The following is a 55105-nucleotide window of genomic DNA, read 5'->3' on the forward strand; positions in this document are numbered from 1 at the left end:
TTTCCTACATTGAAAAAACGTCTGAGAAGACAGCCGTCTTCCTGTTTTTCTCCTTTCCCCTTTATTTAATGGCACAATGAAAATAGGAGAAAAGTAAGGAAAAAACAGTATTTTTCTGTTGTGGAAAATTGCTTAACATCTTTACTTCAAGTCTTTACAATAACTTGAATTTTTTTGTGATATTTTAAAAATGCCTGTGACTTTTAAAAGTATTTAATCTCTTGACCGCACATAGTTTTAGTTTGTAAGGAGATACAAACTTTAAAAACATGGTAGTAGGGTGTGTTTTCAGCTCCAGAGGTTTGACAGACTGCTCCATGTCAAACTTTTACTGTCAATTTACAATATAGAGTAAGTGTTGATTTAACTGCTTATAGATGTAAGCACTTGCAAGGATGAAGCCGTCTGTCCCAAGATTCTGCATACACCTTTGAAAGCAAGTGTTTTGCCTACAGTTAATAGTTTTCCTGAAGGTATTATATCACTCCCTTGAATAAAAATCCTGGCATATGCCTTGTTTTATCTAAATTATCTATATCTATTATCTATATTTAGCTGCCAATCACAAGAAAGGAACATGGAAAAGCCCTGTTCTGGCAAACTTCTCTGCGGTTTAATATGTGCATAAGGTTGTAACTAGACTCAAAACATTCCCTGTCATAAAGATACAGTGAATGACAGCAACAACCAAGGGAGGGGGAAACAGGGAAGCTGACTCATAAAATTACAATCATGCACAGAGAACTGGAGGATGCACTGGACTATGTGTACTTAAGTCTAATGGCTTGCGATCCAAGAAGGTTATTTAGAAACATGAGTGATGGGTGGCTGTGTAAAATGTTATGAAAAATAAAGATTAGCATAATTATGGGAAGGAACTGAAAAAATAATAAATGATATTGTACAGAGGAGGGAGAGAGAAATACTTGCAAGAAAGGGTCAGAGGGTGAGAAGGCAGAGAAGGACAGAAAAAATTATAACTAATAGATGAAATCACGCACTGCTGATAACAGACCTGTCCATCCGTGATAGAAGAATCCGTCCTCCAAGTGCGTTGGAATAGTGGCTTGTGTGATGAACACGAAGGTGGCACGCAACTCCCTGAGGCCTTGCGTGCTAGTAGTGGTTGGCAGCAGAGATCCAAAGGGAGAAATTTCCTGCTATACTCCAGCTCCGCGCAAGATGGCAGTACTGCACTGGCAGCCACTGACAGGTATTTTTAATTAGGCTTCATCGGAGGAAATAGTGATTGATGGGTCTCTCACTGGTAAATTTGAGAGAATGTAATTTTCCTTCAAAGCAGGTTACCAAAGATGTCATCCACCCCCACCCACTGAGCCCTTGGCAGCCAAGCAAACCATTTTGGTCTGCCCAAATTTATTTTCTTGAGCAGAAAGAGTGCACTAGACCTCTGTATTGCAGAAGTCTGGTTTCTGTGGAAAGGTTGACATAATGGGGCAGCAGATTTCAATAATATAAGAGTAGAGAAGGGGGGGGGGGGGCGCGGGAAGGAACTGTGGCTGACTGCTAGGGAAATGGGGCTAGTTTCTGAAGAAAGGATTAGGATTTGAGAAGTAGCAGAGAGAATGAAGGCTAATTTCACATAGGGCATAAAAAGATACTGTGGTTTATGCATGTGGAGGGGAGGCGGGTTTGAGCTACACCAGACTGCAGACACTGGGGAGGAGCCCATCTGCAACAGGGGCTGCAGCTCTTGCCTCTCCTTGCTGACACCTGCTTGCTGCTCCAGACACCAGCTGAACAGTATGGTTTCACTGATACTGTGTGAATATTCATGGCACCGCACTGGAGGACATTGCCAGTCTTGTTCCAGTTCCCACGCCCCCAGCCACATTGATGGTCTTCATTTGAGTGGCTGTCACAGGAAATCAGGGACACCTCCGAAGAACCACAATCAAATCCAGAATCTCCTGCTTGGCTGGCTGACACCTGTCTTACCCCTCCATCAGTGTTTTATGTGTTTCAACCAGATAATGAAAAACAAGAGCTTGGAGAAGTGGTGCTGCCAAGTCTACTTCAGTGAAGTGCCTTATTCGTGATGTGCTGGCAGATCATCGGCTGGGAACCATTGTCCTGTGGAGTACAGCCGTGTAAAACCTAGGCTTAGGCACAGGCTCTTGTTCCAGTACTCCAGGCTATGGCCTGTTGAACACCAATCTGTCAGGTCATGATAAGGAATCTAGTGACAAAAATCAGACAACATCACATATTGCATGGTGCTGTTGGGTTGCTGGCGTTTCTGAAGGCAGGCAGTGTTCCATTAGTCAAGAAAGCTATAGGGATTGCTGCCATTGCAGAAGACCCACACACAGTCATAAAGACATTTTGTAGTAATGCAAAACTGGCAGCCATTAGCTAAGCAGTCATGTCTCCTTCATTCTTGTTATATTTTTAAAAAGATTTAAATTATAAGATGTATTTTCTCCACAAGTAGTTGATCAAAAAATAATTAAATCTTAGGTATTTTGGTTGTGGTACTTAACAAAAAAAAATAAGTAACCTAAAAATGGAAATAACTGTAACTTTTGCAAATGCTGATGTTTATTGGATAAGTTAAATGTGATTTTTACATGACAAGAAAGAAAAAGGAACATAGAAGAACAACCAGAAGACATGTTTGAAAGAAAGTAAGCATTCTTTCTCTTATCTTTATATATAGTGCACTTGGGTGAATCAGTTTGAATGTTACCATAATGATTTGAAACACTTCAGTTTCATAATCCAGATTAAGAAGGAAGCGAATCATGTTAGAGATAAGTATTTGGAAAGGAGGTTACATCTGTATCAGTCTGCTTGATTGATTCCATTGAACTGGAAAGATTGTCTACAAAATTAAATTCCAAAATCTATCAATATTTTCCAAAATGGAACAGCAAAGGCTTATTTAATACCTTGTATCTTTAAAGCTGCTGGATCAAACTAGTTAAATAGTTTGAAAGAGATAAAAATCAATGCCCTAAATTCATAGTCTTTAGCTAACTGATTTCCCTGTCTTACCATAGCTCATTTATTTGAGTACTAGAAGTGTACTGACTGTAAACATGAATGACTGTATGACTTCTAAAATTCTGTTCTTGTGACAATCACTATATTTCTTTTGGTAACGAGCGTTCAGCAAAAAGTTCAGGTTTCTACTATCTTATGTTAATGACAAAATTATTACATCCTTGAAGACTTTTGTTTTTTGTTTTCCTCTTACTACTCAACTTCTGAAAAAAAGGAAGTGCATGAATATATGTAGACATGTGAGCTTTGAAAATCCAAGCACATACACAGAGCAAGTATAAACCTTTAGCTTTGATTCAGCATTTTTTGTTTGCAATAAGGGAAGTCCCAATGTTATCTAATCCTCTTAGTTAACTAAAGCATTTATCAGCTTACTAAAGTTGCTCTTAAACTAGAAGCTTCCTTTTCATTCTGAGAATGTTTTTTGTAGTCATTTATTGTTCTTACCAGAAGGAGACTTCTCAGACTGATTTGTGACTGTTTTGTCTGGTCTTGTGACTATTTTGTAGCTTTATTTCTATGTACACTACCTAGCTGTATAAGTAAATTTTCCCCTTACAAATGTCACGTTTATTACTGAACAATTTAAAGCTTATTAAAATACGAGCTTAATTAATTGTAGTGGTTACCTTCACGTCTGGCACCAGTTCCCACGACCTGTGTGCCTCTTTTCTGAACCATAAGGACAAAACTGGATGGGTAATTTCAATTCCTACCCATCAAATATTTGTTTTTTAAAAAATCGAAGTCCAAATTCCATTGTTAATTTAGGTGGTGAAATCTGCAACTGGAGAGGAACCTACTGGATAACAACGTGTGGAATAGACTTGTTTCACCTTGTGACATCAAAGTGAAGAAGTTACTAAAGAGATATGCTCCTGCTTAATAATTCCCAGGGATAATGATTGCTCAGCTCATATTTGCTCATTTTCGTTCTCCATTTGGAAAAGGATTCTTGCATCACAAATGCTGTAAATGCTAAGCAGGTGATACCCACTCCCATGATCTGATTCTCTTCCTTTCTAGTGGGATTTGATTTAGTGTTTACTAGAAAGCATTTTCTTTGTTGTAAGAAACTGAAGAATGGAGAAGTGTTTAACATTTCATCTTTTGTTTATACTGTCCTTCTCATATTACCACATTTTGTTAGTCTAACAGAGCCCTTCAGTATCTGGTCATGCTTGACACCATTAGAGAGGTTCCCTAACACTTCTGGATTATCATTAATGGAGTTCATAGAGGATGCTGTCCTCTCCTCCATGGTACATGCAGAGGTCACAGGTGCTGTTGCTGGTATCACAGTGGGCTCTGGTTACCCTCTGCAGCAGTCTCTGTGGATGTTAGAAGGATTTCCAGAGAACCAGATGTGCTCTGTGGCATGGTCTGGTAGATACAGGTTGGCTACACCCTTTAGCCCTTCTGGTAATGAAGGCAGCTTCATAAAGCCAAATGTTAACTTTAGTCACAAATTTTCTGTTTGAACTGCAGTCTTTAGATCCACAAAAAGATATTACACATGTAACACTGCATATTAAATACCAAATGTGACCAGTACTCAAACTATATATGCTAGGTACGCTACAATACACTTTAACTACTACAACTAATCCCTGTAGTGCCAGGGAATGGTTGTTATCATGTAGCCCTGTGATTCTAGTCCTAGTAGCAGGCCATGAGCTTTGTACTGAGTTTGCAAGGCCTCAGGACTGAGGATTTTCAGGCCTGCTCTATCCAAACTTTTCTTGACCTGCCTGCAGCTTGGTGTTATTTGGATTGTCTCTGGTACCAATTTCACTAAGTGATCAGTATTCTATGGCTCATTTCATAGAATCATAGACTGGTTTGGATTGGAAGGGACCTTAAAGATCATCTATTTCCAACCCCCCTGCCATGGGCAGGGACACCTTCCACTAGACCAGGTTGCTCAGAGCCCCATCCAACTTGTCCTTGAATATTACCAGGGAGGGGGCAGCCACAACCTCTCTGGGAAACCTGTTCCAGTGTCTCACCACCCTTTTCGTAAAAAATTTCTTCCTTATATCTAATCTAAATATACCCTCTTTTTAGTTTAAAACCATTACCCCTTGTCCTATCACTACACTCCCTGATAAAGAGTCCCTCCCCACCTTTCCTGTAGGCCCTCTTTAAGTATTGGAAGGCCTCTGTAAGGTCTCCCCAGAGCCTTCTCTTCTCTAGGTTGAGCAACGCCAACTCTCTCAGTCTGTCATCACAGGAGGGGTGCTCCAGCCCCTGATCATCTTTGTGACCCTCCTCTGGACCTGATCCAACAGGTCCATATCATTCTTGTATTAGGAGCCTCTGAGCTGAACACAGTACTCCAGGTGAGATCTCACAAGAGCAGAACAGAGGGACAGAATTTATTTTTGTCATCTTTGCATGGTACCACCATGATGCTATGACTAACATAATTATGTACTATAGACAAATGCAGGCTTGGTACGACAGCAAAAAATTCTTAGTTTTATATATAAGCTCTGTTTCTCCTTTGGCCATAAACAACACTTTACCTGTCATTAAGCTTAGTCTAGGCTGTATTCTTCCTTCAGCATACTGAGGGTAAATACACCTTTTTATACAGCTTCATTGAGGTACTTGTTTGAAAACAGTGGAGATGTGCAGCAAAATCCAATGTAGCTATCCAGAGCTGCTTTCCCATGCTCCAGAAGCCTCAGGTAGGATGCAATTGTATTGTGCATAAGCTGCTTTTAGTTCCCAATACGGAAAATGTCTCCATATTTCATTTCCACATAGAAAATGGAATTAGTTTCAGTGAATCATGCATTACAGAAACTCAGACTTGTCTCTAATGTCAGATTCAGCAATAAAATTCAACTAAAACTATACATCAATAACAGAGTAGGGCATGTATTAAGGTTGGGGTAGACATCAATCTTTAAGTCAGTAGGCCAACAAGAGGAACAAAGGTGAAAAGATGAATTTCTGTACAGAAAATAATATGTAATTTTCAACTACAACTAGTAGTTTTGCAGGTGTAAATTCAGTAGTCAACTTGCAGGTAAGTGCATAAATGTTGTTTAGAGCATATGGCAGAATACAGTGGAACACTGCAGCTATTACACTCCAAATGTAGCTCTGTGTCCTTTGTTTTGAAAGGTATCTAGCTGTTCTATTTTCGGCTGGGATAGAGTTAATTTTCTTCCCAGTAGCTGGTACAGTGCTGTGTTTTGGATTCAGTGTGAGAATAATGTTGGTAACACACTGATGCTTTAGTTGTTGCTAAGTAGCATTTGTCCTAAGTATAAGTATTCTTCAATTTCCCATGCTCTGCCAGCGAGCAGGTGCACAAGAAGCTGGGAGGCAGCGTGGCCAGGACAGGTGACCCGAACTAGCCAGAGGGATATTCCATACCATAGGACGTCATGCTCAGTACATAAACTGGGGGGAGTTGGCGGGTGGGGGAATTGTTTCTGGGGTTTCTGTCAGTGGGTGGTGAGCAATTGCATTGTGCATCATTTGTCTTTTCTTGGGTTTTATTTTCCTCTCCCTCTTTTTATTATATTCCTTTTAATCACAATTATTATTATTATTATATTTTGTTATTATTATATTTTATTTTATTCTAGTTATTAAACTGTTCTTATCTCAACCCAGGAGTTTTACACTTTTCGATTCTCCTCCCCCTCCCACTGGGAGGGGGAAGGAGTGACCGAGGGGCTGCGTGGTGCTTAGTTGCTGGCTGGGGTTAAATCACAACATCAGCACACAGAGAGTAGGAGTAACAGTTGTTGGTGCTATGATTCTGACTGAAAGGAACAAATCTGCATGTTGGGGGTATCAGGCAGACCTTACAGCCAAAGAGAGGTGAGGCTGATGCAGCTGCATGCCCATAGGTCCAACCAGTATCAGCTGAGCATGTATTCCTAGTAGGCACATGCACACAGTACTCATGCATACACCACATTATATACACACGGCCAGCCAGCCAGCCAGATGACACAGACAGATGCACAGAGCACTCACACACACAGCATCAACAGCTTCGTTCTGTTCCTCCCTCTGGCGGAAGCAGGAGGACAGCAGTCCGCTGGTGGGAATATATATACATTCATACAATGTGGATTCCTCCCACAGCTGTGCTCAGATGTTCAGTCTGCCCACTAGCTGCCCCTGGATCCCAGTCTCCTAATCTGGCATCTAGACACATTAGCTCACAAGGCCTGCAGCCCCTCTCCAGTTGCTGGTACTGACACCTCCCTCATACGCGTAAACCCCACTTCCCCTCTCCGAAACCTCCACCTAGAGCTGGCCAGAACTCCCCTGCTCCCCCAGTACCAACCCATCGTGGTGTCTCCCTCAGACATACACACCCCCACACACACCCCCAGTGGGGCTCTTCCCTAGAAACTCCCCACACCCCATGGTCTCTCCAGCAGCTGTCTGGGACTCCCTCAGTCCCTCTGATAGGGTCCCAGCTCCTCCTGTAATCTTCCCTTCAGAGACGCCCACCCCTGCCTCCCAGGCCATCCCACATACTTGCCGACTCATCTGGCTGGATCTTTGCTTGCACTCACACACCCTCTTGCTCCAGGCGTTGCACCCAGGAACATGGACCTTTGATTCCAGGGACTGGCACTTGCTGTCATCCAGGTCTCCCCAGCTGCCATCACACCGGCAGAGGGGCCATCTGGCCCATGGTCCCAGTCCAGCTGCTGCCACCACAGACATACGGGCCCCTACAGCTGAGGTCTTGCTTCAGTTGCTGATACTGATGTCCACCCACTCCAGTCTCTGGTTGCTGCACCATGGACACATGGGTCCTCCGACCCATGGTATGAGTCCAGTTGCTCGCATGCAGACCCCTGTATACACACACACGCACCCTGAATAAAGAGTCATTCACCCATGAAAAGGGTCAGAAAGCAATTTTACAACAGACTGCACTAACTGGGCACAGGGCATGGCCAGACAAGTGCATCGACCAGCAACTATTTATATGTAACTCGTCCTTCTTATCCACTTACCCCTCTATTGTCTCACAGTCGTTCCTCCCCAGATCACTTAGACCTATCTCTTTGGAACCTTCGGTTCGTCCCCTAAGCATCTCACAATAAGGCCTGTGCAATGCCAAAATGCTCTTCTCCTGCATCCCATAACGTGTCCCACAGCACAGCACCAGGCAGCAGCTCCCTCAGTCCGAAAGGTGCTGTGGTGTTGGCTCATCCTGGTGTGCTTCATACCTGGAGCTTAGGCTCTCCTGGGAGATCGTCCTCTGAGTCTTTTATTTGGGTTCCCACCTGCCTTGGAATCTTTGTGCTCCTCTGTGCCTGTGGAGATGGGTCTCTGATGGGCCGATATCTCCTGTGATGGGCCTGGGAGCAGCAGGGACAGGGTGTTACTTGAGGTCCCCCACCTGCCATTGCCTCTCTGTGGGGGTGCAGAGGAGCTTTTATCGCATAACCTAACATTCTACATCCTCCTTTCTGAGGGGTTCGTGTTCTATGACTTCAGAAGATTTGGACCCAAGTCAGTGAATGAAACCAATCTTTGTCAAGCACCTTGACAGCAATGTGCTGTCTCAACAGAAAACCCAATGGCTTCCAGTGGCTTCTCAGCCTCCTGCTGGCTTATGGCCCATAAAAACGTTAACTACATATTGCAGAGGGCAGTACCTGATACTTAGGGCATAGATGGCATAGAGGTTTGGGTGCCCTTCCCCTCCTGCAGTACACATCTCTGTCAAGTGCATGCTGCTATGAGTTACAGTTTTAAATTTGCTTTATACTCCACCCTGAAAATGTACTCGCTAGTGAACTGTGTTCACAATGGCTGATTCTTTGGTAGATTAATGTCCTGAGTAATATTCTTGTTTTGGGGTTGCTTGCTTTTGGGAAGGTTATGGCAGAGATCTTGTTAGGGTTATGCTTCGTAACATGAGAAACATTATCACAGCAAAGGAAGCGTATACCACTGTATATTCTCAAACTCTATCATCAGGTTATTCAATCGGAGTTTTACCCCTCAGCAGGATCTTTAAGTGGCAGGGAACAAAGCTATTTACATAAAGTTGGATTGCTGTTGTTGAATCGTTGTCTCTGGAGGAGCAGCATGTAGCTGCCGGACTTTACAGCCATCCCGGATGCTGTGATATCAGATTTACAGTCCTTTCACACCGGTCTTTGTCCACCTAAGTTGATTTCATCACGCAAGCCGTCCGTTTGGGAAGCGAAGGATACGATTTCACCATGAAACAGTGTTTCCTGTTTAAAAAGAAAGAAAGAAAAAAGAAAATAAACGAGCAAGCAGCCACGCTGAGCCGCCTGCCGTGCCGCGCCCTCCTGAGAAGGAAAGTCACGGAGAGCGGCGGCTGCGGCCGCTTTCTGTTTCGTTTCCTGAGAGCCGGTGGCTTTCAGGAATGGAAAAGTCACCCGGGAGGGCTTCCTGGCCCGCTCGGGCTGCGGCGCCGGGAAACGCCGGGCTGGGAGCACGGCGGCGGGGCTTTTCGGGCGGCGTGGGAGGGCTTCCCGGAGCGGCCTCCACCGGTGAACCGGCAGCGGGGGCGTGGGGGGAAGGGCCGGGTCGGGCTGGGGTCTAACGCACCGGGTCCGACCGGGGCGGCCGCCGCTCCGCAGGGCCACCGCCGGGAGCAGCCGCCGGGAGCAGGAGGCGGCCCGCAGCGCCCCGAGGTCCGTCAGGTAGGGGGGGCCGGGCTGGGGATCGGCCGGGGAGGTGTCTGCCCCACCACCCTCCCGCGTCCGCTGTAGGCGAGGGCGGGAGCGGGTGTTCGTCCGCCCCCCCCCGGCATCTCCTGCGCCCGGGGAGGGGGAGGCGGCTGCCCCGCAGCTCAGCCCGGGGGGGTGCCGGCGGCCGGTGCCCCGCCCGGTGCTGCGCGGCCCTTGTCCTGCGGTGACGCGCCCGTGGCGCTGGCAGCTGCCGCTGCCCTCCCGGGTGCTTTCTCCCCGAAGGCTGCTGTGGTCGTTCGCCAACGACAGGCAGGACTGAGACATTTGTCTGGAAAATCTGTTGCACAACAGAGGTAAAACAAACAAACAAACACCAACCGCACTGTATAACTATGCTGTAAAACGTGTGTGTGTATCTATAAAAAACAACAAAACCCTCCTCCAAAAACAAAACCAGAAAACCCCTGTCCTGGTCTGTTATTTACTACTAAATACTTACCTGGAAAAAGCAACCCTGTGACCTCAAGGCAAGCAGTGAAAAAGAGGGAACTAAATTCATGACATTGAAAACTAGCTACATCAATGGCTTTTGTGGTCTCACAGTCAGTATTTTACAAATGTGTTTCATTTTCTTTTTGTTGCATCTTTTTTTTTCCTGAGAAAATACCGTTAAACCTGTTTTTAAGTGTGGAAGAAATCAGTGGAAATTAACCTTCATTGGTCTCACCTGTTGCGGAAATCCACCCTCTCAACCTCCCATGGTAATTTCAGGTTATTAGAACCTCAATGTTACATTCAGCTATTTCATATACCACTATCTCAATGTTCCTCCCACACGTCAAGTAAAAAGGTTAACACTTACCAGTTACGTGTTTTTGCTTCCATGACAGCTACTGTGAGTGGGCTAAGTGGAAAGAAGAAAATACCTTCTGAAGTTCTAGTCGTTTCACAGTATTTTAACTCTTCTGAGAATCTCAACCCTTTTTTGACATAAGCAAGGACAACATAAGTGGACGAACTTACACTGAAACATATATTTAAAGTTGTATTTTGTGCTGTTGACCAGGTTATCCCACTACGGTCCACAAGTGAATGTGAGTACATCCTCTGGCTTCTAATACTTGTTTTTTTTTTTTCTGTATTCTTGAATGACTTACACAATCCAGGAAAAGATGGTGCTCTTTATTTTTTGATAAGCTGATGCATAGACTTAACAACTCTTCTTGCACTACACAGTAGCAAGGCAAGGGGCCTTCATTGTGCCCAAATCTTGGGGAGAGAATATCTGTTCTTACCAGAGAAGGGTAGGCAATGCTCTTCCCATTATTCCCGCTTATGACATTTGCAGACACGAGTATGTTGTGTAGAAATTTCCAGTCATTGTTATCAGCCGTTTGGCACAGTTTGAGATTAAAACTGTAGGGACTCTGAGTTTGTGTAGGGATGACTTCTTGCTACTCGTGTTCCAAGGACTGTTGATCACATAGAGTTATGATCAGATGACATGTTTCTTAAAATGCCTGTGGCATTTTATGTACTAATTTTCCCAACATTTCTGTCTCTGGTTACAGTGAACCACTGTTAGCAATAGAGAATTTTCCCTAGTGGGGAATTTTCCAATAATGGGGAAGTTTCCTGAAGATGTAGGTGGAGTTACATCAACATTTAAGTTCTGTCATAAGAAGTCTTTGAGCAAATAGTTCTGTTTTTCCTGTCTTCTCCATTTGGTTGTGAGGGAAACATACAGCAGCAATACTGAAGAGCATTTTGCACAGTGAATATAATTTTGCTTTTATAAAACTGTGTTTGCTGTAGATGTCAGAAGCCAGCAGGAGGAGAGAAGGGGCATTGTGGTAGGTTCTGTAAGAAAAAATAGTGAGAAGATTGCAGCTTTGGTAAAGATCTTTGATTGGCATCTGGGTCTCAAGCTACTTCAACTGATCCAGACAGGGGATGCTTCTGCTCAGTGTGAAACAGGAGAAGGGTCTGTAATGGTTGTTGCAGCGTTTTTTTTCATGCGCATCTGGATTTGACCTGGACCTACTTTTTTCTCTCCAAAAGTGAAAAATTGAGTACAGCAGCAGACTTTTTCAGTCTTGAGAAATTTTGTAAGTAGTCATACTTCTTTGCGTTTGTTTTCCTCTACGGTGGGAGAAAGCACACAAATTAAATTTCAGCAATTGCAGAATAGAAGCATGGGTCTTGGAACCGTAAAAGCTTACTTGTTGTCATCTGTCTAGTCAGAACACCACTCCTGACAAAAAAATGGGTATGGGTTGCATGCATGGGTATGGATACCTTTCTGTGACTGTAGTGCACGTGCTATTTGTTCTGAGCAGTCTCTCAGCTACAGCCTTTACTTCAAAAAAGTAGAAGGTATTTTGGGGTTGAGTGCACTACAACTTTGGTTATTCTGGCATGGGGAGCACAGAGGGGTGCACAGCTATATCCATCAGTCTCAGTGGCTTTCTCTTCTAAAGGCTTCCCTTGAGAGTAAGTGTGATCAGAGCACACTTGTGAGATCGATATGCTGCTATCTTGTTTGAGAAGCTTTACTCTGGACCTTAGCTGGTGCCCTGGACTACTTGTTAGTCAGGCAGCAGCATCATGATGGAGGCACTCTCATGCATAGAAAACTCTTAGGTACCCACAGAATTAGGCAGCAGTTTGCTAGTGCTTTTAAGAACATCACTTGTGGCTAAGGAATGAATTGGGTACCTAACCACATTAAGAAGCTCAGGATTTATTTATCAATGAAACAGATCCTCAGAGTGAAAGATCTTATTTGTATTTTCCTGCCCCTGTTGGCAGAACATCGTTTTGTAATTGCTCATGCCTGCCTAACAATGTATAGATTGACTCCCTTTCTCAGCTCCATCTCTGTTGCCTTCTGCAAACCTGCCATTGGAATCAGGCAGCAGCAATCTGTGGAAAAAAGTAGCTTTAATCAAATTCTAGTGAGGAGTCTAATTCCCTTAAGCCACAACACTGTAAAAGCACATGTGTCTTATGATTCAGGACAATATTGTTACTTTATTACCAACTTAAAGTTGACAACCAGAGAAAGAAAGACAAAACATCTTACCAAAAATGCTAGAGAGTCGCAGTCCAGATAGAGTTTCATCAGTTAGGAAGTGTGACGGGTATTACAGTTGCTTACTTTCTTATGCAAATGCTGAAACTACCACTAGAAACCAGTTAAAGGCATTCTTTCCTTATTTTTGTGTCTGTTTGGGTATCCAAAATAAATGAGAACTTCATTTAGATAAAATTCTACAGTTCTCTGTACTCACAGAAGACTTTCATTACAGTGAGTTTGAATTTTTCTTGCCAGTAATTTGAAAAATGATGGCAGTGTTTGATACTAGTATTGCTCTGACTTAAAATACACACTTGGCAAGTGCAGTGGGTGTGTGAAGGTTAAGTGTATGAATTGATGTTAATCAGTGTTTTATAGTATTAAAGTGTTGTGTAGGAATATAAAAGCTATGTCAATAAAGAGGGGAAAACTTCTGACAGAAAATTGAAATAATTTACACGTTCAGAGGTACAGCAGCAGAAATTCAAGAAAATAGATTTTGGTTGTAGGCTGACTGGTTTTGTCACTGTTTTACAAAGACACTATTGTGTAAATATTAAGTCATTAATTATTGCATGAATTCTGTTCACAATATACATAACTTCCTAAGCCTCTTGACAAATACTGTGAAGCCAGGTATTATAAAACCTGGGTACGTTCACAGTATGTTAAGGCAAACGGGTGGGAAAGAACTAAGTTCTATTTCTTCCACTGAATGCATATAGAAAACTCCATTCTCTTCCTAGCAGAAGCAACACTCTGTGCTACAGTTTAGGAGAACAATGGGGTATTTGTGAGTATTTATTTACTAATTGACAGATAGTGATAAGCATATATTTTGCCATAACCAAGGACAAATGTTTAAAGCAAATAAAATTAGATGTTCTTCCTGGACCCATGCAGGAAGCTTTCTGCCTGATCATCTACTGTAGCTAAAGGGCAATTTTGTCATGTTATTGGCTAGAGTGGAACTCAGTGCCTTCTGTCCAGTTCATGTGGAGTGACTAGGAAGTGTATTTTACAGTGCAAGTTAGAAAATGAGCAGATAATTATATTTGTCTATTATTCTATCATTTTAGGTTCTGTCTACATCATGGAAAAGCCTTTGCTTTTGTATGTATTTTTATTCTACTGGCATTTCCTAAACGGTAAGAAGCTGAGTCATGAGAAACAGTAGAACTGTTTAAGTATGTTTCCTTTCCATGTATAAGCATAGAAATGTTAATTCATCAGTTTTCCTTCAGGTGCTAGCATTTGGGTTTTTTCCTTAATATTTTAAGTAAAAAGGTCCTAGCATGCTTTTACAGTCAACTAGATATGTGTGCTTTGATATGGGGCCAGTTTGAAATCCCTGTTGATATTTCAGCATAGACACCATTTCAGACAAGGTACCATTTGCATTACACAAAAAGTTTTATTGGCACTGTCAAACCTGGGAATTGTTCTGTATTCTTTAACATTGTGTGTAAAAACAATTGACATTTTCTAAACAGAACATTCCCATCCAAGGCACTAACAATTGCCTGTTACTGTGGCAGTATTCTGAAAGCAACAGCTGAGGGACTGTGCATGCACATTCACCTATTTTTAGTACAGCATCACACTGCATGTGTCCACAAAGCAGGTGTCTGCAGGTATAAATAGCGCAGTTTGTCCCAAACTTGGGCATATGCATGCAAAAACGTTTAACTTTTCTGAAGAGGGCAGATACTTTCGCTCCTTAAAATGTCCTACATATATGGTAAGACATGACTTTGAAGATTAGGCTTATAATTGGAAAATAAAGTTTTCTTCCAAATTTTGTTTTTCAGCTTTATTCACAGTTGAAGCTCCTCAGTCACTCTACACTGTGGAACTTGGGAACAATGTGACCATGGAATGCACATTTCCAGTGAATGGGAAATTAAAGTTCAGAGATTTAAGTGTCAGCTGGGAAAAGAAAGACAAGTTAAAGAAGCAGGTTTATGTACTTCTCAAAGGAGAGGAAGACTTTGAAAGTCAGCATAGTGACTTTAGGGGCAGAATAAAATTGTTGAAAGAGAATCTGAACTTGGGACAGTCTCTCCTTCAGATCACTGATGTGAAGCTCAGAGATGCAGGATTTTACCGCTGTCTTATTGGCTATGGGGGAGCCGACTACAAGACAATCAATCTGAAAGTTAAGGGTGAGTGCGCTATCTGATGCTGTTAAAAGATTTCAGAGGAGTCCCTGAAGTAAGGCATGTCTGGGTTAGCATTTAAAGAAACCTCTCCAAAGACAGGAGCCGCCTCATGGCCTTGTGCAGGTGTATAATACTGTGTTTCTGTTTAGGTTGAATCCATGTTCTGTCCTTTATTTCCCATAACGACATGTGAGGAAAGGTGCTGCAAAACCATTTAGACCAGAAAGCTAATGCAATTTTCTAAACAGCGTCAAAATTGTAATAAATCCTGTACCTTTTCCTGTCAAGATCGTTATTTATAAAATCCAAGCTGATGTACAGAAACTTGACCCAGGGGCTAGAGATAAAGAAAAGGTGTCTTGCTAATATATACTGTTCTTCTGGCTTCCTACTAGTAGTCATTTTCTTGCATGTGTTTAGCTCCTTATAGAACTATAACTCATGGAGTGGTGAGCACAGGAGATAATGAATGGAAGTTGACATGTCAGTCAGAAGGATATCCACAAGCTGAAGTGATATGGCAAAACAGAGAACATGAAGATTTGACTGATAAGGCAAACACAAGTTATGAAACTGGAAGTGACCAGCTGTATCGTGTGACAAGTACCCTTACAATCAAAAGTAGAATTGATGAGATTTTTTACTGTGTATTCTGGAATAAAGAGCTGCAAGAAAACACATCTGCTGTTTTACACATAGCAGGTAACATTTCTAAATTTCATTTATGGTTATACACTTCAAGGTACTATGTCATTTTGTCCCAGTTGAATCAGCCATGATTTGTTTCTCTTTGCTACCTAATTTTGAAAAGGCTAAAAAGAAATACCTGTGTTGTTAAGTTTTGCTATTAGTGTACACTTGCACCATAACTAACATGTTCATCATGAATGTGTGGATGGAATTCAAGGACAGGAATTTTTCATGACCTACAGTTATGTGAAAATTGACTTTGAGTGTTAAAAAAAGTTCCATTATTTATAAAGCATATAGCTCAGAGCCTAGAAATAAAATCCTTCCATATAAATTAAACACACCTTCCAAGAATGTTCTGTTTTGCTGATGATAACTGTCAAATGAATTTGAACAATATGGTCTTTTCCTGCCACTACAGCCTTTGCTTTGAGTATATTTAAATTTAACAAACTGTAGACAGATATTTTTTTTTTCTCATAAAGTTGGGATTGAATGAAGATGCATGAATGGAGAAGACGAATACAGTTTCTCATTAGACCTTTTAACTGGGCACCACCATTGCTGCTTTTGCTTTTGGCTACTTTTTTAATTTCTGCATTGTACCCTGATATCTTTGCACAAGCTTTTAACCAGAGTGGAGACCTGATCCAACTCAAAAATAGTATTTCTGTTTATCAGACTGTTACTTGGTCAGGTCATTTCCCTGGTCCTGTTCACCACGCAGTTTTAAAAACGCCTGTGCTGGCGCACTTTTTGGGACTGACAAGGGGTGGAAACAGACAGCTGAGAGTGAGAAAGCCAAGTCATCCTTTCAATGAGTGATGAGCAGGCAAGTTTAGTTTCAACAACAAACACCTCTGGGATTCAAGTGGGCCACGTATCCTTTGCATTCAGAGCTTTACCAGAGGAAAGGGACTCTGTCTCTTTCTCAGTCACCTTTTTCCTGTAGACCTGATGGGAAACTAAGCTACATGTAACACTTTGGTGACAAGCAGGATTAGTGATAGGAATCAAAGGCACTATCACATGGACTGCAGGAAGCAAAAATAAATATGAATATGTTCTATCTTTTCTTTCCTTTATTGGGATGAAATATAGTGAAATGCACTATCAGGACCTGACCTTAGACACAGTCTGAAATGCTGTTATCATGTCTGAACTGCTCATAGCAAAAATAGTATGGTGAAAATGAAAGGAAAAGGGAGAAGCTTATGCAATTATGTAATGACTTTGCCCCACTTGTTTTTCTCCAAGATTCAGCTGATGGTGTTCTGTGGACTGAGAGCAGACGCTTTGTTGGAGCAATTCTCATTGTGACTGCTTTTTTTGGATCACTGATGCTATTTATGCTCTGCATAAGAAAAGGTATTCCAATTATTTAGTTTAGTGTATCTCAGTTATTATCAATCTGTTAATTCATCCTCACAGAGGTGAAATGGGATAATAAAAGTCTGCCTTAGACCTCCTGTAACCATTAGATTCTTACAGGTAGTGATGTAGAGCAGTAAGAGTAGTGTTCAGTCTATACAAACATCAAAGCACAGCTTATGCACCTCCTGGAAATGGAATTTCTGTGTTCTCCCTTTTGACTGGGGACCAGAATGCTGAGAGCAGACAGGGCACTGGAGGTTTTTTAGGGTTTTTTCTTCTTGCATTCTCTGAAAAATTTCACTGAATTGTGCGCACATTTTTTTTAAGTGATCTAATTGTTATGAATTCTACATGTATCTCTATTCTGATTAAAGTGTCATAAAAATGGTGGTCTACATATGAAGTGATATGTCCAAGGTTATGAGTCTGAAAGTTGTTTTTTTTTTTCACAAGAGGGAATATTCCCTTCATTTCCTTGTTAAATTTTGAGCTTTTTCAGTTCACTTCACTGACTTGAATTGGACATTTTCAGCATCACAGAATACGGGAAAGCTAAAGCATTGGTGGTAATTTGTTTTCACTTGCTAGCTAACCAAAGAAAAAATTTGGAGAAATAATTTTTAGGGTATCTGAGCATGAAAGTAATATAGTTTGCCCCCAAATTAAAGAAAAAATATTTGAAACATGTTGCTTAACCTGAAATAAGTACTGTTGCATTTTTTGATTTCTTTGATTGTTTGTGGGTTTTTTTCCTTGGAGAGAACATAGATGTGTTTGAGGAATTTATATTCAGGGGTACTTTTTACTCTTCATTTTAACAGATACAATAAAGTCATGTGTATCTCAGAACATCCATAGAACTCATCTGAAAATGTCAAAAGGACATTTAGCTGATGCGTAGCTACTTCTTTTTTTCCAAATAACTTTTGAATTTTTTTTTTGTCAAGTTATCTGTGGAGAAAAAGGACAAGAGGCATTGAAGCTGGTACAGTACTCTTAGCATTATAATATCATACTGCACCACTCTGTAAATTATTACCAGAAATGCTTCAAAAACTTGAATGAGATAGTTGATTAAATGTTTCTCTCAAAATTCTTGAATTTTATAGGAGATGTAAATGTGCGTAGCTAGCACGAAACTCATCTGGAATTAATGCAAAGGCTACTTGTACTGTCTTTTCAAGTGCTATCTCAAAAGCTTCTAGACTAAGAGAGGTTACTTTCTGAAATGGTATAGCAGAACTGTTGGTTTTCCTGTCTGCCAGCTCTCTCTTCCACAGTGAAAACCAGAAACAGCCCTAATTTCTGTCTGGAAATTACACAAAACCATCTATAACCACGGAGCATTCATGTTCAAGTTCCATAAAATAAATGCAAGATAGAACTAAATGTGGATATTCAGTGTTTTGGTCACAGACTCTTCTCCTGCATCAGTGCTATGGAAGCGTGTCCTGGGAGAAGTGTTCGTAAGCTTAACAGGCTATCATGTCATGCTAACAGGCTGCAGAAGGCCTGTAGATAACCCTGCATGTATAAGAACATATTTGTCCTAAGAACATGATAGGAATAGGAGCAGAACATGAAAGTGGAAGAAGGGACAGCAAAATCCTTGACTTCTCAGAAGATTCCCATCTGGGGATTTCAGCGAAGGTCAGAAGTTTCCTAGGTTGCTTTTGTAATATTCATTGTTTGTGTGTATACATGATAATACATATACGTGTCATGATGTATGTGATTATCATGATTATGTTATATATTTGTGTGTGTGCGTGTCATAAACTACAAGTAGTAGTAATAGGTTTTTCGTTTAAAACTCAAGCTGTTCTACACAACTGGAAAGTGATTCTTTCAGCACAGAATCTCCCTGAAATATGGGCTTTTTTCCCCTCAAAAAGCACTGAGAAGGTGATCCCCTTCTTGTTCCCTAATGCCCACCCAAATTCTGGGTGAAAATATGCAATGGAAAACCATTTGAACAAGTATTTTCCAGTGATGTTAGTGTATAGTATCAATGGAGTTCTGGCTTAGGAACAAGGAAAGGAAAGTGTAAAGGAAATTGTCAGGCTGGGGACACTGAAGAATATATTTTAAAGTCTTTGAAAAAATGGAGTATTTCCAGAACCAGTGATTACACTGTACTAGGTATGCCCTTCCCACTGGTGTGCTTATGTCCCCATTAGATCTAAAGTAAGTATTTTGATTTCTATTTGATTTTTTTGTCTCTTTTTCTTTCAGCTAGAGCAAATAAGGACAACAGAACACCTGTGGCTAGTTCATCAATAGCAAGTATGTACACATGGCATAAATCTAGCTCAGTGTGATTCTTGTGGAAATAATTGCCTGGGAATTTACATTCTAACAATGACAACCTAATGCAGATTTTCATTAAACTTTAATTTTGCTTTCTACTTTTCATTTATGTAACAACTACAAATTACAATTGAAGAGTGACTTTTCATTACTATATCAACTTCTTGAAAGGAAAACGTGAAAGAAAAGCATACTTGTTCCAGGAGCAAATGTAGTCCTGATATGCGCAAGAAAAGGACAGAGTGGTGTGTTGTGTTTTGGAAAGTCTGTCATAGGATGGGACATGCTCCCTGGAACAGATAACTCAGGATGGCAGCACATCCCGGTGTGCAGACTCTATGCTGCAATTTGAGCCATGTTGGCATGATCCTGTGTTTTCTCTAGTATTATAGTGTTCATTTGAGGGTCTTTGTCACAGCACTGAGGACATAGGGAGGACATAGGGTTTGGCCCTGTTGAATGTAACACAGGAAGAAGCTTTAACTTCCGTAACAGTTTGTTTTTCCTCCTGTTGAGATACTAATGCTCTTTGCCATGAGCTAAGCTCAGTGAATGACCAGTACCACCATGACAGTGAAAAATGCGAGAAGGAGTAAAGAGAGTTAATATTTACTATGGGAGAGAAGACACTCAAATCCTTTAGCCTCCTCTCACGATGGCTCATGCCTGGGTTTTTTTTTAATTTGTTGTATGGTTTTATTTGGAGACCACTTCAAATTAAACTGCAGTGTGAAAGTTAGTTCATACTGGCAGTTGGGGGTTTTCCTGAGAAAACCTACTGAGAATACTCGCCCCAAAGGACACAACATTTAGTATTAATCTCTTATCTCGATGTGCATTTAAGTCACATGGTTCCAGGATGGCTTGTGATACCAACTTTTAACAAAGATTTGTCACTCTATGAAAAATCTAAGCTATGCTGACTGTTATCTGTATGTATGCCATTTGTTTAAAGAGCTATCAAAAGATAAGGATACACATGACTGCAGAGATGCTTCTTTTGAAGATAAAGAGCTGAAATGTAAGTATAAATGATAAAAGGAAAAATAGAAGCAAATTGCACACAGCATAAATCATCCATGGTCATCAGAGCCTTGATTCATGGCTGGTTTATTTAGTCCCTTGTTTCAACAGACAGAGCCCTCAAGAGAAGCACCGCCTCCCATTCTGTCTTACAAACTCACCATCATAACGCATTGTGTACTGGGAGTTATATCAAATAATTAATCTGGTTTTAAAAATAAAAAGAAAAACCACGAGAAGGAAAATGTGATATAGAGATGTATAACAACCCAAATCAGTTTTTTCTCTAGTTCATATTTTTGTTACAGAAACAGTTGTGCCAGCACAGCTGAAGGAGTGGTGATGGCAGTGGGGTGGGAGACCTTAACCCATCACAGCCACTTAAACAAGTCTCAAGCTGTGAGATTCTGTCTCAGCAAAGCAAGAAAATAAATGACTAAATCTCTGAAATCTCTGAAACATACTGTGGTATGGAACAGAAGCGTGAAGTTATTGCAGTTTTTCTTTCATGTCCTTGCTGACTTCTAAAGCACTTATATTAATGAGATCCAAAATCCCTCCCTGCTACACTTTACTATAGTAAACATAAACAAATGTAAGCCTGCTGGTCCTGAAGGTATAGATCTCCAAGTCAAAGAGCTAGGGCCTGGGTCTATGCTGCTAGGAATAGTGACAGATAGCACACTGAATGTATTTGAAAGAATTTTAAAGATTTCAAAAAATGGCGGACCTAATCCACAGCAATTTCACTGTATTTTCTGGAGAGCACTTCCCACCAGTGTGTTTGAAGTACAACTGTATTTCCTTCCATGATCATCTTCATTTTCTATTTGACCTTTTAATTAATTTCATTTTAGATCTTTATTTTGACAATGAAGGAAACTTTTTTGATACCTCTAAACTCTAGGAAAGAGTCCCAAAGCCATGAAGTGTTCTGTGACTTCATCAATTTGTAATTTGATAATTTTTTCATATAATTCTTCCTTTTACAGATATGCAAATTGAGAAGACCTAGAGAAAGCAGGGGAAGCTTTTTTCCTCTGTGGTGAAGGTTTGACAGCTCAACATTCTGTGTTCTGTCTATTAAGGGGGATATTAATTTTTTGCTTTTATTCTGTGATGGCAACCTTCTATATCATTGTAACTCAGGAAATGAAGTTAACAATTATTATAGGATAAAAAGTCCTTGGATTCAGGCTTCTGTATATGTGACTAGGTAGGGAGGTATTTATTTAAATATCCAAGTTTCTGCTTTCTCAAGTTTATGCACTTTCAAAGACATATTTAATTAAAAATATCTTTAAGGTAAGCACTTTAGGTCTATGACCATCATGAATTTCATAGCTAGTTCTTGAATAGGCTGTCTTATGAGATTCCCCCCCCCTCCCCCCCAACTGAGCTCTCTGTTCCCTGCAAAGATTTTGTTTTCCAGCTTTTGAAGAATTTTTTCAATACTTTGATCCTCATAAAAGATAAGGATGCAACAAGACAGGATGCCATACAGACGTGTCCTTACTGTAGATCTTAAAATACCAGATACTCACAGCTAAGACTGAAATAGATGCTGTAGCCCTCTTGGCAACTATGGTTTGGAAATTATTAGATAATAATGAGTTTCTTGATCTATTCTTCTGGAAAGTGTTTTGGGGATTTAATTTCCTTGTGATATAGCTGGCACTACTTGGTTACTGCTCATTACTGTTCTGATTTACAATTTGGGGATAATGCAACTCTTTGGATATTCAGGAAGAACAGCTCTTGATTTGGACTGCCTTTTTGTTCATCTTGGGAATAGAAGAAAGAGAACTTCTACAACATGAAATACATGCTCATGTGACTACTTAAGAAATGCTGAGGGAACATGCTCCTGGATCCCATTTCTTAAGCTATTGCTTTGTTATATTTTGCTAGGTGCACAGATTTTTTTGGGGTCCTACACAGATGAAAATTATTTATTACAATGCTATTCACAATTATTTTTTTTAATAAAATGTTTCAGTTTTCTTGTGTTTTATCCTGCTCTCTTTGACTTATCAATAAGTAGTGTTAGCACTACTTGGGTTTTTTCTGGGAAAATCAGGTATCTAAGATTAGGGTGTAGAATAGTGTCTACACCCATGTCATCCCTCTGATGGCTCCCACAAAGAAGAGACAGTGGAGAGCTGGAATCTCACTGGCCTCAGGTTTTATTTTTGAGTTTAAAATAAATGAGTCTGTTGTGCACTCCTAAGAATGTAAATGCAGCCCTCTGCCCAGGGCTTCACTAGCTAATGTAAAGTTGTGTTTTAACATTTCTCAGCAAGCTGCCCTATATATTAGGATAGAGAAATTAATCTCATAACCATAATGGAGTTGGTAGACCTCAGTTAAGTAAAATAGTTACTATAAAGTGATTTCCTTAATTCATTGCAGAGCTTGCATATTCTGATACTGATTCTTGCGATTTGATTCTTCAAGGATGCTTTGTGAACTTGAACATCCCCTCCTGCTTCCCAGCATGCTTTTTGAGGCCACAGTCTGGGTGTCACTGAAGCGATGGCCAATTTTTAATTATTCCCAGAGTGCAAGAATGGTTTTGGAAATATTAGGGCCATTTGTAGAAGCACTGACTCTCCTCAACACACAAATGTAGTTTCATATCACCACATAAATAATTCCCCTTCCAGACAACCTCTTCATTTCCTGCTTCCTCTTTGAGACTGCAACGGCTGTTTGCATATTAAAGTAAAAGTGAAAAGTCTACTCCTTTTAGTTATTATCAGCCTCTGCAAGGCAGTGCTATTAGTGCATGCTTAGTGTCATGGAACTGAAGTTGACATCTTTATCAAGCTCCACCAGACAGCAGGAACTGTAACTTTTATCTTTTCCCAGCAGGAGAAAAGGTAAGTTACTGTTGACAATGATGTATATCATATGAGTAAGATAATGAAATAAGGGGATATAAATACATTTTTCAATACTGTAGCTGAACCCTAACATCCAAAATGCCAGTGCCTGAATTCCTGAGTGGTTGATAAGAAGCTTGAAATTTTGCTACTTTATTAGAAAAGCAGGGTATGTGGTAGATAACAGATGATGTGAAAAGACCTGTCCTCTCTAAATAAGGTCTATTTCATGTTTTTCTGACATCCAAAACAGAACTTGCCTAATCTAATTTTAGTAATTTTACAAATTAGGCTTTTAGTATCTCAGCTTCATTTTTATAAATACATGGAGACAGGCCCACATGCTCATCCTCCAATGCCATGAGTTGTTTCAGCACAATTACTTTCTACTCAGGACAGAGGGACAATACATATGTAACTGAAAATATGACGCATTTAGGTCATGAGAACTAGGTAAGAGGAAATCCTTCTTATCCTAACATAAAAAATGTAGTTAAACACCGTATTTGTAGTAATATTTTTTCTTCAGTTAACAATTTTTGTATGCTACTTCAGTGGTTTGGAAAGAGAATTTCAGCAGAAAGCTAGAGCAGACTCAGCTTCAGTAAGCTGCATTTTGCTTACTAATGGCCAGGCATTGTTAGATGCCCAAAAGTGCTCAGAAAAGCCCAGTTCATGTGCACAATCTAAATTGGCTTACTGGTATTTGAGTTCAGGACTCACTCATTGGAAAAATGTGGTAATGAACCAGTCTGGTGGCCTATTTTGTGATGTGGTATTTAATTTTGTAGAATGTGAATGCCATTACTAATAACAATTACATTAAAGAATAACTAATAATAAAAATAGAATAATTGCTGTTGACCTGCAGGGCTTTTCATGGAGCAGCATGCAGAATGTGTGTCCCTTTTCCCTTTTGGCCAAAAAAGTAACTTCAGTGTCCTTGAGTGACATGTATCCATGGTGCATCATCCAAGCATGGGCTGACCAGCAAAATGGCAGAGATGCAACCAGTGGAATTTCTGCTTTTGCCAATGTTAACAGTGGAACTTCTGGTTTTGCAGCATCTTCTCCCTGATTCCCTGTCTCCCTCTCCATATGTCTCTGGTCTTGCAATCTAGGTGACTTTCCCAGCCAAGTCCTTGCCAGGTACTGCTGGGTTCATGCGATGTCCAAAGCAGGTAGCTGCCTCTTGGGCAATCGCACTGAGCTTTCTGTGTCCCTGTCCCAAAATAGGATCACATGAAGAAAACCTATTGTAGCCAGAGCTGGCTCAGAATGAGTATAAGATGGTGATGGTGACTGTGAAGTAACTTTGGGGTACCTTTTCTGTCAGGTGGGAAGAAAACAAGGAACACTTTTGCTTTCTTTTCAGAAGTCTCAATACTTGCAGGGAAATTAGACACCTAGACACAGGGGATGTAGAGATTCCTCAACAAACAGGCGAGGAAGTTGTGAATGGGGTAGGCAAGCACAGGGCTAATCAGAAGAAAAGGAACATAGCGATCAACAAAACAAGGCTTCCCTGAGGACTCTATGCAGGTAGAAAGTCTCCCTTGGTAGGACACTGGTATTATGCAAAGGCATTTTCTGGGAATCACCATGACTCCAGCTGGGACATCCATCTTTTACAATGCCTCTGGCAGAAGGTTATCTCCTGCCTTTCCCACCTCAAAATGCCTATGGGCTCTATACAACTTGCACATCGTATTTTTCTGCCTTTTTCTTTGTTTTACCATTAATAAATCCTTTAAAAAATGTTATTGCTTGCAAGGTGTGTTTACATAAATACTTCTCCCGAAATAGGCTATTTGTCTTAGTATGGAAGGCTACAAGGCAAGGCTTTGAGAGTTGGTGGCAGGTGGAGGGCAAAGGTGAAGGTAAGAGAAGCAGTAGGCATAAGCATCAGTCAGGAGGAAGTGTCTTTGGAAGTTTCAATTCCCCCACTTTCACATCCTTATGGAAAGAGCACAGATCTCAGTTTGCTGCTACCTTTTTGTTTTACTGAAAGTGTTAGGACATCAGACAAACTTGATTTTAATTGCAAATCATGGATCAAGCTCAATTCTGGCCCTGTGGACTTTTGTATTTCTTTCAAGTGTCCAGTCATCCAAACCACTGACTTCTGACAGCTGCCAAAGAGGTCATCGGAGTTTTTCTGGAAAAAGGTTGGGCTACTCAGGAATTACTTTATGTGATAGGGCTACACAGGATAAGTTTACTGAGAAAGGAAAAAAAAAAAAAGTAGTAGCATAACAGTGGTTTTGTTGAGGTGGATTGCTCTGCACCAAGCAGGAGACACGATTTCATGGTCTGAGTCAGACTGGAACTGTGAGACAGGTAATCATCATACATTGTCCCAAACCAGCTGGGATTCATGGGACTAAAGCCATAATCATTATTTATGTGGAGCTAGAGCACAATTCTCCCAAGTGATGAGGAACTAACTGGAGATAAAAGAGTATGTATGTCCCATATGTAGCACCAATGCATCTGGGAAACCTGGGAAGAGGTGATTGCATCCTCTTTTATGTCTCCCACTCATGGTGTGGTCATAAATTAAAAGATAGAGTGATGACCTGCAGCATGGAAATAAACAGTACCTAGTAACAGTAAAATACACAGACATCCGCTGATAAGGTTAAGACAAAATAGACTGTGTTTGAAAGGAGCTCTGGCAGTCACCTAGCCCAACCTTCCACTCAAAGCAGTGCCACCTTAAATCTAATTGCCCAGGCTTTGTCTTGTCAAGTGTGGTAAATTTGCAAGGATGGAGATTCACAACCTTGATGGGCAACAGTGTTTGACTATAACAATTACATTAAAGAATAACTAATAATAAAAATAGAATAATTGCTGTTGATCTGCAGGGCTTTTCATGGAGCAGCATGCAGAATGTGTGTCCCTTTTCCCTTTTGGCCAAAAAAGTAACTTCAATGTCCTTGAGTGACATGTATCCATGGTGCATCATCCAAGCATGGGCTGACCAGCAAAATGGCAGAGATGCAACCAGTGGATTTGTGATAATTGTGATTTTTTTTTTAAATAATATGTATATAAATGAAAATTAACATGAAATGTGTGTTGCAAATGTTAGGTAATCTCACGAGGAATTCTTGTAAAAATATTCTAATGAAAAATTAAGAAAACGTAACTTGATAGTTTCATGAATGCAGAACAGTCTTAGTAAATGCAAGTTCAGATGCCAAGGCTGTATACTGCTTTAAATGGCTATAAATCCAGCAAAAAATGATGGGTGTAATTAAAAGCAGAATTTGAGTACATAAATTTTACAGAATGCTTTGAATAAACTTGTTTGGATGCACATTCTCAGCAATGCAGAGCACTGAACTCAGAGTATGTTCATCATGAAACATCAAAATGAAACTGGAACTGCTTACAAATTCCTAAGAAACTTGGTGGCTTCCTTTTAACACAGTCAGTCACTCTGTGACATAAAGCCTGAATAAGGTCAGCCTACAAGCTGTGCTATCGGTGTATGTTTTAAACTGATCATGAGAGTTGGATAGTTTCTGCTACCATGCAAATAGGATAGAGCTACTTTTTAAAACTTTGAAAATCTTAGCTGTTATATGAACCTGATTCTTCCAATGACTGCATAAAGATCTGATGTGAGTATAACACTGCTAAAATGCAAATTGATATTTACTGTATTTCTGACTGATGGGTTGCAGATTTTTTCCTATATTCTCAAGATTCGCTTAAGCTTATTTTCAAATTATTTGTAGGGAGTGGACTCTGATTCTGAACCAGAAATGGGCTAAGTCCCAGATTCTAAAACACATGTCCATATAACCTCAAACCCTGGGGAATAAAGTTTTAGAACCTGTCTTGCAACTCATTCTTCTGTCATAGGTGAAGGCAAAAGAGTGGTGCTAGCGAGCCTCTTCAGCTTATGCATTGGGATGTTGCTGTTTGTAAAGCTTTCCTTCTGAATTTCAGGCAAGAGTTATATGGAGAAAAAAAATCTCTATATATTTGTATCTATATGTTCCTGCTTACTTTCTTTCAGTTGTTATTAAACCCCTACCTGCAAATGATAGGTTGTTTTGATTGTACAGCAAGTCAGGGGACTTTCTGCATTTGCAGGAGGAGCACAGGCTAGGAAGAGGAGAATTTCTTGTGCTTCTCTGAAAAGTATATCTTTCTGTAGAAGCTGGAGATATGAAAGAAAATTCGCAGCACCTCATGCCAAAGTGCTAAGAACTGAAAGGCGTGTGTTCTCTACACAGCTGCATTTTAAATGTAATGACATTTTCTGTAACAAAATTTCAACCAAATCTTATCATCTATGAGAAAAGAGCATTTATTTGAAGTTGTATTAGAATTATTGTATTTGTCATTGAACAAAAAAAGTGACAGTGAAAAAGATACAACAGGTGACAATTACATGATGCAGGGATAGTGAAAATTCACACCAAGGGTAAGCAAAGAAGGAAGTGAGAAAGGACATCTCTTCACCTGAAAGCCGAAGTGACATGGAGAGCAGACCAAAACAATGCAAATAGGCTGTCACAGGTGATGTGAACATCAGATATAAAGCGATAAACCCAACAGTAGATTGCATAATGAGGTGGACAACAAGGGACTGCAATAAGCGTGCAACAGCAGAGAAGGGACAGCAGGTGAGAGTGTGTGGATGAGGTGGGTTGTAGAGAAAGGGGACAGAAAACTACATCCACGGAACATACTGAGACGGACTTTGAACAAATGTTAATATGCATTGCTAGTTCTTTTTATGAAATCCCTGAAATGGAAACAAAGTACCTTCTCTCTGATGGTGAGATATAGAACAGATGTAGTTTGTATGAGGATCTAATGCTGCTTTTTCTGTTGTTTATTTTCTCACCCAGGATTTTTAAACTTTTTTTTTTTAAACTTTTTTTTTTTTAAACTGGATCCATCACTGAAAGGAAAATCAGTTCAATCATTTAATGAGGAGGTTGAAAAGGTTCTGTCTTTTTGTACACATGAGAGCGTGGGAAGGAAGCTTTTGCAACCGCAAGATGAACAGAAGACAAAGGACTTTCAGTAACAGAGAAAGTTAAAGAAAGCAAACAGTGACTGGAGCCCCTCAATCTTTTGTAGTGTACATGTGTATGAGAAGATAGTCTGTTTTCCAACAAAGTGAGCATAAAACTCAGTTTCATACAGGAAGATCTGAGTTACCCCAAAACAAACTAGCTTAGGGTGAGAAGCAGTACAGTCACATTAGCTTGGTATTGCTCTGATGCTTTCTTTCATTTGGCCAAATGGAGCTAAGTAGGATGCCATGTTAACACAGCTTGATTGCTTCTGTTTTTCAGATGAGTTTCTCTTTCTGTGATATTTCCAGAGGGCACTGATTTGTGCTTTGTGCAGGCACTGCCTTTGCAGTACAAAAATACAAAAGCTGTAGGGGGAAAGGGAATAGGAAAAGAGTGATCTGAGCTGATCTCTGTGATGTTATAGAGTATGTCAGCAGCAGCACAAAAATGCTGAATGTAGGAATGAACAAATCAATTGCAGGTTTGCTGTTTCAAATCTGTAACAAAGTCTGTCAGCTCAGGATTTCTCACCAGTCTTTCAGATCACCTGCAATACCTTGTCTGGTGATGTTGCCACCCTCCTTCCAAATTCCAGCTGTGGAGTACAATGTCCCTGCTTTCTTCCAGGAACTTTGTAAGAACACCTGTGTTATACCTGCTAAAACTGAGCATGATCACATCATAAGTGCTGTCAAGATGCTAATGTGGTCTGCAGGGAAATAAAATACAAACAAGGGTCTGCCTACAATACCTACTTAACTTTAAAAGGACCAAGTACCCTCTCCTCAGTCCTTTAACCCTTTTTTTTGGATTTTGTGATTACTTGGACTTCTATGTATGTTTGACTTCTGCTTTAAACCTGGAGAAGAGCTGTTATGTTTGGAAGCTTGTTTAGGTTTTCCAACAGTTCTGATTATTCTAGCGGAAGATATGCTCTTGGTCTACAAAACTCTCCTTGCTTACTGCTACTAAGCATCATTATGTAAATGCTAAATGTGTTTACTGTTCTTAATCATCCATTCACTGGAATACAAATATTTTAAGAACTGAAATGATGTTTCCAGGAAAGGGTTATCCATGATTTGTTAGACTATAAGGTCCCCAAATCAGTGACTGTGCCTCTGTTTATGTTCATTTAGTGGACAACATAAAGAAGATTCATCTGGCACAGCATTCTTTGTTATCCTTGTGTTGGCAGCAATCAGTCATAGAATCATAGAATCATAGAATGGTTTGAGTTGAAAGGAACCTCACCTAGTCCAACCTCTCTGCCATGGCCAGGTACAATCATAGCAAGGCTACTAACCAAAGGTGGTGCCAGAGGGTCTTGTATTAAGGTCCTATACTAAGATGCTCCTTTTATTTAAGAAGAGCACTACAATCTTTCAGCTACATGTATGGAAGGAATAGAATTGAACTCACAGTTCACATTATCCAGATATGGGTTTCAATCTTTATTTCCAAGGAGTAGATTGCAAAATAATCTGTGTTTTCAATGTCCCTTTTCTTACAAATGTTCTTGCAAACTCTGCAATATTGTCAACATTGTAGGAGTTCTAACTAACTGAGGTCAAATCAGTCCTAACACTTCTGATCAGATTGGTGCCAACCTCCTTTGCCAACTCACTGTGGTTCACAACTCGAGTGTTCCCCAAAAAGAAGATCCAGTAGCCATAACAATAAATGCACGTCAAAGAGATCTACACAAAGCTCAGCTACTTGAAAGAAGTATCTCAGCTTTTGCTCAGGAGCTCCATGGTTTAAGCATATAGTGGAGTTTGATGTTCCCCTTTTGCCACCACTTTTACCTTCTGAGAGCAGCCTTATATAGCTCTGTAGGACAAGCATCTCTTCACTTCTGTCTGTAGAATTGAATGAAGTCTATACTTCATGTTGAAAATTGAATATGTTGAAAACAATATTGTGGCTTGGAGCGTACAGCTTATGCAGTTTGAAATGGGAATGCTGAGTCTAAATTTTCTGAGGGAAAAGAAATATCTTTCTCACTCCTTACCAGGAGAATTTTGAGATTTTATTTTATAGTACAATCCATTGGCCAAAAGTTACATTTTGCGGGGGGAGATGAGTGTTATAATCCCTGTGGGTATGTGAGCTGGGGCCAGGACTAAAGTCATAGACATGATCAACTGAATCAAAGGAGAAAAACTATACATAGTGTTGTTTAGACCATTTGGGGGAATTTTAGCAATTTATTATCATTGTCTTCTGGGTTTCACTCAGCATTCACTAAGAAAACTTACCAGAACATGTTCCTTTTGGGCCAAAGAAAGTTAAGTACATGCTTCAACTTAGTACTTAAAGTAAAATAAAAAAGAGAAGATTATATTCCTCCCTTATTCCATTCATATTGTCATGCCTTTGTTTTCATTGTTCCCATTCAAATTTTTAGTCTTGGGCCCTACATCCTCATCGAAACTATTACAAGTCATAAAAAGCCATGATAGTTTTTAGATGTCTGATGCTATGGTTTTCATCACCTCAACCCTCAAAGGTTTATTCAGCTTCATTTCCATAATCACACAGCACTGTGTGAAAACTTGCTTTTTCTTCTGCAGATTGGTCTGGGAAATTCATTTACTGACAGGATCTGAATTGCTGTTGAAATGTCATGCGACTTTCTCATGTTCTCAGATGTGAATTTCAATTTCTGACTTTGCTGCCAGAACCACTAAGTGCTGATATTCACGGTGCAGTGTTCCTTTGTTACATCCCTATGAAATGGTAACAGACAGATGATGAATACACTTTAAAAATGGCCTTTTGCTTAAAGGAAAAAAAAGATACTGCTATGCATGAACTTGTGAGGGTAGTTGTGTACAAGGACTATTGCATAGCAGATCATGGCATATGTTTTACAAAAGGTAGGGAGAAAATGAGGGCTATCCTGTAACAGCATGAATGGTTTGTACTGCAAGCTCAGAAGAAATCACATTCCAGATGCTGGCGTAGACCTTCTTCATGGAAGTGTGTCAGGATGCCTGGCAGAGCCACATGATTAAGTTGTTTGGTTACATTGCACTGAGGTTGCACAACAGGTTGATGTCCACTAGTAAGATCACAGAAATAAAGAAGGATGGCTTCTAATACAGATCATTGCTGATAGATCCTTGATCCTTCTAATATGGATCCCACAAGCATTCCATGACTCTGCTTTCAATATCGCAAGCAAAAATGTTTCCCTGTTTAGGTTTTTCTATTTATTTATGATATGTGTCATGCTCTTCTCATACTAATCCATCTGGTCAGGCAAGATTTACTCTTATTTATGATTGTTGCCTGCTGGGATTTTGATGGTGTATTGTTTTATTTTAGTTCTATCCTTTTATTCTCAGTAATATGTATATTTTAAAAAGTCCCATCCCATGTCATGCAAGATACATGCTCTGCTTTCTCAATGTACTCCGAGCTATAAAAAGAGAGTAGATCACCTCAAATGTCCCAAATGAGGCTAATCCAGGGATCTAACAGTGATGTGAAATACTGTTCCATTCTTCATTCAGTTCTTCCCTCTATGTCCTCCTGCTTCTAGGTAGGTTGTGTGAAGATGTGAACACAGCAGGAGATTGAGAATGGTAAATTTCTTTATAGTATTAACTCTGAAACACTGGTGGCTACATAATGAGTGAAATTTAACCCAGCTGTCAGGGCAGTAGAGGATCTTTTTTCTGCCTTCAAGGAATGGAGGTACTGATGCTGATGGTTTTTATTAGCTCCTTTCTCATACAGCTAAAATATTTATGCTTTATCACACATTAATTAGCGGCAGCTCAGTCCTCTGATAAAGATAACTAGCTTTTATTTGCATGTAATAAGTCTGCTTACTGTAGTTTGCATATCCACCGTTATGGTGACATAAATGTCACCTTTAGCTGTGACATCAAAAGATTAAGATTTAAATTTCCAGGAAAAGTCCTCTAATTTTGGCTGCTAACCTTGCTAAAGCTTGAGCCTGACTTTGTGAGGTACTGAGAGGTGAAAGGTGGAAGCAATCAGAGAAACGCAGCATCTGAGAAAATCAGAGCCAGAATGTTTTAAGTTAAGCCACAAATGAATGGGGAAGTAAAATTAAAAACCCTCTCCAGTAGGTCTAGCTCTGGGGAATTCTAAAATTGCTCCTTCTCTTCTTTACTTCCTTATGCTTATTTCTGGATCTCCTTTTCTAATTTTTCAGATTATACTATATGTTATCATGCTTTATTCAAAGTAATTATTCCTTCTTTTCTCTTTAGTTTTATAAATGTTGTCCCTGGTTTTTGTTTTTTGCTTTGTTTGTTACAGTTCTGTTGATCTGTATACAAAACTACAGATAATAGTTTGCTTGTTACTGGAACAGGAAGATACTCTAAAACCGGACTTTCTCCTTTTGCATTATTTCAGGGCTGTTGGTTTACTGTCGGTAATACAACATACTTTGTACACGTCAGGCGCTGCCACGTGCAAAGTGAAAGAATTAGCAGCATTAAGTCTTCATATCTAATCCATTCTGAAGGAAACTTTAGTTTACCCACGCCAAGATTTTCAGTACTTAACACTGTGTTCCAGGTATCTGCTGGTCTTGAGGTTAAAGAACTCAGTAAATATCCTCAAAAAAGTATGCAAAGCAGAGTTGAAACAAAATCAGGGTTAGCGATCTTGTAAACTAGATAAGGTGTTAGTGCAGGCAGTTAAAAAAGTCTGCTTTGGCATGTTTGTGAAGTTCTCTCACATGTGAGAAGCTGCTGCGATTGACTTTTATTATTCCAGGGTAAAGTTTCAGTGTGAAGTTGTTGTAAAAGCACATCCCTGTCAGACTATTTAAGATTGCCTGCAAGCTACAGATCCTGAAAGCCTCACGGGTGAAGTTGTGGAAATGTTTTATTTCCCTTCATTGCCTCACATCAGTGGTTCATATTCCGTGTGTGTGCACAGGTTGTTGAATCAGGATTTTCTTTGTTTCTAGTGGTAGCCTAGTGTTTTGGGGAGTTTTTGGCTGATTTTTAGCTGCGGGTTTTGAAGGTTAGCATGGCTCTAATCTACTTCAGCAGAAGGTGGTTGTTGCAAGTTCTGATGCAATCCTACTTTTGTTTCAGATCCACCTGAGAAAATGTTCCAGATCCTCACAATGCTGTTGCTGGAATTGCAGCTCTCTGTGGTTTCAGGTGGGAGAGAAACTACATTTCAATTCCACCAGCAGAACCAATGCAGCAGATACCACTACGCTCTCAGTACATGGGCTTCAGCACCTCCAGCAATACTTTCATGAATAGCCAGTGATGTCTGGAGCCTCTGCTTTGCAATGTCTTACAGAAGGCACCGTGTACTAACTGCACACGGGACAGATGCCTGCCGCTTTCCACAATCGAGCTTCTTTAAACCATAGGGTATTGACGGCTGAGGTGTCCCGCATTAGCAGGCGTGGCTATGAGAGGGGAGATGGCCAAAGCAACCTAAGCCCATTGTAAAGCAGAACAACCTCAGTGTGAGGCAGAGTCAAGTAAAACCACATGTATTCCCCTGTCCATGCCTGTAGCAGGAGCAGCCTGCCTAAAGCCCAGGAGCGGCCTGGCACTTTTTCATACTATTTTTTCCCTCATTATGGTTGTATTAAAGTGAATAAACAAACATTACTAAGGGGAACTGAAGCCTTCCCTGTAAGTATTTCACAAACACATGAAATAAAAGAAATGCATAAGCATTTGCATGAACTTCTCTTTTGAGTGTCACTATCAATACTTCCAAGTGCTTCTGAATTAAATCTATCAATATATGGTACATCCAATATAGAAAGCAGTAACAAGGTATATTGAATGATGTGTCATGAATAAGTCTCATCTATCAAGTACACTTTAAAATGGTGATCTATTCATAACTATGAATTTCAGATTTGGTGAATGGCTAAGAAGATTACTTTGATATACTTTCTGTAATACTGTTACATGTATCTGAGAAGATGCATGAGATCAAATGATACTCACACGGTCCCAGGCTTGTGGAGGACTGTAATTGCTACATGGCAGTTCTTTCAGTTACACTTATCCAGTGCTTATCCAGTGTAATCTTTACAAAGAGAAAAGTGATTTTCTCTTTGTAAAGGATAATGAAATTAGACTTACTATTTCCACAATTAACTGTTGCTTTTATGAGAATCTTAGGACATATAAGATACAATCATAGTTTCACAGAAGTGCTCCCTGTGTTATCACTGACCCAGCCTTAAGTTATTCCTAAAATGTGAAAATAAATCCTTGCTCATTTTGTCCTTGTTTTTCAGACTCTTAATCAATACAGAATATAGATAATTTGCTATAAATACTACTGACATGGTAAAAACATTAGTGTGAGTAGGAACAAAAAATCCTTAAAACTTTTAGTGAAATCAGTAACCATACGCCTGACTACATGACACCTTTTTGCCCAAATTTAAAGAAAACCAAAACATATTTTAATACAACAAATGAAACTGTTTTCTTTCCCTGCCATAGCTTTATTTACAGTTGAAGTTCCTCAACAGCTATACATTGTGGAGTATGGGAGCAACGTGACCATGGAATGCAGATTCCCTGTGAATGGTTCGTTAAACCTAGGACTCCTGACTGTTGTTTGGGAGCAAAAAAGGCAGAGCCAGTCAAAATCAAAAGAGGTGTACACACTCCGCAATGGGAAAGCATTCCCTCCATCCCAACACCACGATTACATAGGAAGAGCAGCACTTCTGCACAGTGAACTGAAATTGGGACGAGCTATCCTTCAGATCACTAGCGTGAAGATCACAGATGCAGGATCTTACCTTTGTCTCATTGACTACCAAGGCGTGGACTACAAGTACATTACTTTGGAAGTAAAAGGTTAGTGGCTGAATTGAATGTAAGTATGTATTCATTGAGATATCTCTACTACATTCCTACAGGCTTGTAGAAATTGATTAATTTGGAGGAATTTGTTGCTAATTCTCTCACCAAGACCCTGTGCTCAGCTCCCAGGTGAACCAAAGCAGTAGTCTTAGTGCTCGCTGGTCTTCAGTTCAACAGCCAGCTGAGCTTCTCCTGGAGCAGCCTGTGCCAGAGAGGGAGAGCAACTGTGCCCCTCTGTCCTTCATCCCTTCTCCTTCTTCACACACCCTCTTCTCCAGTGTCCCCACACCCCACCTCTCATTTGAAACCCTGCCCTGTTGGGCCACCTCTAGCCATTCCCAAAAGTTTCTCAGAAGTTCTTTAATTTACTTACGAGCACTGCTGCAACTACCCAAGTGACTGGGAATTCCCTGAGAGACTGCAGGTCCCAGAGCAAGGGGCCAAATGGACATTAGCAATAAAGGTGTATGTTACTGGATAGCATGATAGACCAGTCTTTGAAAGGCTTCTGGTGTTTCCCACTAACTGCAGTATGTCCATGTGATACAAGGCAGCATTCATTTCCCACACAGCCATTTAAACAATGAGCTTTGTAAAATGCAAAAATGGATACAGCCATTTTTAAGACCCACATTGGTTCCTCTGAACTATCCTCACAGAAATTCTAAGTTAATTTTGTTCTAATATGATGAAAATATCACACTTGTTTATAAGTTGTGGTAAAATAAACATTAAAAATGGCCTTTGTCTTGAAGTAGCATATTCAAAAAGTGAAAACAGAGTCCAATGAGACTTCACTTGTTTCCTCTGTATTGATGAATTATAAATTCAGTGTCAGCTGCTGCCTTGTATAAAGTAGTGGAGTAGGTGTGACAAGGATTGAACAATGAATATTGAATTGTTCTACAAAACATCCTTCATAATTTCAAATAAGCATACCTCAGATACAGCCATAGGCAAAGTATGGCATTAAAAGGAAGGAGGAAGAGTCAAGTGGGAAAATTGCTATTGTTGCGTAAAGTAATTTTCGTCAACTTCTTCTTATGCAGCACCCTACAAGAAAATAAACACTCAAGTAATGAGAAAACCAGGTGAAGACAAGTTTGTTTTCATGTGCCAGGCAGAAGGCTTTCCTCTGGCAGAGGTTTCCTGGCAAAATGCGAAGAACTTCAATCTCAGTGGATCTGTAAATACCACCTATACGCTGACCGCAGATGGCCTCTACAATGTCACCAGCATCCTGACATTCAAACCAAATGTGAGTGACAACTACAGCTGTGTGTTCTGGAATAAAGAACTAAATGGAGAAACTTCAGCTCACCTTTCCACTTTAGGTTTGTATCACCTTGAATTTGTACAAGACAGGGAGTATTTGTACATACATCGTGTCCTCCGATCCACCACTGGACTTTGGTTCTAGAAAACAGTGTAATATTGGAAAAGAAACAAGTCAGTATTATTTACACCTTTGAAGCCTCAGCTAGCTTGCACTCCAACAAGCCAGTCTGTTGTTTTTCTTTATATTTTAATTGTAGGGTAGCTCCCATTATTTGGCTGCCAGTACAGAGGAAATCCTTTAATTTGCACGGGTGTCATCCCTGATCTAGACTCCTAATTAATTTTTCTTCAAATGGGATACAGAAAAATTGCAGTAGTGCTCACTCAAATGCCATACAAATGAGAGATTTAACTAATTTTTTGTAAAGCTTCATCTAGTAATATTGCAGAATACAGTATTCCTAAAATGAGTGTAAAACACTACATTGATAAATTTTAAGGATCTTTTGTTCAGTCAGAGCAAGACAGTGGAGAATCAGAACTGCCAAATTCATAAACGATGTCTGTTTTGTAAGTTATAAATTTACTTTCTTTTCATGTTTTTGACAGCTTTAATGAGCACACAGTACAGCGGACAAAAATCCCTGATCTTATTTATCATTCCCATGTGTGTGATGGTAGCTGTCCTTCCCTCTGCACTAATAATCTTTCAAAAGAGAAAATCATTCAAGAATGGGCAACCCAAAAAAGGTACATTTTACTTCAGAGAGTGAATCTTTTCCCTTATTCTTTATTTTTCCTGTGAACAACCTTTTGGAAATTTTAGTAACTCTAGGGATGCTTGTGTGACTTTGGTCATGTTTTATTTCTAGATGCACTCTGTTCTAAAATGAGATCTTGGATCATTTGAGTTGAGTTTTATTTTCCTCACCTTGTTACTTACATGGGACAACGTATATAGGAAGATACATTTTTTTAATCTGACCAGATACTATTCTGTAAAGAATACAAACAAGCTTTGGCTTGGGTAAGAAGGGCTGTAAAAACATGGTTTGAATGGTATTTTTCTTCATGGCTACAAAGACACTGTAGCTACAGCATATGACACAGAACTTTTACTTTCCATCTCCATTAAGGCTGTATAACTAAAGTGGTATGTTGTACTGGACTATTACGAATAGTGTTTATTCTCTTGTTTACAAGTGCAATAGTGGAAAGATAATAAAACAAACAAGCTATTATTCTAGTATTTTCTTGCACATGAATAGTCTCTAGTAAACTCAAACAAATATACTGTCATGAAATGAAATTCTTGCTATTAAGGACTTCAGAATTTAGTTCAAAATTTGTAAAAGAAAAGAAGTGTAGAGAAGTTTATGTATTTGGCAGGAGTTAATAAACTTAAACGTGCTTAAAGCTCAGTTTGATCTAAAAGTTTGTTGAATTTAAAATCTATTTTATATGTTGAATATTTAATCTAAATCTGCATATATTTACTTTAACAGACAGGAAAAGAAAACTGAACCCTAACCTGAAAGAGGAGAACAGTAAGTCATAGGGTTTTCTATATTTATGCTTATACCTTTTTCTTTCTTACAGCTAAAATCTTTATTGATGGCAACTCAAATAATATTACATCAAAATAGAGGCTAGTTTTGAATTTAAATTCAACTTTTCTTCAATTTTCAAAAAATGCAGTACCTAACATTATGAATTTCTCACAGGTGATGTAAAAATTTATAAATGTTTGTTCCCTTTCACTGAACTCCAGATAGCTTGCGTACATAGCTTGGTATACACCTCTGTATACTAACTGCAGTTCTAGTAGCCTCATCTGAGTAAGATACACATAGAAAGCTGTTTGTTTTGGATGGCATCAAGATTTTTGTGGTAATAGTGTGTTATACTTTTGGCTCAGGCCACAGGTTTTAACAATGATACCTCATTTATCCGGAATATTAGATCATCCACTGAGCCACGTATCATCTTACAAGTATGTGACTTTCCTAGACATCCAGGAATTTTTCATGTTGCAGAAGTAAGATAATGCCTAAAAAAGTGTCAGGATGCATATAACTGTCCTGTACTAAAAAAGAAAAAAAGAAACCATCATAGAAAACTATAAGCAATATGATAAGAAAGCTCTTAAAACACCTACTTACATAAATCAGTTTTGTTACCTATAAATAAAAGTCTGATAGGTTAATGTATTGTCAGGAGAGAGGCTGTGGCAGGTATTAGGTACGGTGGCATTGGGTTCAGCTGTAATTGCTGGAGTCCAAGCAGACCGTAACAGCCTATTGAGGCAAGCCCCAAGGCTGCCTAATGTGCTCCAGAAATATGCATGATTCTCCCCCAAGGAGCAAAGCTGGAGTAAAACTGTGATGCAGCTGACTGAGCAGCCTGAAGAAAAAATACATAGCAGTTTCTGGACATGTGGGCAACTTTGGGCTGTTTCAAGGACAGGATTTACTTGAGAAGCCACCCATGTTTCTCATTGCTAAAAAAAAATACATCAAGAAGTCACCAGCTTAAAAAATAACCTCTGTAGGTGAAATGAAAACTAGGGATTGGATGGAGAGGGCATGAATTCACTGATTCCCATATCACCTCAGATTGTAGTGCTTGCATCTTATCAGTAGCTATACAATCCACTGCCATCGGTATATATTACAGTCAAAATAACACTTTCAGAAAAACACTTTCACCCTTCAGAAATCAGCGTTGCTGTAGTCAAAGGCCCTTTCTTATTTCTCATGTGATGGTGTGAAACTTCAGTGGAATTATGCCATGTGCAAATGAACAAAAGCTCAAGGCAAGGAGCAATCTGGAGGACAGTGTTGGTACATGTCCGGACATAATTCCAGTGCATATTGTCTGAGCATGGCGTGGCTTCCTGTGGCTTTTTTTATTACTGTTGTAGAATTTTTTCACTTTGTAGGCCCTAGCCTCCTCTGTGCACTTACTGAAATGAAGAAATTAAAGGAGAGGTAGCTGCTTTTTGTGGTTTTGTTTTACTTCTTCATTTAATGACCGAAATCTTTGTGCAACATGCAGTAAGTCATATGACAAACATTTATATTTCTCAGCATAATATATTTTTAAGAAACACTGGAAAGAACCTTTTTTCCATGATGAGTAGGTACTTGAAGCACAAAAGCCACAGATACTTTACCAGAGAGCCTTGGAAATGACCCACATGGCCCTGGTTACAGGAACAAGGATTGTTCACATTACCATTTTAATTTACAGCTCAAGCTGTATCAGCACTGAAGTTGTAGCACATTTGAACTCATCACTGAAGTACCAGTTCTGCAAACTTTTATTCAGATACACAGGTTTTACTGACAAGCATTCCCATGGATGCTGTCTAACCAGATTTCAGGGTTTTTATTTCATTTATATGGCTGAGAGTCAGTGATAGCTTTGATGTAATAGCAAATTCAGAATTTGGATCACAGATAAGAGAGAGAGAGAGAGAATACTTCTCTCTGGAAACATTGCAACAGGATGCCTGTTGTAATTAATGACAGCTTTAAGGAGCCATGGTAACTTCAGAATGGCCCAGAAAAGCTTACATGCAATGAAGTCAGGCCTTTCACTCTTTACCACTCAGTTGTTAAAATCAGGCTATTTATTTGCCCAAATTATTGCAGATTTTAAAAATAATACTATTCCATTTTCTTTCTTTAAGGAGATGATTTTAACTCTCAAACCGAGGCTTTATACTTGTCAACTGTCACGGCTTCAAGAGACAATGGGAGTGTGGGTCTGTGAAAACTCTTCATATCACATGCCTTAATTTGCACTTTTTGTATCTGTTTTTGGGGACTTCAAAGGAAAGTTATAGCACTTTAGTTTTGGGATAAACAGTAAACTTATGGGGATTTATTGGCACTGCAGCAACGGAAAGCTATGCCTCTTCAGATACCATATCTTGAAGTTACTGAGAACTATGCTATCATGAAATGTGGTTTACCATTGTGAAGAGGTTATCTGAGTGCCTTTGATACACTTTATTTTTGGACTTACTGTTGTTCAAGGAATTTTTGTTTAAGAATGCCTTTATTAACTGTTCCAGTCTCAGGAATGTTGCTTGAATTCAAACATCTTGTGGGAATTTGAATAAAAGATGTATATGCTATCTTATGTCTAAACAGTCATCTTTCAGGTGGAGACATCATTATCTGCCTGTATCTCATTTCCAAATTTTGCAACAAATTAAACTGGAAATTACCACAAGTACCCATCAGCATGGCAATATATGGAAGATATTTCATATCACAAAAGCAGTAAGAGGTTGAAGTTAAATCAAAGAACAGACTGACCCCCCCCCCCAAAAAAAAAAAAAAAATCCCAACACCAACAATAAATCAACATTATGTCACAGAAGAGAATTTTAATGCACAGTCTATGTAAAACCCCTTAAGTAAGTCAGGTAAAAAATCGTGAACAGTGATGCTATAGTACATGACAGTAAGAAGTTTTACATTTGAACTGATTACTCAACAGAATTTTCTTTAGGAGGAATTTGGAAGCAAAAGTGAAAATGAAGCTCAGCTAGGTTTCTGCACTGATTATTTTGAAACAGTGATTGTAACTTTTCTCAGAGGATGAGTCTTTTCTATGCCAGGCACTTACCTGTTTTACTTTGTATTACTGGAATGCCTAAAAATTCCTCATTCAACTCCAAATATGCTGTGTACTGGGAGTAGCTTCTACAGCGCCAGTTTTGAAAAAATGCCCAACAGGAAACAACTTTACATCTTAGGTAGTCATCAGATAGTGAAGTAAGGGCACTGGGTAGGATTTGGCATACTATTTTCAAAGAGCACGGTTCTTGTGAGCTGCATTTTCTCCTAAGATAGATGTTAACAAGATTGAAGAAAGGTCTTCACATGGAAACTACTTTTCTAATTATCTTGCTCTTGGAAGAGTTCTATCTGTTTCACAAAAAATACTGTTATCAGTAATGTTAAGGTTTTCTTCATAGCACTTGCTCTGGATTTGACTGGGAGCTGCTTCTCCAGTGTCATGTTGCAGCTATTTACCCCAGCATGGAGTGGACCTATAGTGCTGCTATGAGACCAGAAAGACAGCATTCACACCTCTTCTGTTTCACTAGGATAGCTGATTTTAAATAGCAGGGCTGCCGTTGATTTTACTTGTGGAAGAGAAAAACAAGTCTATCTCTGTCATCACCTCTACTTTAATATCTATGTATTGTACCTTTAAATACTCATTTGTAGCCACTGGATTCAGCTAAGACAAATCCACACTAGGCTTGTTATGTCCTTGCTGACATGGCAAATCAGGTAGATGTCAGAGAATCAGAGGCAGCTTCTTGAAGCATTGCTTAGCTTCAGATGCAATAGCAGCTTGGGGACTGCCCTGGCTTGCACCATCTAGCAATACTTAAGGGTCAGTGCATAGGTCAAGCAATTTCTCCCCATGTCACATCTGTACTCTGCTGAGAACTACAAGCCCCTTCTGTCAGCCACAGTGAAAAATCTACCCCACTGAATTCCTGGAAGGTCTTAATTTTGCATTTTTCCATTTATTTTTTCCTCATAATCATAAAATGTAAGTAATTCAAACTTAGTTTATGTGGGTGAACATAAATAGTACATGACAGTCTCTGAAATTAGATTATGGTGATTATCTTTGTTCCTTACTGAAATGAAAGTCATCCTGACATTATCTTATGCTGTTGAGTAAATGTTGCCTTGGCGTGGGCAGGAAGAAAAGGTGTGGGCAGCGCTTCCTGCCCATTTTACAGGCATAGCAAACACTGCCCTGCTTTCCCTCCTAATGGTCTGTACACTGAAATGTTTCACCTGCCATCCCTAGGCAGAGGCAGCTCAGTTTCACATAACAATCCTATGCCCTATTCACTCCATTTCATATGAAAGGAGCAATAGTACTATTTACTGTAATAACCATAAGAATATCCAGAAATGTATCTTGGTTTACAAGTTCCTATTTTTACCAGCTCTCTCTGGATACTTATGAACTGCAATAAAAATAAATCAGGATGATTGTCACATCTTAGTATGTGAAAGTTAGCTTATCAGCAGCTTGACCAGTCTATATGTGTCTATGAATTCATGCATGAGTTGGTTTTTACTGTAAACCATTAAGCATATGATATGTGTGTGATGCGATGAGTCTGTTCTTTCTGCTTCAGCTACTGTTTCACATGCTGTTATCTTGAAACAGCTGAAGTAAGAGTTTTCAGATACAGGTAAACTGCCTGCAAAATGTTTGAAGGGTTTGTTTTTTCTTTTTATAGTTTTGAAGTTTGCAGTGAGTCAAGAGCTGATATTTTTAGACGACAAAATATTAAATACTTTTAGATGAAACATAAAGATAAGTTTGTAGGGATTGACTTTAAAACTTACTTACACTCTCAACTGACATTTTAGAGTGGCATAATGGATATCTTGCATAGGAACCTTCAGTTATCTTTTCTGATATGTACCTCCTCTGTTCATTTCCATACGTTTGTCCCAGCTAGGAGGATGTCATAAGCAATAGCATGTTAGTGTACTGTATAAAGGTATGGATTCAGTTAAAGTTAGTGGAATGTTTCTAAGAAAAGATGTGCAAAGAATCTACCCACTGGGTTACAGTAATCAAAAACATAGTTCACTGAATTTTAATTATGACCATTTTTCACAAGCATGTTTAAATAAATTATTTAATTCTTCTCATCTGGCTAAGGAACTCTACTTTTGCCATCCTCTGACCTGCTTTACAGTCACATGAAGTGACATATTTGCCATTTTAGCACAGGAGCTACAGGCAAATTGGGTGATTAGTTTTCCTGCTCATTCCTCACCTCTGCTATTTACCACAGATTTTAAGGGCCTGCAGTAGGTTCATCTGGACTTTTCTACCATAGCAACATCTTTAGTATCTGTGAGTTGCAGCTTTCTCTGTGATTAGGAGCACAGATGAGAATAAGATTAGCTCTGTTTTGTACCACGTTCACCTTCATATCAGCAACAGCCTAAACCCACTCCATTTACTTGATTTACATCAGCATAGACACGGATGAAAGAAACTTTTAACATCAAGAATGCTAATACCTTTGGAAAAAGACTGAAGTGGGGATTTCTAATGGCCAGTTGAAATGTTAGTCTTACAAGACTTACGTCTGCATACCAGAAAACTACCAGTTGATTCTGACCATGGCTTAGTGGGAGCAGTTGTGAATGCCTTTTAGAGGTTTGGATTGCCAATGAATAAAACTCTGTGTCTTTCTTAAGAAAGAGTACAGTCATCTTTTCTTGCAGAATTTCTTCCTTCACTTGACAGAAACATGCTGCTTGCCACCAAGACCAGTAACTTCCTAGTTCACAAAATAGCAAAGGAGAAAGGTTTTACAAACCATCTCTATACTGTAAGGAATCGCCGTTACTGGAACAGATCTAACACCAAAGTTGGCTTTACTTTCTGTGGGGGTGGGGAATCAACTAAGTGACCTCCAGAAGTCCTTTCTAACCCAAAGTGACCTTTGATTGTAAATCTGTTGTTCACATTAGCTTCTGTATCCTTTGCAATTATCTGACTTTTCTTATACTCCGATGAAAACGTGGGCCTCGGATCCATGACTGCCATTTGGTTTGACATGACATCCTAGTTTTCCTCAGCAGGTTGTCAAGTGTGCCCTGAAATACTATTTTATAGACAGAGCACTGTAATATTTCATTCAACTTCAATATGCAGCTGGTAAAAAGCAGCTGACACAGGTAAGTGCACTGTGCAAACATTGTTAAAAGCTGACTTGAAAGAAACATTAATTGAGTTCAGATATATTTACTTTCGGCTTTTATGTTTACTGCCCTTTTTCTGCAGCTGAGGTTTGTTTACTCACAACCCTCTTTCCTTAATGGGCTTTTCCAAGTGAGAAGTGAAATGTCTTTCATGCAAAGTCTGTGTTAGAAATCACTTTACATAAGGAAAGTGCAGTATAATTTTGAAGAGTGGGTTTAAGTGCATTCCTTACACACACAGGTTTTTCAAGCAGTGGGGCAAGATGATTACATGAGTCTCAACTGGTAAAGACTGGCTTCCTGTGGTGAGGTGGGAAATCTATGTAGTCAGAAATTTAGAGTTCTAATTGCAGTGGAAATGTTGCTAGCAGGAAGATTGCTGTGCTACTGGATGACTGCATTTGTGTATGAAATCCACCATTTTTCAGGTGAGATAATGAACATACTCTTCCCAATTGTCAGTCTTAACAATGCTCCAGCTTGGCAACAGCTATACCAAAATGCTAAGTTGTCAAATGGTGAAATAACTCCACCCTGTAAAGCAGTAAAGTAAAACCTGGCAGAACAAAGAAGCCATATATCGGTGAAGAGACATATAAGCCTGAGAATGTCACTGAAAAAGGAGAAGCTTTTGGTGGAAAAAGGGAACAGAAGAAGGTCAACAATTTTTGTTTCAAGAGAGGTCCAGAATTTTGGTGAGAATAGTAAAGTCAGATGAAGCACTGGGAGCTCAAAGAATTTCCTGGTTCATGTAAGAAGCCATGAACCACTGAGGGATGCTTCTGTACATCCCCAAAATACTGCAACCCTAGTCCATGGAGCTGTCTCAGACTAGTGAGAAAACTGAGGCAGCAAGAGAGCTGTAAATTTATCGAGTGAAAGCAACATATTTAGATCTTGATGCAAAGTCTTTGATTTTCTGTACGTTTGCTATGCACATACCTCATGCTCCTAATGAGCTGTGAAGTAAAATGTAAACCACAGAGTATAGCCCTTGCTGAGATATTGGGGAATATCTCAGAGATAGAGCCTGCTTCTGGACTAGTTAAATACTCAAAGCCAGAAGCAGAATGTGGTTCAGCAAACTTAAAGATGGAGAATCTGGTGAATTCCCAGCTGAGAAGCTTATTTACATGACAGTCTAAATTTTGCGAAGCTGAAGATTACTATATGCTGTGAATGGGAACTATTTCCACCTTCCCATACATTCTGCTGTTGACATAGACTTAAGAGTTTAACTCCAGAAGAGATCACTGGTTCAGATGTTATAATTGCCCCCATGTTAAGTTTATGAAGGATAGTTCAGGTTCTTTATAACAAGCCTCAAACTTCACCTCTACAAAGCTGTTCAGTTTTCCAAAACTAAAAATGCTTATGACAATTGCTGCAAGAGAACAGAAGATCAGAGCCCCAGTTGCTTCCACTGGGAGAAATTTGGTTAGGTCAGGTTTCCTGGATTTTCACAATGCTGAGTTGTACAATTGTACCCCACATTGGAGAGAGGAAGGTGAAAAAAGCCCAAGGGTGTGAAAAATTTTCTCACATCAGTCAACGGTCTTGAACAAGACATACCCCGGAGGCCATTTCAGGGCACAAGCCAACTCTGCTCAGTTAGTCATTGCTGACCTTGTCCAATCTCTGATACTTCAGACAAGGAAGCCAAACTGTGTGCTGAGATAACTTAATATTCCTGGTGCTTCCAGGTGACTGGCTACTGCCTGAAACATGGAAATTTAGTTGTGTGCCTTGCCTGTCAGGAGAACTGCTAATGGGCAGAAGCTGAGAAATTCTTGACTCAAATAGGGTAAGCTATGAAGAATTGTAGGAAGTATTTAGCAAAATTAACTAGACAGATGGACTCACAGTCCCATGTAGAGAAGGACAAGGATTTTCTTAAGTCAAAGGTCATCAACCTATGCATCTTCTTTGGGCTGGGTCTCAATAAAAGTTATGCATCCTTTATCAATCTGCATATTTTCAGCTTCATTCTTTAATTGATCTGCCTCAGGTACCCTGTCAGTTACAGCAGCAGAACTGCATGTATAACTTAGCTCTAGTTCTGGGCTACATTTATGACTTGCTCCTTGATATTTTATTTCAAAACAAGATCATAACTGAGATAATTAAGCTTCCTGTTTCCAAGCCTGTATATTTGTCATTGCCCTTTGTAGTACTTGAGTACTCCCTGGATTTTGCATGCCTGCCTGAGAGGGATTGCTGTTAAGAAAAATATCTCATTTAGGTTATTGGAGGAATAGTTCACCAGGATGGAAAGGAGACATTTAAAAGTCAACAGTGGGATAGAAATGAAGGTATAAAGTGGATCTGTGCCAAATGTAGTGTAGAGATGAGGCTTCCTGAGAGTTTCAGAGTAGGGAAGCTCAGAAGATTTTCAGTGAAAATAGTAGAGCAAAACCCAATCTTGTTTACAGCTAGAGCTCAAGCTAAGTTTATGGAAGAGATTGTATGACTTGGGTCTTGTGATATCAGGGTCCTGGACAAGGTAATCATGAGACCTTCTCCAATTCTGTGCTCCTGTCTTGAAGATCACACAAACCCTTTTTACACATGTGGAGGTCTATACTTGTGAGGACACCAGCTTTCCTGGAGTTATAACTTTTGAGACACTGTTTCTCACCCAGTGTTGCCTGTATTAATTTTCCTTTATAACCCCCTTTAATAAACAAGAGTAACAAGCTGCATTTATCCACTACTGACCTCCTATTCAGAGACTCTGATTGCTTAGGCTTACAAACAAAAAAAAAGGTCTGTTTTAAAAAAAAGTTCTGCCCTTGGTGTCTGGCCAGACACTTGTTCAAATCTGGGTTTTTCCCAGGAGAACAAGAACATGTGCACTGTTTTGATATATACTAAAACCTTACTTGTAATGAGAAACAGCTCTCATCTTGCAGTGTCATGAAGTAAATACTCTAGTAAAGGGGCCTGCTGATGGTTCAGAAACCAGAAGCCTTACAGTAGGAATAAGGAACAAGGTAAACCTTTCTTCAGACCTATGTGGTGATTCTTGTGAGCTAGTCATTCCCATGTGTAGGCAGATGCTAAGGCTTGCTCCACACCAGCCTTTCACTTCATAGCTGTCTGACAGTGGGAGCACTCCTGCAGAGGGTGGGTACAAGTTACTGCCCTGCCTGCTGCTCTGATTCTGCAGGCATTGGCCAGGTAATGTGTGTGCGTGCCTTTCACAGGCACGATATAGCATGGCTTTTTACAGAATTGGGCTTTGTGCCGTGGAGATACATTCTGTGAAGAGCAGGTACAAAACCAGTCTGTGAGGGCAAAAGTGACACAACCTGGTTTAAATCCCTCCTTGTGACTATGAACAACCCTGAAAGTCTTTTGAACTGTTGATTAAATCCAAAAAGCCACAGGGAGCTAAGAGAAACAAAACTGGAATGAATCTGGCTTGTATTTTCAGTCTAATTCTTTGAATTTTTCCACTTTGGTAGATTTAAGTTAAACTTTTTATTAGCATTTTAACAGGATACAGGGTCTTTTAAAAATCCATTTTTGTACATGAAAAGAGAAGTTCCTTTTCTGGCTTTTAGAAGGTTGGGACAACAATAAGATAAGGTTGTGCTTGTTTTCCTCCGAACACCAGTAACTGGAGATCTCAGTGCTGCAAGCTGCTTTGTATAAGCAGATGTGATATATTTACAGAAGCCCACTGTACAGCAGACTGTACTATAGCAAATATACTTGAATGCAGGGAAATACCTGCTTTCATAAAGTGTCTGCTAAAAGCATCAGCAAAATAGCTATGTTTCTCAAAAAGTAGGAGCAACTGCATTGAAAACTCAGCTGCTCTCAGAAGGAACAAGGCAGTCTATTTTGGCCCCCTTTTCTATCTTGGGTATGAGTTCACATAAGAGGACTCAAAGCAGGGACTGTTTTTTTGTGCTGAATTTTGCCATTTGTCATCTGATCTATTTTGTAAGAAGCATAGAATTTCCTGAGAAAGGGATTTAATCAGCTGACTTCATGGTTTTGTAAGCTAGTGAAGCATCAACAGTATCTTCTATCTGAGAATCTCAAAGTGTTTTCCAAGTGTTTGTAAACACTATCATACTAATTTACTGATGGAGAAGGCAAGCATGTACCTTAATAAAAGCAGACTGAAGGACATCAAAGGAATAAACCCCACATCTCTTGACATTTCACCACCATCCCCATATAACTAGTTTTACTATCCTTGCAAGGTAAACTAAGTGACAGTGAGCTGCAAAAGCAGGCTGCCCCGTGAGGGTCTATGAACCAGGAGCAGAGGACAACCTCAGCACTATGCCCTCCCCAGCAGGGCACAGCCCCATGATGCCTGAGCAGGACCAGGGCTGGTGTCACAGTCTCTCCACAACCCCTCACCAGCTAAGGTGACGAGTTAGGTCCAAGACCCACCCAGGGGATCCTGTTAGGCACAGCCAGCAGGCCTGGAGACAGGGCAATCTACAGCACTGACCCATGGTCCAGCCAGGAAAAACAGTCAGGGCAGCACGGGACAGGACCGGGCACAGACCTACTTACAGCTCAGCTCTGGCAAGGCTTGGGTGCCTGGGCACGAGCTTAAAGGAGGCTCCTGGACCCATGGGCAGAGGGTGCATTGGTGGGGTCACCAATGAGGCTGGCCAGGGCAGCTATAGCCACATAGCCCCCAGCAATGGGGAGTCCATTGCCTTCTGCAAAACGTCCCATGCTCATTATTACTAGTTTTAATAGCAGTCATGTTTGTACAAGAGCAGGACATCTCCTGTGACTTCTATTCTTAGAGCAGCCACTTCTGCAGTAACTCTGCTCCTTCTGCTTTAACTGTCATATTTAACTACAGCCCTGGATGTTGCTATTTTTAAATATTAAAGGGTTTTTTTGCAATAGGGAAGCATAGATGCATAGAGCTATTATAGTCATAGTCAAATATAACTGTCTCTTAACAAAAATTAAAAGTCAGTTAACTTCCAGTTGCTCTTCATTGCACAGCAGCGGAGTTTTTTTCCTTAGGAAAGCAGGAACAGTCTGAGGTGTGAGCAGAGATTTGGAAAACTCTGAGCAGAAATATAGCCGACTTGATCCCTATAACCACTCAAATAGACTTTTCTCCCTGAAAATATGAAAGTAATCAAGAAACAAAAGTTGACCCAGCTTCTCTACAGTTAAGTTTTGCTGAGCTAGCCACAAACCTGCAGTTAGGTGGATTGGTTACATGCTGTGGTGACCCATTCACTTCTTTTTCAAAACAAACTTGGTTAAATCTAACAAGATGCCATTTCAGGGCTGCTTCTGACAGCTACACAGCATGACTTTGCAACTTTGGTACTTCTCACAAGGCAGCAGACCAGAAGATTGGTAAGGCTGATAACGCAATAACAAGTGGTAGAGACCTTCCTTGCACTAGTTCTGCTTTTACTGAACAACCATGCTCAGGCAAGGACTTTTAACTTAGAGTGTTATACAAGGTATCATGGTATGGAGCCAAGTGATTTTCAGTTGAATAAATCATCAGCTCAAGTGCTACAGAAAGACCTACTACCAAACAGAGTAATGGACAATTATAAACAATATCTTATAATAAGATTCTATCATTTTCAGAAAAAAAAAACTTGGCAAAATGCAAGTACAAACAAGTACTATTAAAAAAAGACAATGGCAGATGGTAACTGTGCTACTTCCCCCCCACCCCCCCCCCACCCCACCCCCCCCAAAAAAACCCTCCAAACCAAACAGGGAATAGGTAGCTAAAAATCTGAACATTTTTTACTAAGCAGCCCTGAGGATGTGAAAAGAAGATAGTTTCATAGCAAATTGTGTTCCTGTTCAGTTATTTAACCCCTGTTCTGGCTGTTGGGCATATAACCCTGGCATACTGTGTGTCTCAAACAGCAACAAGATTTTGATGAGGGTCTCTCATCAGGAATTTGTTAGCAAACTATAGTAAAGATTTCTTTGTATGCTAGACTAATGGTTTTCAGTCCTATTTTCTGTGTGGTTCCTCTCCTCTCCCCCTGCCCTCCTCTGCATATTTAATATTTCAAATTTCTCTTGAACAGTATGTGTCAACAACCACAGAAAAAGCAAAAATAAACTGACAACACATTTGTTAACATTTTAACCTACATAACTAACATCAACTGAGCCAGAGTACCACTGTCTGGCTGATGTTTCCAATAATCCATGGCAAGTCTCTAAAGACATTGTTTTACAAATATAGAGATCTGAATATTTTATGCTATTTGACTAAGGTGACATTTCAAGTCAGACTCTATAAATACGATCAGACAAGCTGTTTGATGCCTAAGCACTGTGCTCAGTCCAAGGATGTTGGGTATGTGTGACAGCTGTTTCTGAATGCCGTGAGAACACCACCTCAGCGTTCTTCTGGCAGGGAAAACAACAATCCCACTAAGAGATCTGTTTTTCTTTCTTCTTTTTAAAAAAATTATTTGTTGTGCACTAGTAGCATGTACGCATTTTGTAACAAAGAGGCTTGGAATCTGGCTCTAGTGTTCTTAGTTTTAATGACACCTAGCCCTTGTCCAACATGTGTAACAGTGGTACCTTCCATTGCTGTTGACATGAGGGAGACTTGTATTTTACCTATTACTTACATGTTGAAATACCAGATTGCTAAGTGGTTCCACCAGTTCTGTCAATAATGAAGTTATAATGTCCTGTTCTTGGTGGATAATCCTGTATTTCTACACCTCTTGTATTCTTCTACTGGCAAGAAGCTCAGTTTTCAGCTCCTTAATTCAGATTTTCCTGTCACATTTGGAAAATTTTTTTCAGACCTTTACAGCCACTTTTGCAACACAGTGTAGGACTCTGCCTGTAACACGGGCATTTTATTTTGCTGTCTCACCAAGAGGTATAATATTTTGAAATTCAGTTCTTAGTGGGAGTATGAACGAAGGAGGGATGAAAAGTCAGCATTTCAAGGACTGTTATAAAACTTAGGGAAGAGCATCACAAGACAGAAGTCCCACAAAGCCAAAAATGTCACATGACTCAAGACAGCATATGCACATGAACAAGCACTTCTTTTAAATCTAGCTTTTCTACAGATTTTGCTGAGCAGTGGCATATCTGGTTTTCCCACATATACACAGAGCTAAATCCTGAGGGGCATCGAGTTTTTGCAAGTCCCTTTATGTTCAACAAAAGCTGCAAAAACTGAACAGTTTCAAGGACTAGATCTATACACAATTTTTCTGCTGACTTCAGTTTTGCGTGTCCTGTGCTTGCTTACAAGCCTTGCAAGCTTGTGATTTTTTCCAGCTGGAAAAGCAAAGGTTGCAAGAGCAGGTTTGCCTGTGTGCCTTCCCATAAGTTCTCAGATGTCTATCAGAGGAATTAAACACAAAATAAAACTTTTTAAATCCATCTATTGAAAATGAATTTGTAATTGGAGAGTCACTAAGGTTCCTTTTTTATGTCAATAGAGATTAATTAGAATTCTATCTAATGTTTGTAATATCTGTAAATGGTTTCTGGATAAAATGGATACTCTGTCAAAGAACACAAACATGGCATTTTGAAATGCGTTGCCTGAATAAAAGCTGAAGGAGGATCATTGGATACTATGGATGAAGCATTAGAGTTTCGCCTCATTTAATGTTGGGGACTGCTCACGGACTATGTATTATGCATCCCAAATGAAGGTGACACAGAAATGATTTTGATTCTGGGCATTACAATTTTTATCCTTTATGCAGTCTTCTTCAAGCTCTTCAAGGAATAATAGATGCTAGCTGATCCACTGATTTTGGAAAAAAATCATAAAATGGGGAGAAAACATGTGTCTGCAACATAACAGCCTACCCAAGAAGTGGACCCACTGACTTCCTCCTCCTGTTTGTTCAGTACCTATCCAAGGGCAAGCTTCATCAGATACTGTCTAGGTCTTACACTGGGAGGGACAGTGAACACCAGGTCCTTATTCATTCAAGTTGAGTTTGATAGACTTTTAATATTTCCCCCTCATCTCTTCGTTCTGTAATTCCCATGTAAACACAAACCACACTCACATAAGCATGGACATGCAGGTAGCCTCATCCAGTTCCTCCTCTCTGGCTGATCAGTGTTGAAGGTCAATAGTGAAACTTACGCATGCCCTCACTCATGTATCTTACATTAACATTCACAATTGCAGTTCTCTTCAGGTCATGTACAATAATTTTCCACATCCTGTTCAGTGACCTTAACTCTGGGTCAGAGCCTTGTCAACAGTCTGCAGTCCTGAGGCCTTTGACCATTCTTGTTGACCTTGGTGCCCTTTTTGACGTAAAAGGGTGAGAACAGCCACAGTGTGCAAGTGACAAGAACACCTTGAATTTACACACTGATAAAATAATGTTCTCATTACTATCAGTAAAGTCATACTGAGCTGGCATTTGTTAGGTGTCCTAATTAGAAAGAAAATTAGGGCAAAACATCAATGATGAAAAAAGTGTTTGAGAGTTGATACTGTAGTCGTGGTTTAGAAGTGCATTAAAAACATGTTTCACTAATTTTCAGTGTGTGAATTAAAACCTCTGATCTTTACAGTAGGGCACACTGAGGTGTTTAATGTATTTAAGTACCACTGAAGCCAAAGTAAGTCACTGAGGCACTTAAAGCACATGCTTGGTAAACTGGAGTCTTCTGACTAAACATCTTGCTGCATCTGTCCTCTATCAGGCATGCGCATTTTCAGTCACTGAGATTATTTCAATATATTCAGGGTTGGCCAGCAATTTTCATTGACCTACATAAGTAAAACAGAAAAATAACTCTTAACATGGAAGTATAGTATTCTTAATAAAACCTAGCAATTATTCTTAATAAGATCCAGTCACTCCGAGACCTGTGTTTCCCAGGATTTTTTAAGAACAATTGGTGCTATGTTTCATCATGTGATTCCCAAAAGATGAGTAATGGAAACATATCTGCCTGAGCACGTCCTTATTTTGCATTAATTGTCCTTTATTTACTATAACTATTAAGCCAGGTCATAAAGCAGTATTGAATCTGGAAAACTGGTGTCCAGTGATACGAAACATGCTTACCGAAACAAGTAAGTGTCGGTGTACAGAATTGTATTTTGTCCTGCCAGCATTCCAGCCAGTTTGCTTCCCACTCAATAGTTTTGTGGGTATGGTCTACAAAACCTGAAATGCTTCTCTTTGTTTCTTAAGATCATATCACTGAAAACAAGTGCTTTGATTACATTTATGAAAATGTCTATTTAACTCTGTCAAGGAACTGCTGACAGGTTGGCATGGTCCAGTGACGGAAAAGATGTGACTACTGGAGTGTAGCCTAAAAGCAGAAGTTCATATAGCACTTCCCCTTTTATTTTGCTGTTTTGATGTTATCTAATTTACATCTCCAGAAGAATAAGCTCTATAGCTCCACACAGTGTTTATTTACAAACATCAAACCTCTAAACAGGCCACAGGATAGTTAATTAGAAGACTTCCTAGAGACCACACAGATGTCCCTGCATGGTCTCAGACCAGAAGTCAGAAGTCTTGGAATGTAATTGTCCTCACTGCTCTGAGTCTCCTGACTGGAAGACACATTTTGTTTGATGTGCAGGGGATAGGCATGAAGAGGAGCAATCTACTCATAAATACAGTAATGAAAAGGCCCTACTTCATGCTGATTATATTCTCACATTAAATGGGTTACTATTTAATCAATGATGATTTGGGATGAGGAATCAGTTTTCATGTTTTTAAATTACCAAGAGATAAATGATTTCCAAGTTTTGTCCCATAACTGGAAGATATTTTAAGCTGCAACAGATAGAACATTAACAAATAGAAAAAAAAAAAAACAGAGTTCAAAAATCATTGCTTTTTACATTGAACTTGAACAGGAAACAGCTCAAAATATGATGCCTTCTCTGACAGTGAGAACTTCAGTTGTACTTGCAGCTGCATTTTAGGGAAGTTGGGACAGATATACCTCAGTATCAATGTGGCCAAATCTCACACAAGGCCCTTATAAAAAAGCTGATTTTTTTTTTTTTTTTCCAGCATAGCCATTGACCACAAAGAACTAAAACCTGAGTTGATCACCTGTTTCTTTCAGACACAGCCAGATCAGTATAGACAGACATGACAGAGATGAGCTCCTAAGAGGAAGAGAGATGCAAGCTGGAATTTCTGTTGCCCAGAATGCTGTACAGTTGTAACACACAAACTACTAGGAAACCAGGCTCTCAAAACAAGCATGTAACTTTGTTTGTGTAGCACTTTGTGGATGTTCACTTACAGCACCCTGTGTTTGTTTCCAAGCAGCTTGAGAATAAAATTCCCAAGTTTAAATGATGCTCTGTTAGAAAAATATTTAAAAAGAACTAGCTCATCCAGTAAAAATACGTAATCAAAATAGTTGCTATAGCTCTCTTTGCTAACCAAATAAAAGCCTGCAGAGGGCGCTGCTAATGCTAGAGGCCCATTAATACACTGTCAGAGCTTATTTAATACACCTCTCAGTCCAGACAAGTGCCGACAATGGAGAGACACAGAAGATGAAATTATGGTTAATATCCACTAATCACATAGAAGAAAATCCTCTGTTTTCTTCTTTTATTTTACTTTGTCCCTTCTATCTGCTCAAGAAGATACTTGCAAATGTGTTTTGCATCTTGACGCCTGTAAGTCAGGATCCTGCTTCTTGGATAGAGATGGTGTCCCATGCTGCAGATGATGTCCAACAGCCTACCAGATCAGACTCCTGCCTCCAACATGTATGTTTTCCTTTACTGTTCATCTTCAGACTGAAAATACTCTTCAAAGAATTCAACAGCAGTCAGGGCAGAATCTATTACAGGTAACACTGTATCTATAACACAAGTGTTACGGATAACATGTAACAATATAATATGCGTAGCATATAATTCAAGTGCACTTTTGTGAGTTTAAGATGACACAATACAGGAAA

At 39.7% G+C, this 55105-nt stretch overlaps 2 protein-coding genes across 8 annotated transcripts; both read left to right on the forward strand.

Moving 5' to 3' along the window:
- The first annotated feature begins 9424 nt into the window (after window positions 1-9424).
- Window positions 9425-22341, forward strand: CD274 (CD274 molecule). Of its 7 annotated transcripts, XM_074856785.1 has the most exons (10): window positions 9425-9701; window positions 10350-10450; window positions 10580-10783; window positions 13848-13916; window positions 14580-14933; window positions 15351-15632; window positions 16878-16988; window positions 19230-19280; window positions 20260-20325; window positions 21320-22341. In XM_074856785.1, the coding sequence occupies exons 4-10, from the start codon at window positions 13862-13864 to the stop codon at window positions 21340-21342; spliced, it is 942 nt and encodes a 313-aa protein (XP_074712886.1). In that variant the 5' UTR covers window positions 9425-9701; window positions 10350-10450; window positions 10580-10783; window positions 13848-13861; the 3' UTR covers window positions 21343-22341. The 7 variants fall into 7 exon arrangements, 6 of the variants coding, with proteins under 6 accessions (XP_074712886.1, XP_074712885.1, XP_074712887.1 ...); XR_012627189.1 differs by lacking the exon at window positions 21320-22341 and adding an exon at window positions 18397-18644 and having other exon boundaries at window positions 9425-10450; window positions 20260-20321; XM_074856784.1 differs by lacking the exon at window positions 10350-10450.
- Window positions 22342-33364: 11023 nt separating this feature from the next.
- Window positions 33365-40538, forward strand: LOC141938172 (programmed cell death 1 ligand 2-like). The gene is made up of 6 exons (XM_074856782.1): window positions 33365-33419; window positions 34743-35105; window positions 36161-36445; window positions 36999-37139; window positions 37895-37936; window positions 40084-40538. The coding sequence occupies exons 1-6, from the start codon at window positions 33365-33367 to the stop codon at window positions 40164-40166; spliced, it is 969 nt and encodes a 322-aa protein (XP_074712883.1). The 3' UTR covers window positions 40167-40538.
- Window positions 40539-55105: the final 14567 nt, after the last annotated feature.

This window comes from Strix uralensis, chromosome Z (genome assembly GCF_047716275.1).
Source record: "Strix uralensis isolate ZFMK-TIS-50842 chromosome Z, bStrUra1, whole genome shotgun sequence".
Classification (NCBI taxonomy): domain Eukaryota; kingdom Metazoa; phylum Chordata; class Aves; order Strigiformes; family Strigidae; genus Strix; species Strix uralensis.

Bases quoted from the DNA above. Each gene is read 5' to 3' on its own strand.
- CD274 (XM_074856785.1), top strand. From the start codon at position 13,862: ATGGAAAAGCCTTTGCTTTTGTATGTATTTTTATTCTACTGGCATTTC. The intron at 16,989-19,229 runs GTATTCCAATTA...TTTTTCTTTCAG, and splicing joins TATGCTCTGCATAAGAAAAG to CTAGAGCAAATAAGGACAAC. The intron at 20,326-21,319 runs GTAAGTATAAAT...TTCCTTTTACAG, and splicing joins TGAAGATAAAGAGCTGAAAT to ATATGCAAATTGAGAAGACC.
- LOC141938172 (XM_074856782.1), top strand. From the start codon at position 33,365: ATGTTCCAGATCCTCACAATGCTGTTGCTGGAATTGCAGCTCTCTGTG. The intron at 35,106-36,160 runs GTTAGTGGCTGA...CTTCTTATGCAG, and splicing joins CATTACTTTGGAAGTAAAAG to CACCCTACAAGAAAATAAAC. The intron at 36,446-36,998 runs GTTTGTATCACC...TGTTTTTGACAG, and splicing joins AGCTCACCTTTCCACTTTAG to CTTTAATGAGCACACAGTAC.